The 65,014-nt window shown below is 50.7% G+C and overlaps 1 protein-coding gene and 1 long non-coding RNA gene across 2 annotated transcripts; one reads left to right on the top strand and one right to left on the bottom strand.

Annotated features, from left to right (window-relative positions):
* Positions 1 to 25,139: 25,139 nt before the first annotated feature.
* HS3ST3A1 (heparan sulfate-glucosamine 3-sulfotransferase 3A1) lies at positions 25,140 to 56,927 on the bottom strand. The gene is made up of 2 exons (XM_057401394.1): positions 56,338 to 56,927; positions 25,140 to 25,848 (listed from the first exon to the last, which is right to left on the bottom strand). Exons 1-2 carry the CDS (start codon positions 56,910 to 56,912, stop codon positions 25,230 to 25,232), a joined length of 1,194 nt encoding a protein of 397 aa, XP_057257377.1. The 5' UTR covers positions 56,913 to 56,927; the 3' UTR covers positions 25,140 to 25,229.
* A 925-nt stretch (positions 56,928 to 57,852) lies between these two features.
* On the top strand, positions 57,853 to 59,460 carry LOC130595042 (uncharacterized). Its single transcript, XR_008971209.1, has 2 exons — positions 57,853 to 59,173; positions 59,335 to 59,460. It is a non-coding gene; the product is annotated as an uncharacterized LOC130595042 (long non-coding RNA).
* Positions 59,461 to 65,014: the final 5,554 nt, after the last annotated feature.

The following is a 65,014-nucleotide window of genomic DNA, read 5'->3' as shown; positions in this document are numbered from 1 at the left end:
GAGAAAATATGAATTTATTCTTAATTTCTGCATCTTTATCTGACCCACGATGATATCTTTGTTTTATTCAGTGACCCCAGTGCAGCTCTGAGGCATTGGAGAACGTGTCAGGGAGTTCCCCACTTCCCTCTCCCCTGGCTGAGCATCCTCTTCTCCTTGGTCTGCTGTGATTAGGTGCAGTGTGACGTCCAAGCTGGGGAGAGAGCTATTAATAAGGGCAGCAGGGCTGTCTGTAGCTACTGCGCCACTGCTGTCTCTGTACTGTGCTCATTGCTTTACAAAGCATTTTGGAGTCACCTGGAACATGAAAGGTGCTCTACAAAAGTCAGAGTCCATCTCAGTCTGTCTTGCAGCCATTCCTCTGCTCGGAAAGCAGCAATAAATTCAGCTGGGCTGGTAAGGGCCACTTCAGAGATATTCTTTAAAGAGAAGTTCTAAAATCTCATTGCTTTATTAAGCCTATCATACGTATGGATTGCCAATTGATGTATTACATGCAAAAGATACAGCAAATATAATAATACCCTCTCCCAGCATTTCATTTTGAAGCCACATTTACCTGAAGCGACCTGCTCCCAGTAAATATTTCACAGGTTTCTCCTCCACAAATGCACTTACAACTTATGAAGCACACACAAATGTTTTAATTCTGACAAAATGAGCATCTTTCATGCACCAGGCTCTATTCAGCACATAGTTTTGCAGCTAAATGGCTTTCTGATTATCATGTCCCAGGATATTACTTCAACTGAAGTGATATGAAATGTCATTAAAAAGTAATGTTCCCCTGCTTTGACAATCGTATTAGTAAACACTGGAGGCTCTGCAGGTTATATGTCAGGCGGGCCGACACTAATGGGTTTATTAACATATACAGTAGCACTTTGTCAAACCTCCTTGTTAATCTAAATTTGCAGGTGACAAAAAGAAAGGGTGGGGGAACAAGATGATATTTCAATACTGGTTAGGTTGGCCTGTAAGTAAAAGAAGCCAGGAAACCCCAAGCAAGGTCGGCTGCTCCCTGGGCTGCTTCCCTGCTTCATCCAGCCCTCACTGGGTTGGTTTTCTCCCAGCTGATGGGGAGCACAGACACCCATCCTGAGGAATAACCAGTGCAATGCATGGCGAAGGGCACAAGTGGATTTGATTCAGGGTTGGGGGTGTATAGCTGCATCCCCATCTGAGCCAGCAGCCTTACAGCACGGGAACAGCCAGGGCTGGAGACTGCTGGGCACTGGGGGGAAGTCCAGGGGACCTGAGTAGCAAATATGGACTTATGGAGTCACAGGGACAAGTGAGTTATCAGAAGGACATCAGGGTTCCAGGGACAAGGTATTTCTGCCACCTATAAACTATTTACTGGGGAGGATTCAGGCAGTGTCACCGTGTATCCTGGGCATGGCAGTGAATAACAGGGCTGTGTGGCTTTTTAGAGGTGATGGAGAGCTTGAGACCAAATTTCCCCCAGGATTTGGGCAGAGGAAGGATGGACATCTGAGCTTGAGGAGGGGATGTGCTCTGCTGATGTCCCTAAAAGATGTGATAGGAATGGAGGGGGAATTTCAGTTGCTGCTGCTGGGTTAACTGATGCTGAGCCCAGCCCAGGCAGTACATGGGCAGCAGGGGGTCACCCCACTGCTTGGGGGGGGGCTCTGGCACCTCTGCAAAAGCCCCTGTAGTGGTAGTGGTGGTGTTGACACCAGGCAGTGGGTCTGGCTCCTGGTGAGCAGCACTGAGGCACAAGCTGTGCTGTCACTGCTCCCCGTAGCACTGATGGAGAGCTGAATTTGGCCTGCGGAGGCTTATTTACCCAGCAGTTCCAAATGCTTCCCCTTGGGATGCTAAGTACCTGTTCCCAGTTTTGTTCAAATGGCTCCATCTGCTCCATGAGGCAGCGCTTCCAGCGGGTACCACGCAGAGGTGGAGGTGCGGAGCAAGAGAAACGGGGCTGTGAGGAGCTGCCCAAGGGGATATTCAGGGAAAACCAGTTTCCACGTGGGAAATGAATTGCATCCCTGCATCCGCTGCCTCTTCCTCCTGGCTGGCAAGACTGGAGGGGTGAGTAACAGTGGACCTTTGTGTAGCGAAGCAGGTTTCAGGGCTGCACAGATGCCTGGTTTGCTCTGATGCTGGGGAGGTGGCACTGGGGAGGTGGTTCAGTCTTCCCATAGGAATAGCACTGTGCCCTTGGGCAACCCTACAACCTTAAGGACAGCACCGAGTTTGGGGTAGAAGAGGCATCTGAGGTTTCAAGTTACAGAAGGCAAACCCACCTCTGTCTCCTCAATTATCCTGGCTCAGAGACCCACAAGCTGTTTAAAACCATCTCCTGAGCCAGCTGAGAAGGGAAGCCAGATGCTGAAATTCGGGCACGTGGTTAGAGTCGGAGCCCCAGGGACACATGAAGCCTGGAGGGATCTGCTGGCACCTCTGGGTGCTCCAGCACATGCTGAGTCTTGGCTTCTGGGATCTGTACTTTTTACCCTGCAGAATGGGATGATAATGGCCCTGTGTGTTGTACGGGTGTTCTGAAGCAGCAATTCCCTTTCTCCCTCTGAAAAAACAACAGGACTTGATGAAGCTGTTTGAAGGGGCCATTGACTGTGGGGTCCTGAGGCTGTGTCCATCTTTTGGCTCTGCATTAGGGGATAGCAGAGTCGGGTGTTTCCTCGTGCCAGCTCCGTGTTTGCTATAGGGTAAGTGAAGTCAGTGACTTGCTGTGGTTTTTATTTTGGGAGCTGGGAAGTGTAAGTACAGTGGGACCTATTCTTGTCCGAATGACTAAGCCTCGCCAGCCCGGAGCTCTTCATCTTGGCAAACAGATGGTGCGTGGAGGAAAAGCGATGCTATTCCCTGCACTGAAAGGCCTTTTCTTTCTGGAGCGGTGCCTTAAAGCTACAATGGTTTGGTTTGTTGGGCTGAGCTGTACCGGGTGTTCAGGTGCCTTTTGGGGAGGGACACAAAACGGGACAGAGTCATCGGGACAGCAGCCTTGGGTGGACCCATCGTCCGTGGGTGTAAGTTTGTCTCATGGGAATGTGAAGAGCTCAGATGTGAGGCAGAACAGCCGGGCTCAGGGATGCTTTCGGGCATGCTAAGGAGCATCACTACTCGGTCCAAGAGGGAGCTTCTCTTCCTGGAACCACTCAAAGCCCCATGTGCCCTGGAGCTTGGCAGGTTCCTGGTCCTGGTTGCTGTTTCTGACCAGTTCTCATCATTTTGGGAACTGGAAGCCTGAGACTGAATTACCAAGCTGAGATTGCAACTGGGCCCATGGCATGAGTGTCCTTTGCAGACAGGTGTAGGGCTGCTGATGCCCTCACAACTTCACGCTGCAGTTTCCACCCAGGCTGGCAAACCCACCTATTCCTTCCCCTGCCTGGCAGCAGCACTTAGGGATCTGCAGCCATTGTCTTCACCCTTTGAGCTGCTCCAGCAGCAGGCAAAGCTGATGCTCTGGGCAAACTGGGTGTAGCACAGGGAAATCCCAGAGCAGAGTGGGGAACATCACCCCAGAGAGCATCTCCTCCCCTGCTCCTCTTACTCCAGCTCCTCCTGCATTCTTCTCTGCACCACCTCTTATGACTTCAGAAATAAGCTGGTTGTGCTGCTGTGACACATGTACCTGTGACAGAGGAACTGGCATTATAATCCTGGGAGTGGATCCTGTCAATCTGCTGGTTTCTGCTTCATTGGCAGATAATTACAGTGTGGAGAGAGAAAGTATTTGCTAAAAGCAGAAGCTTAATGGAGTTTATAAAGGATGCTTTGTCTAGGCAGCTATTGGAATAAATAAAACTCAGCTTGAGCTCCATAAAGGTCTGCAGAGCTTGAAGTCTGGGTTCTATAGAGTGTTGCCAGGCTGGGAATCTGGGGCTGGCATTCACAATTCCTGTCCGATACTCCATGGAGAGCTGTGGGATGCAAAGGGTAACAAGGAGCATCCCAGTTCACATGAAACTCAGAGCCAAAAGGGCACAACCATTCCTGGTGCCAGCCAAGGAGTTTGATTGCTGGCCCAGGACTCCACAACGATCTGATCCATGTTTTGCAAAAGCACTGCAAACTCCCAGAGGCTTCCTGTTCTGGGGGCTCATTTTTATGATGAGGTGCTGGGTGCATTTGTCTTCATTGGAGCTCTTCGAGCTTTAAAGGTCAGCAAGACTTGGCAGCAAAGCGCTCTGGAGACGAAGAGGGGGTTATGGATTTTCAATGCCACGCTGTCAGCCCTGATCCCATTCCCGGTGCCCAGGTGGGATGTGAGCACAGGGTATGGGTGCTGACCTGCACCCACCCAGCCCAATATAGCCATGGCCCCAAAGGTGCTCGCTTGGTGCACAGGGAGCTGCTGCCTGTGTTTGCGGTGTGATGCTTGTGAGCTTTGAATTGCAATATAACATGAAGGCAATGGGAACTAAAGAGCTGCTGAATTGGTGCTTTACTTGGGGAGGATGTTCCTCCTCTTGTCTTTTCCTTCTTTCCTCCAGTAGCTGCAGTGTTAAAAAATGAGTTTAAGAACAGGGAGGAAGGGCCTGGAGGCAACGGGTTAGAAAACAAGTACAGGAAGAGTGAGAAAAGGAGTTACTTGGGGAGTAGTTACTTGCTTTGAGATCCAACTTCTTCATTTTCTCTGATGTTTTTTGGTTTGGTTTCGGTAAGGAAATGGAGCTGAAAAATCATTTTCTCAAAATATCCCCTCTTTTCTTTGTTTAAAAACTTCAGACCAACTTCTGGTGTGCTCAGGATAGAGGTCACTATTTAATAACCTGGGTATGTTAAAACCCTGAGATTTCGCGGCTCCTGCGCTAGTCCATCTGCCAAGCAGAGAGCGTTTCTTGACCTTTTAAAGCAAGCCAGAGATAATGAACCATTTGGACTGCAGGATGCCCAGGCTGCTTGGAATCAAATCAGTGTGGCTGTGAAGTTTGGAGAGGAACAAATGTACAGCTCCGAGCCAGCAGCGTGGGCTGAGAGTTCCCAGTGAACTCCGACTGCAGTCACAGCCATCAACTCCTATAACAGTTAATAAATCAGAGGACATGGGCAGGGTGAGGTGTAAGGCTTCACAGGGGCTTGAGGAAGTGTCTTCAAAGGTCCAGAGAGGGAGGATTCAATTGGCTGTCATTGAATTTGAGGTTGTAACTAGTGAATTTTTTCCCCTCCTTCAAAAATCTCATCAGCTCTTGAGAAACGCAACTGCTGAAGAGGCTGATGCTTGTTGGGCGAGCTGGATGTCAGAAGCTGCTTTCCCTGCTGTTGGCAATGTGAGGTGTGGGACACGCGTGCTCCACGATGGATGTAAAAGATGTTTCTTTCGGCTGTATTTTCTCTGGTGAGTTTTTGTTCCCTGGAAATGGAAACCTGGGATATTGCAGGTTTTCATGGGTGCTATCCCAGGTCAGGTGTCCTGCCTTAGGTCAGAAACGTTCCCTGGTGAGCACCGCTGGCCTCTCTTCATGAAAGGGCCCTTCTGCATCCCAGGCAATGTGGCTGGGGAGTGCAGACCGAGCACCCAAACCATCCTTCCTGTGGCCCATCACAGCAGCACTTCAGATGGGCATCTCCTGACCTGGCACCAAGTCCAGTCCCTGCTGGTCTCTGAGGGCTCCTATAGAGAGCAAGAGGACTCTGGTTCTCTGGTCCATTCTGGAGGCCAGCAGATGTTCATGGATGATCCTAGCTATGGGTTGTTCATAGATGATCCTTTCTGCATTTGGCTCATCAGGTCTCTCCCACTGCCTGGGGGATTGCACCAGGCTGTGATTTTCCTGCCTTCTGCATGTGGTCACTCAAGCCGGTGCTCTCTGCTTTGCCTAAGTGGCTGTGCCCTGTTCACCCGCTGGCTGAGTTACTCTGTCCCTTTTCCTTGCCTTTTCCATGCCTTTGCCATGGTATTTCCATCTTTGCAGTACAGTTACACCAAGCTCCTGCCTTGGTTCTTCTCTTGTTCTGCCTGCTGCAGCTGGATGACGTTCCCAGTCCGCACATGGGATTCAGCGCACGTGTGCAAACCTGGCACAGGAACTTTGCTTCCATGACCTCCTTTCCATCGCATCCAACGTGCTCTGTGGTTCCAGCAGAAAGGATGTAAAAAGCCTTTTGGGTGGAGCAGGAGAAGGGATATCTGACGTGCTCCAGCCTTCACCTCACTGGTGCCGTGGAGAAATGCTGAGGACACGTGTGTTCTGTGCAGTGAAACCAGAGCCTTGGCCTGTAATTCTGTTAGGGAAAGATGACATAGTTGGTCTTGGTGAAACTATTAGTTTAACGTTGAGTAAACCATGGTTGGATTATTCGTGTGCCCAGCTATTTGTACAAGACAGAAGGGGTTTATTGGAACGGGATGGGTTGGGTTGCCATGCCCAGTATTAACTTGCTGTTGTGCTCGCTAGCAACCAGCATGGCAAAAGTCAACAAATAGGATGGTAGGGGAAGGACTTTCTATATCACCACTGTAGTATAAATGGAGCTGTAATTTGAAACGAAATAGCATTAGGTTTATGGTGAATTTTAGCCACAGATCTCATGTCATAGCCTGCTTTCCTGCCAAGGAAACATGGGCAGGTTTGCTCTCCTCTAATGGGAGAACCCAAAGCATTGCAGTATGTGGCCACCACCGTGGTTCTGGTGAAGAGCCAGGTAGGACAGTTGCTTAGTGCCATAATAAGCAATCATTGAGCTAAGGGAAGCCTCCACAGCCAACACTCACAAGGAAAATCCCAGAGCTGTTTTGGTGTCTGGCAGAGCAGATGAAACACCAGGCTGAAGGGATTACTCCAAGAGGTCTTCCACTCTCCAGACAGTGTTTCCTTTGCCCATTCAAAACTGCAAAGCTTGGCACGTATATAATGCACCCCACACTACTGGAGGCCTGTTTGCACCAGTGGTTGGAGGGTGGTCTTGCTGCTATCATCTCCATGAGTAAAACATGGGCATTAGAAATGGATGTGCATGAGTCTGCTGTTATGCCCAGGCTGGTTTCAGACCCAGGATCAAGGATGGTTGTGTCAGAGCAACATCCTCAGTGCTGGTGACATGCAAAGGAGCATGGTGATGGAGCACTGCCTTTGCATTCACCTGTGTGTCCCTCATTTGCCATGCAAAAGCTAAGAGAGAGGAAGGATGGATGCATGCAAAGCTGCTATGGGGCTGGGGCAGTGAGGAGCTGGTGTGGAGGAGGAGCAGGAAGATGGAGAGGGACCACTTTACATCTGCTCTGATGAATGAAGAGAAGGTATAATACTGTGAGTTGGAGGAAATGGTGAGTCCTGAGATGGTCCTTCCGGTCCTGCATTGCTCTGGTAGCCTCCAGGAAAAGCTTTGGAATGTTGACAAAACCCCAAATCCTGCTGGTTTAGAATGTCTCAGAGCCCTCTGCACCACTCTCCTCGCTCAGATGGGCTCCCAGTGGTGTTGTGTGGACCTGGGCTGCAGGACAGGACCTTAAAGCTCACCCAGTTCCAACCTGTGCCATGGGCAGGGACACCTTCCACTAGAGCAGCTTGCTCCAAGCCCCTGTGTCCAACCTGGCCTTGAACACTGCCAGGGATGGGGCAGCCACAGCTTCTCTGGGCACCCTGTGCCAGCACCTCAGCACCCTCACATGGAAGGGCTTCTGCCTAAGAGCTCATCTCAGTCTCCCCTCTGGCAGGTTAAAGCCATTCCCCTTGGCCTGGCCCTACAGGCCCTTGTCCCAAGCCCCTCTCCAGGTTTCCTGCAGCCCCTTCAGGCACTGGAGCTGCTCTAAGGTCTCCTTGGATCCTTCTCTTCTCCAGGCTGAACAATCCCATCTCTCAGCCTGTCTCCATAGGAGACACAGGGATAAAACTCCTGACCCCAGATCTCATACCCAAGTGCAGACAGCGAGAGCCATAATCCCCCAGGGGCTGACAGTGGGGTTTATAAAGCCCTGTGTCTTCCTTTGGCCATCACTGCCGGGTGGGAGGACGTTAACAGAGCTCCTGTGTGGATGCCTGGAATGGGAATGGTGCCTGGGGAGGCATTTGGTCCTCGTTAGCAGGCACTCGGTAGCTGTTTTGTCATTTTTCTTGTTTGTCATAAAAAATAAATACAGTTTAATAGATGATCTTACAGAGCAGGTTTTGGCAACAAAATAGACCGTGTCCCATTAGAAACTTGATGTGTATAATTTAAAGCAAGATGGAATATAAAACCATTTCCAGCTCAGATGAGGGAGAGGGAGACACAGATTTAGGTCTTGATTGTGCTGAAATGAAAACCAGCACATTCTCGGGTAGTGTATAAAATCAGGCATTCTGCTTTTTTATGGAGTCCAAACTATAAACAGCCTTTTCCAGAATAATTAATCACACCATTTATTTTTTTGGGGGGTCAAAAAGTTTGGGGAGTGGATTTCTTTTGTTTCTTTGTGTATTTTTACAGCTATCGTGTGCAAAGGAGCAATCCTAAACACCACAGAAGATTATTTGGAGAGCAGGGAAGACTTTCAAGGTCGTCCCTCTCAAAATCCCATCCATTAGCAGAAGTTTAAGGAATGTGCTGAGGTGCCTCAGGCATTATGGGGAAAGCTGGGCTCTGGAGCCAAAGGCTGGGATGTGTTACGGCAGTGGGAAGGTGAATGGAATAGTCAGCAATGCTGCTTGTGATGTGCTTTCACAGACCAGCATTAGGAGTGGGTTAGTGGGGACTGGGGGGCTGGAGGGATGTCTACCCCATCCAAGAGGATGCTGCTTCCCTGTGGTGTGCTCACCTTCCATCCAGTTAGGAAAAACCTGCCCATTGCTCCTGCTGGAACTGGGCAGTTGATCCTTGCTGAGGTTAGAAATGGGGTAGGTGTCTGCTATCTGCACATTGTCCCACATAGCTGCAAGCAGAGGACCTGATGCCCCACCACTGTAAATCACAGCTCTACTTGAGCTGGAAGAGGGATGCGTATTCCTGCCAAGGAAGGAGAGAGTTCCAGAGTGCGTTTCCTCCATCCTCCCTCTCCTCTGGTTTGGGAGCAGTGGGGCTGGCTTGCCTCTGTCTGCTTTGGCTCTTCAGTTCTGATTTGAGCAGAGCCAGTGTAAATCCAAAACAGTTCTAGGGAAGTCAGTCAAGTTCCCGGAGACTCAGGGCTGGAGGAGATAGGAAACTATTCACAGCTTGTATGTAGCTGTTGACATCATATATAAAAGGCTGGCAGAATGCAGCAGTGATGTGCTATAGGCAGGGTGCTAATCTCTCTTGTTATTAAGTTTCCTGACATTTCCCATTATCAGAGCTTCTTTACAGTGTTCACGGGGCTGCAAAACTTTAATCTTTGAGGTTGAAATGCGTCACCCACGTGCCCTCCACTGCACAGGTAGTGCCAGCGGGTGAAATTCTGCTTTTCCTTGGATTTGTTGTGATCCAGGAAGTTGCAGAACCCCCAGCTCTGTTAAAAATAGCAATCAATAAAGCTGCGAAGTCTTACACCCTGGAGGAGTTCAAGCCACCATTCCTCCTGCCTGAGCAGCCCTCTCTTGGGCCATGCTGCACATACAGGTATGGGGTTTAATACCTGATTACATGCTGCTTTCCTTATAGGACCCCACCATCCCTGTCAGTCAGCAGGAGATGCACTGAGATATACAAGGGTGAAGGCAGGGCTAAGATGCCATGGGAGGGGCAGGGCCTCATCCCATAGGGCCAGCAGCATCTTCTCTTAACCAGTCTATATGGACTTATCTGCTCACCCCTGGCAATAAGCAACCCACCAAGTCCCATAGGAGACCTCCCCTGCTTCTGTAGCGAGAGGCTGTACACTAATGTGCATGTACAATAAGGTAAGCCAACCTTTTACTGAGCTGGAAAGAGGCATGTTTTACTGGAAAACCAAACCAGTTTGCTTTGGCTGTGCTGCCACCCATCCCCGTGGTAGCTGGTTGGGGATACTCAGTGCTGGAGGTGTTGTGGCAATGTGCTGGAGTTGGAACCAATTGGTTTCATGCCAAGATAATTCACTGAGGGTTGTTTGGCTGCTTTTTTTTTTCCCCTCTGCAAGATGAGACATGATTTCAGTGGGGTGCAGGAGGATGGAGCCAGGGAAGAGGAAATAACTTGCTTTAGAAGAAAAAACCTAAACTAAAAATGGCTTTTCCTGTGCAAAATAAATTCTATGACACATTTTTTTCTGCCAGCCCCACGAGTGCAGGAGCAGCCCACATTCCTGTAGGAAAGAGGTATAAATCCTAGCCCCGAGTCTGAGGCTGGCAATGGGCCTTCCTTGCTTGGGACCCTGTGGACCAAGGTCCTCCCTGTGTGGCGGCAGGAAAGGAGACCATCTCAGTGGGATCAGAGCACAAAGCCATGGTCTTCTCAAAGCTGTATTAGGAATGCAAATCCTGCAGTGAATCATCCAGGCTTAGGGCTGTACTTTGGCTATCAGATGACTGATAGAAAAGTGTGAATAGGCAGCTGGGTTAGTGATGGGATTAGAAAACAATCTCATTTGGAGCTAAATTGCTCCTAAATAGTCTGGTTTGGGCTTCCACATGATGTTGTGTTGGATCTGCTCAAGACTGGCCACCTCCTGTCACCAAAGATGCGTGTGGAGTTGCAGGACAGGGATTATGGGGAAAGGTGACCTTGAGTTTCAGATGCAAGGCTTGAATCCAGTTCCCTGCTCTAGGCTACAGTTTCTCATGCCCCTGCGTTGGTGTTCTTGGATCCACCATGGTGTCCAGGGTCAGACCTCTCTGCATCCTCTCTGTTTTATTAATAAGCCAAAAGATGGTTGCAGGCTCAGGATGCTGTTGCAGCGGATGGAGGGGGTCAGGGTGGGTGTGCATGCTGTGAGCCTCTGTGAGCTCTGTTTGTCATCCACAAGCACAAAGAGGAAAACCCATAGTTTACAGGACAGAGAGAAAAGGTTTCACTGCTCGCTGGTTTGCTTGAAGCAAATGGATTAATAACACTTGATATGTAACTAAATAAAATCATCCTGACCCCAGTTTGCTGGATCTCCAGGATATGTTTTGTGGGTGAAAAGGTGGCTTTCCTCCTTGGAAGTGGCACTGTTTTTCCTGGTTTTGGGGTATTAAGGGAAAAAAATCTCAGGCCAGATTGGACAGAGCCTTGAGTGACATGGTCTAGTGTGAAGCATCCCTGCCCAAGGCAGGGGGTTGGAACTGGATGATCTTAAGGTCCTTTCAAGCCCGAACAATTCTGTGATTCTGTGATGTCCTCCAGCTTCAGAAGAGAGAAGGACCTACAAGTTTCTTGTACGACTGCTCCCATGGAGCTGTGGGAGGAGGATGGTTTACCATCAGGTGAGATCTGACGTTGATAAATGTGGCTGTCTATCAGTGGATCTAGAAACCTTCCTGATGTGATGGAGCCTCCAACCTCCACCTCCCTGGCTCAGCTGTGTCCCTGTCCTTCCCACCTTGCCAGTGCCACGGTAAGAGGGGTCAGCAGGGAGCTGAGCCCTCCTTGGTGATGGAGACCTCGTGTTCTCCCTTCTCACTGGGGAGCTGTGCATCTCCTGAGGAGCAGCACAGGAGCAAACAGCTGGTGGGAACCGAGTAGTTGTGCTGGAGTAGTGACAATCTCTGGTGTAGGAGCTCTGAGGAGCTCCTCTGTTACGTGCTCTGCCCCCAGAATGAGTAAATAAAAGCCTCCTCATTTATTTATGATGCAAATAGCAACTGTGCATTCAGCTCTAGGAGTTGTTGATTATTTATTTAGAGCCTCTTGTCTCAGAGGCACTGGCTGCGTGCAGGAGGCATCTGTCTGGGTTTATTACCCACAAATAGACATTTTGCTGCTTAGGTGGTGGCTGCTAATGTTTTGAAAGCCTGCTGTGGAAATGGAAATCCTTCCAGGGAGGCACAGATCCCCTGGTCCTTCCTCTTCACAGTCAAAGGCAGCAGCTCACAGCCCTACCAGCCCCTCTGAAAATCCCAGCTGCCCCATATCCCACTCCTATGGAGCTGTTGAACGCTGAGCTCCTCTGGGCATGAAGGTTTCTGCTGTGAAGTATGAAGAGTGATGGCTAAGTTCCAGTTTCTGTCGGTCCTTATCCTCAGAAAGCTAAATGGAGGATGGGTGGGAGGTGGATGTGAGAACAACGAGAAGTATTTGGCTTAATATACTAGTGATGGTTGCTTGGAACTCCCTTCCTTTTCCCCCTATCCTGTAGTGGGGGACAGACTGTTACTGTGTACCAGAAGTGTTGGATTTGGCTTCTTCCACAACCAGTCACATAAAGAAGCTTTGCTGGGTTCTCAGAGACTTGGGCAGTGAATAGGTGCTGCTTTGGGACTGTTATCCCCAGGAGCCTTAAATGCTTCTGCTTCTTCTCAGGTTGGGGGCTGGCAAAGTTTTGGCACTTGGCTTTAGGAGGCTCATGGCACTGATTCGATACATCCTTCTCAGGTCATCCACTTGCTTTGGCAGTTGATGGAGCACAAGTGTTCCCACAGAGAGCACCCCGTTAGTGATCCATGGCATGGACCTCAACTCCAAAGCTTTGGTGACTATATTCCTGGACAGTATTTTCAATGCATGCAAAGGCAAGGAGAAGAGGGGTTGTTCCAGTGGATGGATGAGCCCAGGAGGAATAGATTATGCTGAAGGAATTCTGCCCATCCCCACTGATTGCAGTTGTGGCACCACTGGGGGACTCTATGAGGAAAAGCACCAGTGGCTGGCCCTGGCCACTGCTGCTATCCCATTATCCACCAAGTTATCCTTGCTGAAATGTCTGCCTTAAAGTATCCCATATAGGAATCCCTTACTTGTAAAATGATCCACAGTTTTAGAGGCAAGAGTTGGGGTTTTTTGAGCTTTCTTTTCAAAAAGCTGTATTTACCCTTTATTTGGCTGCCTCTCTTGCAGTCTTAGGGCCGTAGGTAGGAGTTATTCTCCTGGTACCCCTACATTGTGTTAAAATCATTTACATCCATTAAGTCTCAGAACTACGAGGTAGAATTCATTCATACTCCATAGCATAGCTGGCCAGCAGAGGATGATTAAATCCAGACTGAGATGATCAAACTTAGGCACCTAAATGAGTGACCAAAGGCTCTGGTCCAAGCTCAGATCATTGTAGGTCTTGGATCTCTTCTCTTACAGACTGAGAAAGGGTTGCTGTTAAGCCAGATAGATTTTGCTTGGCTCCATCACTCATGGCAGTATTTCCAGGGCTTTCCAGGACTTCAGCCATTCTCATGGGTCTTCTCTGAGTCCTCCTCCAGCTTTTCAGCCTACACCTCATGCTGTGGAGCTGCCTAGCACCTTCCAGGATCCAGCCTAAATTCTGGATACCTTGTGCAGGAATCCACCCCAGTGGGTAATGGTTAGAAAACCACTGCTAGCTAGTGAGGAAGAGCCTTTGAGAGCTGGCAAAGATGTCTTGGAGCCCCATGGCTTGGAGAAGGCATTTCAGGTTTGAAGTGGTATGGCACTCCTATAGCAAATCATCAGTGTGTGTCCTGGAGGGACAAAAGGGGCTGAATACAGATAAACAGCAGAGCGGTAAATGTGCCTGCTCTGTGTGTGTGTCCCCAGATGTGTACACATCTGGAGCGATTTTGGGAGGTACTTAAGTACCAAAGAAACCTACAGAGATGAACAAATAGGGCTTCGGTTTGTGTCGGTGTCTCACTTGAAGCATGCTATCAGCAGCACCGGCAATGTATTTGGAGTAGGATCTCCTGGCCTTGGATTGAAGCCAGAGGGAATCTCAGTGAGGGGCTGGGATGAGGAGGGGGGTAACAAACTGTTTAGAGGGCCATGAATAGCAGCTTTCATCAGCTGTCATTTCCCATTACAACTGACCCAACATGGAAATGCAGTGCAGGGCTGCACTGAACCAGGAGAGGTTCCCCTGCCTTCTGAGTCCCAGCCACCTCCATCCACATCCTCTGGCTCTTCGGAGACTGAACCTTGCAGTTTGAACCTGCTACAGTGACTGCTAAAGGGCTGGCTGGACCCAGCAGCTGCAGAACACTAGGTCAGCTCTTGCTTGGTGGCATGGAGAAGGTCAGAAGTGATCAGGACCTCGCTGTGCTTGATGTGAGTTGATGTGGGTGGTGCAGACTTGGTGTTCTGCGGCACCTAAACTGAGCATGAGGATGCCAAGTGCATGAATCTTCAAACAAGACCTGATGCATAGAGAGCCTTCTGCCAAAAGGTAGCAGAGAATTTGATGTAAAAGCAGAAATATGCTTCAGTTGCCTGGGAATGCAATATCCTCCTGAGCTGGCTTGCATATCCTCTCACAGAGATCAGCTGTCCACCAAAGTACCAACACCTTCCAAACTTGGCTGCGTTTCAGTGCTTGTGGGCTGGAGGCTAAAAAGAAAAGGAGGATGATTGAATGTCTCTGCTTCCAATTGACCATGGTGCAAAGTGCTTAAATCGAAGCCTGAGGATGGAGCTACACCCTGGGTGTATGGATGGCTGCAGGACTTCTTGGTGTCATTTCTGGTTGGAGATGGGTGTGGGGGTGCTGGAGAGGAAAGAGAGCTTGGAAAAGGAGTTTCCAGCAAGGATTAGCCAAAGGAAACAAATAAGTTTTATATCGATGAATTTGAACTGGGATTACAAAGGCAGAGAGTCATTCTCATACTCTGAAGCTCATTCATTTGCTTCATTCTGGGTTTGGGAGGTTGGTACAGGAAAGGATGGTGGCCAAGGGCTGGGCAAGGAAATCCCCAGCACCCCATCTGATAGAATTACTCCTTTTTCTGTACTGAGCATTGTGTGCGGGCAGCTCTGAACAGGCAGTATGTGGAGCATGATGGTTGGTGCTTGCCAGTGCCCAGAGACACTGTGGGTGTGCTTGGGGGAAAGAAGGCTGGGAGGAAGGATGGGGTGGAAAAGCCACATTGCTCCAAGGCCAAGCTGGGGATGGAGCAGAGGAACGTGAAGGACAAATAGCACTCCTGCAAAAGCGAGCCTTACCAAACTCGGTGTCTCCCACCTGCAGCTCCATTGAACCTTCCCTTTCATCTCTTCAATGTGTATTTCATTTGATTAATAAAAAACATCTTTCCTTCTCTCCGCAGAGAGAGCACAGCCCACGGGTTGGGAGGGAATAGTTGCAGCTTGGCTTCTCCTCTCTGACCACCAGCCAGCTCCCTATCTCAGGATGGATCCAACAGGAGCACAGGAACTCACATCCAAGAAGCCCCGGTGCTCTGCCAGGGCCACACAGGTAGCAAAGAGCTTGATAGAAAGTCAAGTGCGACATCTGGGAGTCTTTTTTTCTGTTGCCTCCCCTGTATTTCAGAGCAGTAACTCCCTGATGTGCGTGGAGAGCTCGCCAACGCTCAGAACGCTCCAGCCTCGCACACAAACACCCAAAAGCAGGTCCGTGTCTGTCTAGGAAACCTGGATCAGAGGACAACTATATTCTGAAGCAGTATGTTGCCTCTGAGGCCCTGAGGTCCTTTGTAGGAGAACAAGTACTAGGCTGTTCTGTTTGGTTTGTTGTTCAGCTTTAGTGCTGGTGCCCCTGGGCAGAACAGGCTGGGGATGACTGATTTGGAGATCTTGTCCTTCTCCCTTCTTCTCCTTCTCCTGCATCCTCCCCTAGCAGCCTAAAACTCAGCTATCAGATAAGAGGAAGATGAGCCAAAATACTCCTGTGAGAAGGAAACACATCCAGGCAAAAGGGAATTGGCCTCCCTTGCTGTTCATCGGTGATGCCCCACAGACTGCCATTAATTTGCTATCCCATCTGCATCCCGGATGGTCTCAGGCAGTGGACAGCTTTGCAAGGGGTGGGAATCTTCAGGGCTGGAACAAGGAGCATCACTGAAGGGCTGTGCAGTCTAACAGCTTGTTTGAGGTGGTTTTCCCTGGTGTTTGTTTCACTGAGGGCCTTGTAGGGACGGAGGCAAGCCAAAACCTTCCTCATAGCCAGAACTCGGGCAGGGAAGCAGGGTGCTGCTGGGAAGCAAATGGGAAAGCAGAGTCTTTGGGTTAGGAAGGAAAAAGCCAAGGCAGGCTGGAAATCAAGAGCATGTTTAGACAACAGAGTTGGCCATCATGGTCAAGAATAGAGGCATTGGGTTCCTGAGCCTATAGAACCCCGTTCCCATAATGGGGCATTTAGGGCAATATATAGCAGCAAAAAGGGATTTAGTTCCCATTTGTTCTGTGTTGGAAATCAAGTACCTTAATAGCAGCCACAAGCTTGAAGAAGGGGTTTAACTCTTAGTTTTTTGACCAAAAGCTGGTCTAGTGATAGAAGAGTTGGCTGAACTTTCAAAGTCCAGACCTGCAGATATTTAATGAATGCAATCACAAAGTGAAATTTGGTGATTGAAGCTGTTAGCAATAAATACTGCTTCAAGAAACAGTCAGATCTGGTACATCTTAGGAGGAGCAGTGAAGCATCCAAAATGCACCCGAGTAAGGTTTGTTAGTGAGTATTTTATCCTCCTTTCTTCCTGAGAGATGCCTTATCCAGCCTGGGAGTGGGAGTACTGCCATGAAACTTGACAGAGTAATCACTAATACCAACAAATAGCTGAAATAGGTGGTTTCTGAACAGCTGAGCTAGAAAATGATGTTCCTGTGGACCATCCAGCTGCGAGACAGGGACAGAAGTGAAAACAATTGATTTAAGAAGTTAATTGTGAGCAGAGGAGGAGGCCAGTGTCAGTGGTGCAGGGAAGACACAAGAAACAAACAAACCCTACAGGAAAGTCGAACTTAAACATCCACAGAAGACATGCAAATGCAGACGTTTGCTCAATGAGGGGGCCTCTGGATTGTTCCTAATGAGCTCTAATGCGAAGAGGAAATTAAAGAGCTCTGTTTTGGGCTCTGTCTGTGCTGTGCTGTGTGCTGACGGGAGGAGGACTGCACCAAAGAGGAGCGTTCCTGCTCCCAGCCTGACAAATGGGACTCATCGGGGTTTTAGTTTGTCAGAGTATTCTTGTTTGTTAGGCAAAGCAAACTGATCCAACCCAACTCAAACGTGAAGCAGAGGAGGAGCCTGGATTTACTTCTTGAATGAGTGGTTTTAAAAGGTTTTGCTTTCTGAAAGGGGCTTCCAAGGTGGCCCCATCTGAGACCATTTCTTCTTTTGAAATAGAAACGTCCGGTTTGCTAGGCCATAATACTTTTTGGTTTGAATTGTAAGCGAAGTATAGCATGAACGGGGCTTCTTTGCCGAAGGTTTGGGAGAATTGAAACCAAATGTTTAAACACTGTATGTCCCAGCCCCTTGGCTTGCCTGAGCTCCAACGGCTGTTGTTCTTTTCTTCTCTAACCGATATTGAAACTCTGATGTTTATCCCTGTATGACTTGGGAATTGTTTACAACTTTTAGGCATTTTTCAGGAACTCCAAACCTGTTCCTCGTGTATATTTGTGCTGGCAGCTGCTGTCTAAAGGACAGCTTCAGCTCCTCAAAAAGCAGAAGCATATGATAATTTTCTCTTGGGGAAAGCTGGTAAAATACGGAGTGTCAAACCAGGATGAATTCTCCCACTGGGCAGTGGTTGTGTCCAGGCAGGCTCCTTTGCAGCATTTCCCTCTGGAATGCCAATGCTAAGGGTCTAATATGCACCAGGATGTCCATGCTGTCCCTGTGAGCTCCCCAGCTTTGGGGTGTGTTGTGTCTAACAGGGCTTTAGGTGGTTGAAATGTGAGATTCCAACTTCGGATGGACATTCCTGCACTGCCTGGAAAACAAGCCATGGATTCTGGTTGATGGAGGAAGGATCCACACTAGGATCAGGTGCTGTGGCCAGGGTTGGGCTCTGACCGGGGACTGGTCAACCCTTCCATTAATAAGCAGGCAGTGAAAGCCCCGATGGGATCCTGATGGTGGATGTGATGGGGTGTATGTGCATTCCTACACCAGCAGCATCTTCTAGACACCTCTTACATGAGTATCTGCTTTGGACCACAGCTTGTGCCAGCTGGGGTAACTGCAGACCAGGCAGAGCTCATATGGCACCTCTTACTCACCAAAACATACAGGGGCAATATCCAGTTTATACAGGCAGAGCTGGCCATGCTCTGAGCCCTGAGCAACTCATGTGGGCAGCCATGCATATAGTTTCTTTATTTAACCTGGAATCTTCTCATTGTGGAAAATGGAGGAGTTTGGGCTCAGGTCAGTACTGGGTTTGAGTTCCAGGGGACTACAGTGAGGGTTGTTTTAGATCATGGTGTACTGATGTCATGGTCTATGTCTTTATAATTTGTATGGCAGGCGGTAGAGATGCATCTATAGGGTTGAATATGCCCCTGAATCTTTGGACTGTGGCTTCACTTGGAACAGCAGACCCCATCTGAGCTTAATCAGAGCCAGAAAATCACCTCTTGTTCAGAAGAGGTGATTTAAACCACCAGGAGGAGATGGCTGCTGGCAGTCCAGCAAATCCTGTGATGCTGCTGCATTGATGAAGTGCTTGGAGGGCAAAGCACACACTCTTCTGCACCCCCTGAATGTATGGGTCCCGGGAAGCTGCTGAGGCACTGGGAGAGCCCTGGATTGCTGCAGACAGGCAGCGTGCAGGGAGGCAGGTAATTAGAATCATGATAGATTCATAGGATGCGTTCAGCTGCTTTCCTCTGCTCTTAAACTTGTCCTTCTCAGGAGAATTTTCTCACTCCATTGCCATTTCTTCTGTGCCCAGGTCTCCAGCAGTGAGCAGTATAGAGAATCTGTTGATTCTGTTCCATAAGCCCTGTACAAGGGACGGTAAGTGCTCCCCAGCCAACACCTCTCAGTCATTTCCTTTAGATGTTGCTCACATGCCCTAAATCCCAGCTGTTGGTGAAAGAACAAAAGAAATGAGCTGGAGAAGCTGTGGCTGAGCAGGTCTAATCCTGTCTGCAACATCACCATTGCCCCAGTGTTAATGGAGGAACTCACAGAGGCCTGATGCTGGTTCATCTGGGAAGAAGGAGCCTCCATTACCAGGACTGTTCTGGGTTTGCAGGAGAGGAAGCGGCAAAGAGGTTTGGCAAGGGAGATGTACTTGTGGTGGATAAGCTGTGTTTGAAGTCTCTCTGCTGTGCTGAGGACCTCAGGTAACACTCACACCAGTGAATTTGGCCTCCAGAAGTTACACAGTCATCTTAAGAACTATGAGATGCTGATTAACATTATTAGTCATATTTAACCGTGCTGAAATGCAGGTCCTGAGTCTTGAAGAGCTCTGCTGCCTCCCAGCAGCTTTCACCATGAGCTGGGCTGTCCATAGGGCATTTCTTGGTCATCAGATTTGGAAGATCCTAGGCCAAGTGGTGTGCTCAAGGCTCAGCACAGCGTTGGCCTTCACTAGGAACTTCACACCCACGTAGACGATGCATCCAAAGCTGCCTTCACACAGTCCTGAGCCCAAGGGCAACATTGGACCTGAATCAATGAGAGCCTTCCCTATGGAGCAATGAGCTGTGCTGCCTCCGTGCAGCGGTGTGGACAAGCATAAGATGGAGGAGGTGTCATTCCAAAGCCATGGCTGGCCAATGTCTTAGGTAATAAATGCAATGAATTGAGGAATGCAGCCTCGTTACTGCCTGGCGGAGGGGAATTCATTCTGCACATTGGCTTCTCCAGAGCTTTCCGCCCAGGCGTCGCTGACTTCTCACCACCACATCGATATTCCTGTATTTCAGCAAAATTCCCTGCTCCTAATCTGGATAGTCCTGCCTGGGTGGAGTGCAAAACCCACACTGTTAACTCCGGATAGTGGTAATTAAAAGAAAATAAAATCAAAGGTGCTCAGAAAAGAAATGGAAAATTTTTCCCTGGAAGCCAAAAGATTATATTAAACTTTGGTGGTTTAATAAAATAGATGAAGTTTGGGAGTATATTTTCCCTGGGACTTAATCTGTTTATACATCTAAAAAAGTAAATAGAATATCACTTTACTTGACCACACAGAAAACCCGATACGGGGGGTGCTGCTCCGCTGTATATATTTCTTGGTGAATTGCTTCCACCTCAGGTTTCATGCAGTGGGTCCGTTCCTCTCCTACCAGGTCAAGGGAAAGCAGGAATTCATCAAACACCGTGGCAAAATGCTGTGGACGTAGCAGGGCTGAGGGGTGGCTGGTGGGGGGAGCTGTGAAGACCTGGCTTTGCAAGGCTTTTTGCAACCTAAAGAAAGGAATATGACGGTATTCCTTGCTGGAGAAACATGGAGTGGAAGGTAAGAGTTCATAGAAACGACACCAGCAGTGCCACTGAGGAGTTCAATGGGCAGAGCCCCCCCCCCCCATGGAATGCCTTTAGGTTTAGAAACCTAAAATCAGACACAAGTGGGTAATTCTGTGTTTTCCCCTTTCTTCATAAACCTGCCCCCTCTTTCCAGGTTGCTGCCGCCAGCAAAAAGAGAGCACAGCCTCTCAGTACCCGTAAACTTTATTAAATGTGTGCTTTTTCATTCTTCAATTAAATTAAAATCAGTCTGTTTCATACGGAAATAGCACCAAAGGGAGAAGGATGACAGTATCTCCAGGCAAAGAGGAGGGAGGAGAGAAAACCCAGAAACCGTCATATGGGAACAAGAATTTTTTTAATGGGTAAGGAAATGGGCAATTTTAGGTGTTTTCCTTCATTTTGGAGACCTAACCTTGTGTATTCCAGTGTGGCTGAGGGGAGAACCGAGGAGGCTAAGGATCGGTGTTAGTCAGAATCACTCAGCGCAGGGTAGGCATGGCCAAATCACTGCTGGAAATGTGACTTCTTACTGCTGCACCCCAAAGATCACCCTGAATGCCACACAGAGGAGCCTCCATGGCACGCTGGTGTTTATATTCCTTTTAACTGTGTGAATTACTGGGTGGCAGCATTTCCTTAGGAGTTCATTCAGTTCTGTACTGCATGAAATCAGCGCCAACTACAACGCGGACGCAGCATCCTGGCCCTTGCGCTTGCAGAAGTGGTAGCGATGTGAATCCCAGCAGCGGAGGGGCCAGGTTTTGTCCTGCCAAAACTGCTCTGGTAAAGAAAAGCCCATTTCTCTGAAACATTCCAGGTGTGGCCAGTAGAAACACAGTGCAAAGAGCCTTCCTTCAGTTCAGGTTTGGCTGGAAGCTGCCGCTGCAGTGGGCTAGAGGGAGGTCTCGTGTTCAGCTTCCTTTCTGAATTGGGCTCTACAAGCCTGTGCCAAAGCATGTCACCATCAGTGGAGAAAACCCCAGGTTTTTGAAGTCTTTGGAGGAAATAGTTGTGTTCAGCACCCCTACTCTAAAGCTCCAGATGGTTTCTATGCACAAGAGCTGTGGTACCCCGTTTGTGAGGCTACGATGGATGCCCTGCAAACCCAGAGACCTGCTGCTGGCTGAGCAAGTGTAGAGGAGGGGTGTCTGTCTGCTCAGACAGCACTGAATCCCAGACTAGTTTGGGTTGGAAGGGACCTTAAAGCTCATCCAGTTCCAACCCCCTGCCATGGACAGGGACCCCTTCCACTAGAGCAGCGTGCTCCAAGCCCCTGTGTCCAACCTGGCCTTGAACACTGACAGGGATGGGGCAGCCACAGCTTCTCTGGGCACCCTGTGCCAGCGCCTCACGTCCCTCATCATAAAAGATTTCTTCCTTATGATGAATTTGGCTCTTGACAGGATGCTTTAGAAAGTGCTTCTTTTCCTCTTTAAACAAATGTTGTAAGATCTAAATGTTGCATGGTGTATAAGCCTATGCTTCATCAGTGCCTAATGGCATATTTGATTATTGAAACCTGAAGAATTTTAATACACCTAATTAGTGTCTCATTGTTAATGTATTGATTTTTCTGCTTAATAAAAAAGTAATCAAACCTTATAGGTCACTTCTTCATTTATAGCTCCTTTTGCTTTCCTCTCCTATTAATATCTGCACTCAATACTGTAGGCCTAGGAGGGGTGTGGTTTTCAATAGTTTACTTCCAATTCTTCTTAGGTTAAAATAATCTAAACTTCATGGTTGGATTTTCAAATAAGCCTAAAGAGTTGAGAGGCTTAACTGTTATTAGAGTTCAAGGCAATTTGATTGCATGACCTCTGTTAAAAGCCGTTGTTCATACATGGAGGGATTTTCAAAGATACTTACGGCCCAGCTAAAAAAATCAATTCCAGTCTCAGATCCCAAAATAGTTTTACTGGGTGTGCAGCAAGGGATTCAAACCCTCAGGAAGCAGAGGAAGTGAAATAGTCAAGCATTTAGGGGAAAGTATGATCATGTAGCCTAGTTCAGTGTGCTGGGGAGAGTTTTAGAGGCGCATATGATAGGCTTGTGTACACACCAAAGCTGTAGTTGATGGCAATGATTTGGTGGCAGTTGTGGCAACTCATTTGTATGAAGGTGGTTGGTATTGCTACAGCTAGTTTAATATGGGAAGAACAATCTGTAGCACTATAAAGCTGCTTTATATTAGTCTAAATGTGACTGTGTAAGAGACAATAGCAATAAAGATTGATTTTTTGAATCATATGCTGAAGCAAAGTTTCATAGAGTCATAGAATGTTTTATAATATTTATACTTGGGTACTTGGTTTGGGCTGAGTTATCTTCATAGTAGCTGTTAGGAGGCGGTGTTTGGATCTGTGCTGGGAACAGTGTTGGTAATACAAGGATGTTTTCATTACTGCTGAGCAGTGCTTATACAGTCAAGTCTTCTGCTCCTAGTCTGGGGGTGCACAAGGAGCTGGAAGGGGACACAGCTGGGACAAGTGACCCAAGGGGTATTCCAGACCATGTAACATTATCCTCAGCATACAAAGCTGGGGGAGGAAGGAAAAGGGGACTTTGGGAGTGATGGTGTTTGTTTATTTGTCTTCCCAAGTCACCATTGCATGTGATGGAGCCCTGCTTTCTTGGAGGTGGCTGATCATGGGAAGTGGTGAATTAATTCCTTGTTTTGCTGCTGTGTGTAGCTTTTGCTTTACCTATTAAACTGTATTCATCTCAACCCATGAGTTTTCTCATCCTCTTCCCATTCTCCCCCATCCCACTGGGGAGGCAGTGAGTGAGTGGCTGCGTGGGGTTTAGTTACCGGCTGGGGTAGAACCATGACAACTTGTCACAGGCATCTACACATTAGCCCAACCTTAAGTCTCCTTGAAATACCAAAGAAACAGCATTCTTAAATCTTCTTTTCAGCTCAGACCTCAGATTTTGTGCCTCGGTAGTGCTGGCACTGCTTGGTTGTGCTGGTCTTGTTCTTGCTGCCAGCTTGGCTCTTACACATGGATGGAGTGGGAGGGATGGTGCTATCTCCCACTCCTGCCCCAACAAGCCTTAGTGTTAGAAAGGTTTTGCCAATCATCAACCCCCATCCTTTTGGCTACATCAAGCCCCTTCCCTCTTGGTCTGGCTGAGATGGCAGAAAGTAGATTTCTCCCCTTGTCTCCAGTGACACTTTGGAAAGACCATTACTAAGAGCCCAACACTCTTCCAACTTCTCTGAATTGGGAGCTTTGAGCTCCAGCACTGAGCTGCAGAAGTGAATGACAACAACAGGGAGAGAAGGTCCTGGGGCCCCACAACACTAATGAAGTTATTTTAATTACCTTGGGAAATGGTCCTTGCATGCAAATCCATGTGGGTTTGTGTCTTCAGGGAACAGCATCCTCGAGAATGGAGGGAGTGTGTAGGGACGGGTAGGAAGAAGACAGTAGGGTCACACTGGAGGGGATGTGGCTCCACACCAGCAGTGGAACTTGGTGCCATAAAGTTTAGCAGGACCCAAGCTGTCTTCCTAGCTGTCAAACAGGACAACCCAAGGTGGAAATGACTCCCTTAGGTTAAATTGTAAGTTCAGATACAATTCTCTCTGGACTCCTGAAATCTCTGCTCTGCTGTGACTTAGTCAGCCCTTGTGCAGTGATCTTGGTCCCCAGGCTCCTTCCTAACGAGATAGCCAGGTGATCCCCAGATTTGTTTTATTCCATCAGGGGATTTTTGACGTTAGACTCAGGAGAGGGAGCATCATCTTGTGTTTATACAGCACCAAGCGATAAGTAGGTGCTCCCACAGTCCAGAAAATGCTGGAGTTAAGGAGGCAGCACCTAAGTGAGCCCATGGTAATACAAGATTGTGCTTCACTAACAGATTTCTGATGCTGAGACATTTCTACCAGCCAAAAAGGGGATAAAGGTGGTTTGATTTGCCTGACCATTTTTAAAGCCCTGCACAGCCAATGCTCTTGTCCTGCTTCCCCCTTGGTTCTCCTTTAGGAAAGGGCAAGGAAACTTGATCATCTTCCCCTCATTCTCTCCCCTTCCCGGGCGTGATTTTTGTTCATTCTTTCCCGAACAACCCTTTTCCCAGTGTTTTTCTTTTAGGACTGCCCCAACTTAAAACATTCCTCATTATGGCTTAAATAGCATCCGCCACACACTGTGAGCTTGTTTCCTGCCTACAAGTCAGAGAGTGGTGGATTCCCCATCGCCTTCGAAACAAGGGTACCACAAGCATCAGCTCAGTATGGACCTTCCTTGCCCAGCACCCAGATCCCTTCAGATGGGCCCCCTGTGCTCTGCCATCAGTGTAAAAGGGGTGCACATTGCTGGCAATGGGGAAAACTGGTTTAGAGCCAGTGCCTATGAATGAGGCTTTTGACTACCTGGCAATTTTCATCATAGAGTCAAAAGAACCATTTGTTTTCTTTCACTTTTGGCTACCAAAATTGTTTTGTCTCAAAACAAAACAAAGGATTATTGGTTTTGGCTTCTGTAAAGGTGAAAAATAAGTTTGGTTGATGAAAAGAGCTTGATTTAGTGGGGGGCAAAAGTCAAACAAAAAATTGGGATAAATGAAACAGAAATTCACCAAAGGTTTCATGCAATAAAGAAAAAACCCTAAGGTAAGGTTTTGAAAGCCAAATTAGGTATTAAGCCTCCTTTGTTTCACTGTCAAAAGTGATGAGGTCTGGTCTCGAATGGGATTTGCAAGCCAAAATGTGGCTGCCCTTCCAGTAAGGCTCTGAGCTCCCCAAGCCCCCCTGTCACTTCCTGAGGACATCTGAAAGCTTTACACCTGCTTTTTGCCTTGCAGAAACAGGGCTGAACCTGGGGCCCATTGAAGGGAGCAAGAGACATCGACAGGACCAGGCTGCTGCTCACAGCCTCCCTTTGCGGATGGGCACATCACCCCAGTGCTGAGAGAAGAAAGAAAACAAAGCAATGCCAAAAGAAAAAATAGAACAAATCATGTTTCAGCACAACTAGTTGTTTTTTTTTTTTGTATTTTTCCCTCCCTCTACTGATATGTAAAAAAAATATATATTATATTATATTTTCCTTTTCTTAAATTATTTGTTTCAGCCTCAGTCCCAGCCGAAGTCCTGCCCCGTCATCTGGTAGAACTTCATGTTGAAGGGCCGGTAGAAGTCCCGCAATCTCTGCACCACCTCCTGGTCTATGTCAGGGTGGGTCCTGCCTTTCGTCTTGCCCAGGCAGTGGGGTTTGCTGCTGCCTTCCGCCTTCTTCAGGCACGGGAAGCCCTTGGTTTTGTTGAAGTAGAAGTGTTTGTCGGTGATGATCCTCTTGAGGCCCAGAAAGTCCTGGACCCGGCCCAGCTCCCCCGCGGGGTCGCTGATGAGCCTCTCCCCGCTCACAAAGAGGATCTGCCCGATGGGGAAGTAGAGGAGCCAGTTCTCCAGGTGCTTGGCGTAGATGCCGATCTGGATGGCGCTCCACGAGGTGTCGATCAGGCCCGTAGTCCTGTTTTTGAAGGTCAGGCTCTCAAAGGTGGGGATGTCGGGCTTCTTGGAGAGCGTCTGCGTGTAGTCCGAGATGGCTCTGGTCACGGGGTCCCGCACCACCACGATGAGCTTCGTGCCCTTGGACATGGAGGAGATGCGCGCCGGGGCCTCCTTGGTGACGAAGTAGCTGGGGGTCTTCTCCATGGTGATCTGCCCCTCCAGGGTCCTGGGCATGAGGTCCCTGAGAGAGGGACAGAGAAGGACACGTTAGTGCTAAATGCCCCTGGGGGGTGCTGCTGCATGCAGTGCTCCAGGATGCCCTGGGTACCAACGGCAGGATGCTCCCAAGCCTGACACCTCCAGCCCAGAGCCCAGCTTTCCTTCCTCTTTATGTGCATTGTCTGGAGACCCATACTGCTCTCATTCAGGAAAGCATCTAAACACACTCCTGACTCCCCACGTCCTTTAACTGCCTGTCCAATTAGACCTAAATCCCTTTTGCCTATTGAAGTCCTCTAAGGGGCTTTTTGAGGGTGATCCCATCTCCCTTCTTGCAGTGGCACTGTAAGAACACAGTACATGTCTGCAATCCTAATGCCCTATCCCTTTAAATTCCTCCCTGCACACATTGGGGTTTCCTGCACATTGGCTTAAATTCCCTGGAATAACAGTGAATTTCTGGAGTAACAACACTCCCTTCCTGCAGGGCACAAGGGATTTTCATGGGCCAGGATGCGAGACTCTATCTTTTGGTATTTTCAAGGTGGCAGCAAGCTGATGTCACATAAAAATGTGCAGTATCAGCCCCCTGACCTCAGCGATTTCCTTCTTCCACCCAAAGTAATCCTACACTTCGGGAAGCTCTCGAGCTGGGAAGGGGTTTGGGGCTCAGGTCAGGTTCCATCCTGCTCCCTGGTCTCCTTGATAGTTCAGAGCCTTGATGGGCCAGGCGTTGGGTATGGTTTGCTAAAGGACCGTAGGATTTGGACACGGGGTAACCTGAGCTCCTCCATGTTAAACAAGGCAAGCCAGGAAGGTATAGGACCCACAGGTTTGCTGCTCCTCCTGGGTGCTCCCAGCTCCAGTCCTTGCCTGCCACTCCATATCCCATCCCCTCACGTTCCCACTACCCCATGTATTGCTCCCAGACAGGAGCCAGCACCTACACTGATCCACACCATCATCATTTGGTCATACACAAACCCTTCATCCCTCCTTCCACGTTCTCAGCGGTTTCCCTCTCTGCAGCTCAGCCTCCTTCCAATGGGGGGGGAATGGGAGATGGATGGGAGGTGGCTGCAGGTTCACCACGGTGCCACCAGCAGTTCTCATGGCAACTGAGTCCTAGGGAGCAGGGACCTGCATCCGCCCCATGCCCTGACCCCGTGTCTTTGACCCCACTGTGGTTGCAGCACCGTGTGCGTGATGAACGGCTCCTTGCCTGCCTCATTGTTGCCGTCCTGCAGCAGCAACATCTGGTTTGCAAACCTGTGCAATATGCCAGCAAAATTAAACTCATCTATCAAACAAAGCAACAATGAAAAGCCAACAAGGGCTAAAAAACACCAATAACAACCAAACCCCAGGCTGAGTCGTTACGTTACAAATGAGGCAGCGAGGACTGACCCGTCCTAAAGCAATTCTATTTGCAACCGCATTAGGGAGAGGCAAAGACATGGATCTTTGATGAGGCTTTCTGGGGGAAACTCCATGAATTTGGGACATTCAGGCTGGAGAAGGAGTGAACTCAGGGGTATAAGATAGCGCTCGTGCATCCTGGAGGATGTGAAGACATAAAGGCAATCACTGCTGACACTAAGGGCAGCCTTTGCTGAGCAGACACACTATTCTATGGTGGAATTTGCCGTCACCTGATGCTTCCAAAAGTAGAAACGGTTCAGAAACAGACTGGGCAGCTCCATGGTGGATGAAATAAATTGGAGGCAATGAAATGTGAGAGTCCCCGAGCCCCTCCAGCTGACTGCTGTTTGTGCTGTGATAAGTGTTGAAATCTCCACTGTGTCTTCCCATGGAGGAGATTAACCCCTTTCGTGGCAGAGCTGCAACACAAAAGCTTTCTTCAGCGCCCAGGAATGAGCACGCAGCTCCTCTGCCAGGGCTGGCGGGCAGGGACATGCCAGGAGCCACAGGGAATGTGCTACCACAGCTTTTGGGAGATTAATTAATTACAAAGGGCATCTTTCATGGACACAAACAGTTGCCTGGAGGCCTCCTCGGACTGATGGCATCTGGGTTTTATTGCAAAAAAGCCACTTGAAAAGACAAGAACCACAAAAATGTTTTTGGCAAGAGCAGCCACCAGTGAGCCCTGCCAGAATAAATGCATTCTGTTATTTTAATTTTAGTAGAGCTCGGAGCTTTATTTAATTACTTAATAGGGGAGGAAGACTTTCCTCAAAGGGAGCGTTTCGGCTATGTGTGCATATTCATAGTTGGCCTTTTCCACGTCCATACTTCCCAGCAGCAGTGTCTGAAATGGTCATTCCCGTGTCTGGCCAAAGCCCCTGGAGGTAGTTCCTGGGGCTGCTGCTCACTGAGGGGTTGTGGCCCCTTCCCCACCCCATTGGGCTTCACAGGCCTTCACTTTGGTAATGGAACAGTTGGATTTGTGTTCCCTTGGAGCTGCTGCACAAACCCTCCAGCACCGGTGGGAGAGGTGCAGCTGCGGCGCTGGAGGGATGGGCTGGGAGTGATGCTGTGCTAGGGCTGGGCACTGGGATACAGGACCAGTGATGCACATGGAGCTGCGCTGATGCCCGTCCTTGACATCAGCACCTTAGGACATCCCAGTAACAGGCTCCCAACGCTCAGACACTCCTGGTGTGGGAACTGACCTTTATTACGGCTTTTGGATCTCTTTATGGACTGTAATGATGCCTTTAAAAAGCTTGACTTTAAGTTTCCCAGGACAAGCAGGGTGTGAGTTCAAGCCCTGCCCTGGAGACCAGAGTCCAAGAGACAGCACCTGATCTCTAGTCCCTCTTGTTAACAATGCTGGGGAAGAAGCATCACTTTCTGTCACAGAACCAGAGTAACAAAGCGGGTTTCCTCCCTTACAAGCCTGAGCACCCTGTGCTTCTGGAAATACAGCTTGGAGGAACAGATGCAATGCTGTGTGACCCATAGCATACCCACCTCAGCTTCATCGGGGCCAGGAAATGGGTTAAACCAGCTGGTTGGCCTCAGCTGACCTGTGCTGCTGTCCCACCAACTCAAAGCAGAAAGGAAGGCTGGTGCTTGGCAAGAAAACAAGCACTGGTTGTTCCATGAATTAGATTTTGGGGAGGGGACAGCCTGCTTCATGCAGGAGGAGCAGCCCCGTGCTGCTGTTTCCCATAGAGGTCATTGGATCCAGAACACTGGAGGTAAGTTTGCTGTTTGAAGTCCATCTGCTGCTTTGCTCCCAGCTGGACCAAACCATGTCCTGCCCACGACCTCCTGGGCTCCTTGGCAGAATGCGAGGCATTAAAAGCAGCTGTGGATGGACTTGCTGCAAACCTTTCCCACATAAATCTAGTCCAGATCTCTCTGGAAGGGAGCCTGACGTCGGCAGATAAGGGCAGCCCTTTAGCAGCCCTCGTGCCATCGCAACCCAGAGCGATAAATAAAGCTGCTGTGATTACAGTGATCAGCCCCACGTGCTCTCTGGCCTCTGGTTAAACCTTCCCCTACTGTGTGCTAAGGGCAGCATTTGTCTCCTCTTAGCCCCAGGATGTGAGTTCCTTCTTTCCACCAGTCCTAGTATGACTTCCCCACCAGAGCCCAGGTATCCAGGCTGGATGGATTGAAATCATCATCCAGAACAAGGGCTGCCAAGGCTGATGCCATGGAGAAGTGTCAGCCCAGGGTGAGCACTGTGCTGTGTTGAAGAAGAATCTCAGCTGTGGGGTCTTGCTCACCCTTCTCCGCTTGAGTACATGGCCAGGTCTACCTTGAGCTCACCTGCAGCAGCAAGTTTGTGCACTGCCTGAAGTGGCAATTGCCATACAACTGAGGAGGAGGAGGATGCAGAGAATGGGTTTGGACCAGCACTGGGGTTTGCAGCGTGCAGCAACACAACCCAGGGTGAACGAACAGTGAAGGACAAAGAAAGATCCCAGCAAACAGCCTGAAAGTGCAAAACACCATCAACCAAGTGCTGAGATGGAGGAAAACACACATACGGGGCATGTGCGTGGCAGTGGCAACCTGGGGATGCTGTTTGTGTCCCTGGACCCCTTCCACACGCTGCTGGTTCATCTTGGTGCTCTCCCACCCGTCTGCAGCAGCAGCAGAGGCGGTGAAGCAGGAGCTGCCGCTGCTCCCTTCCCCAGCACACTGATGTTTACCCTTGTCTTTGGCCGTGTTCCCACTGACCTGGCCACAGCCCCAAAGGGGCAGGCGGGCTGGGAGCTATCTGCTGGATAAAGGATGGGAATGAAGCAGGAACACGAAGCCGGGGTTTCGCACAGCCTGTTTACACAGAGCTGGGCTTTCCCGAAGGTGCTGCTGACTTCAGCTATCAGGGTTGTTCCATTACACAGCCTGCAAGTTGCAGTGGGGTGATGGCACACAGCAGAAGGGCATTGCTTCCCTCCATGCATCCCCAAACACATTCCCTGCACAGCCGGGGCTGTGGGGCCCTTGTTGCAGCCTCCTGCTGCTGCTTCCATCTTTGCCACTAACCTGAGCAGTGTCAAGCAATGGGATATACACAAAGCAATGGTGGAGAAGAAAACCCCCAGGCAGATATTGGGAGTATCCAAGGAGCCATGGCTCAAGATGGAAACACAGAGGCTCCTTTAGTGTGATATCCGTTAACATCACATTAATGACTGTGGTAACAAGCACCTTAGAGCAAGCTTCAGAGACCAAAACCCTGCCCTCCGTTACTTTTTGCCCTGCTCAGCTTAACCTAACCGCAGTTTGGTTTTGCTCCTCATCCAATGGCTGGGATCTGGAGCAGCAGCGGTGGGAAGGGAAGTCTCTTGCGGTGGCAAGTGCTGTTTTGAAGGAAGTGCCGTCATCACAGGATAAACTCTATCAACAACAACGCTGCTCCTTCTGAGAGAGCCCAACAACTGAGCTCTGCGTTCAGCTGCAGGACCCTGGGTCCCACGGAAGAGCCTGTAACATGGATCAGGGGAGGATCGGACCCTCTCCCACCAGCAAACACCCATCCCTCATCCTGCCGTTGCACCATGAAGTGATGGCGTGGTTAAAGGTTAACAAGTTATCTGGGCTTTGTGTATGGGAGGGAGAAGAAGAGAGGAAATACATCTCTGGGAGCCAGCAGTATCCAAGGCTGGAGTGAAACCCCCTCCATCAACCCCCCGACAAACCAAGTGGCACTACCCTTCAGAACCACTTGTCAGCATGTTCTGCCCCTCATTTGTGTGCTGCCTTCTGTGTGTCAAGTACTAAGTGACTGGCACGATGCTGGATGCTATGGCAGGGCTGGGTGAGCAGAGCACAGAGGGAAAATGAACTTATTTCACCTCTCACTTCTCTATAGCAATGCTGACAGAGTTTCCATCTCCAGGAAAGAGCCAGACGGTGACAGGCATGGAATGCAGCAGTCCTGGGGGGGAAACAAAAAGCTATGGGGAAACTGAGGCACAGCAAGCACTGTGATGATGCAGCCTCATGCCCTCAGAGCAATGTGCATTGCTCCCTGCAGCCACCGGCAAGTTGGCTTCTCCTCCCCCCGTGTTTCTCTTTTTCTTCCAAATCACTTAAAGCAGTGATTCTGCAACAGAAATACGTAGTAAAGATCAAAACCTGCAATCACAGCACTCGCCTGTCCCCCACCCTTGAGCCCACACTCCCAGAACTGCCATTACACTGTGCGCAGGAGATACGTGGAACGAAAGATGCTCTGGCAAAAGTGATAACTTGATGCAACCAGTGGTGTGTTTGCATGTATGGATTAGAATATGCTGCCTAAAGAGACGAGTGCGTCTGTCCTGTGACACCAGTGTCTCAGCCCAGAGGGTGTGCTGCCCTGGCAGCTCTGCCTTTGCTTTGATGAGCTGTGAGGGCATGCTGGAGTTAGTTGAACCTCCTGCTTTGCCTTGCTTTAGATGTCGGGTGAAAGCATTAAATGGAAAGATGCACGTCAGGAAACGGGGGAAAAGTGCACAGAAAAAAACCTCCAAGCAAAGCTGTGGGACTGAGGGAGCTGCAGGGAGAGTGGCAAAAGATCAGAGGGGTCTGGAAGGAGAAAGGAAAATCGCTCATTGTTTTGCTGGATGTAAAATCAAATCCAGCTGATGCTAAAGGACAGTGTTGCCATTGGGTTTATAGAGGATGGATTGGGCTGAGGTTGGACTGAAGTAAGAGGCAGGAATAGCCCTGGGAGAGGACAACCCATGGGCCTCTCCCATTCCTCCCATTGTGCCGCAGTGGTCCCTGGGTTATTTGCTCCCAGATGTGCTGAGGAGCCTCCTGTCACCTTGGTGCGCTCCCTGTGTCCCCAGCTCAGCAGGATCCCCCCCCAGGACACAGGGTTTTTCCTATCCCAGCACTCCAGGAGGGGTTAAGAAATCAAAGCATACATGAGAACAGTGCTGGCATGAAGGGGCAGCTCCCAAAGCACATGGGGTGCGTCGTTACTTTTAGGCACACAGAAAACACCCCAAAGCTCAGCCCTGGCAGCGGGCACAGCCTAAAGCATGGGCTGCAGGGACGGTCCCTGCTGGGTGCTGCAGCACAGCCCTGGCCACAGGCGTCACACAGGGGATAAACGTGGCACAGTGTTAACGTGGCACTCCCCCACATCTTCCCACCTTCTCCTGTCACAGAGCATCTCTCCTCTCCTCCTCCCTCCAAATCCAACCGCGCTGTGCTCGCTGCTGGCACCCAGTCAGCAGCACCGGGAGCTCCCGAGCTCGTCCTTACAGCGGATGCTGGCGTTTATTTGAGCAAGTCTGGTATTTATGTATCTCATTACATCTGCAGCCGGTAGCATCTGTTTCCACGCTGTATCTGTCAAGCAGCATCTTATCAGTGGAGCTGCCTTCCCATCCTTCCCTCCTCTCCTTCCAGTTCAGCTCCCTCTCAAGTTTAGGAGATGGCTGACAGCCTGACACCAGCACCCGTGGTGCAAACCTCCACCTAAACTGCAGCCTGCAGACACCTCCAGGTTGCCCTGTCCCTATCCAAACCCCCTGCAGCAACCAAAGCCGGGTCTGTCCAGGGCAGGGTGAGACAGAAGGATGAGGCTGGCAGCTGTGCACATCTGGGCATCCACGCTGTGCCCATCCTGTCACAGACATCTGTGAGTCCACCCAAAGGCTATGCCAGGCTCATGGTGGGTCCCCAGCAGAACCCCCCCCCCAACTGCACCCTGGCTGCAGCTCTGCTCCTTTGTGGGTTTAACCTCCCTGCTTCCAAAAGAGGCATTTGGACACTAAACTCCAGTTCATGGAGGCAATGACCGCTGTCACCCCACCTTGAGGCCACAACCAGGAAGCCTCCCCCTTCCCAAGGGCTGGAAAACCCATCAAAGGAATGCTGCAGAGAAAGTGGGTTGTTTGCACGGGCCGTTGCTGATAACTGCAGGTGGATGCTTTCTTCCTGCATCTCGGGAACGTGACCTGTTCCGGAAGCACAGGAACAATCCTGGCCAAGGGCAGTGCAGCTGAGCCCCACCAACCACACGCTGATGAGACCCAGCAGGAAGAGGCAGTGTCCCCAAGATAAGGGGCTTGTTCTGCCCCTGAGAGACACCCCTATGAGTAGGCACATGTGTAACTTCACATTGGAGTGATGGGGCGGGGGGTGATCTGAAGGGGCAGAGGGGCTGCAAAGGGGTCTTTGCTAACCAGCTGCCCTAGGAGAGCTAATTACAGCCCTCACCCTAATTGCTCTGATTAACTGTCACCAAGCAGAGCTGCTGCTCTGAGGGCAGCAGGTAAGTGGGGAGCCCTGAGTCTCCTGGTTCCTATGGGAGGTGATGCTAATGATGAGAGGTGATGCTGCTGCCCCAGCATCCCGCAACTGGTCTGGGAGAAGGAACCCTGCTGGCAGGCTCCCAAAAAGGAGCTCTTCTGGGAAGCACACCTGGGCATCTCCTGGAGACCGCCAGTGCCTAAGTGCTGTTGACAGGCAGAAACTCTCTGATGCCATTAGCCATGCAAGCCATTGATTTTCTTTGCTGGAACAAGAAACTCACTGGGGCTGCGGCAATCACGGGTGGCACCGCTGCTTCCTCCAGGCTGACCAGCTGGCCCTTTGGGATGGGGAGGTTTGTAGCTGTTTGTTTCCTTTCCAGTGGCTAAAATGCCAAGTCATCCTGGAGCGTTTCTGCATCCATCTGGGAGGATGCTGGGTCCTGCATTGCTGGTAAATCCCTGCTGTCTGACTATTAGAAGCAGATGAACTGCTCCAGAGCCCTTGGCCACAGACCCCTTTTACCACATCTCCATCCTTTGAGACACCACCAGGCACCATCTACTTTCTCTGCTGGGGTTGAGGTGGGTTCATCAGCCGCCTCTGCTGCTGAGGAGTCTTGCAGTGCTTCCTCCCCCAGCCTGGCCATGAGCCTGCTCTTTATCCCAGCCCTAGAGCTCCCATAAAGGCACCCCAGCAGCTTTAGTGAGCGCACTTTTGGGGTGTGCCATGCACTGGGGACCAAAACCCCTTTACTTCCCCATCAGACCTGGACCCAGTGCTCAGCACCCCCAGCAGTGGCCACATGCATTTTTGACCCCCCTGTTTTTACATCTCAGTGGCCTCTCCAGCACCAGGCACCTTCCCCAGCGAGAACTTAACCCCAGCTTGGTCGGGCCTCCAAGCATAAGGCATGAGCTGTTTGCCAGATCCCTGCAGCACCAGCTAATTCTTGCGAGGGAACAAATCAGGCCCACAGCGAGTTCATCATATTTCCAATGCAACTCCCAAATGAAAAGTGATTCCTCATTTCCCGGATGGATTTGCTTGGGTAAATTCAGACTTCTGCTGGCTGGTTCTGTTGGCTCTTTGGCGCTGGTTTTTATTGTAACTGCGATGCCTCTTAATGAAAATAGACACTACTTCTGCTCTCTCCTACAGATGCCTCTATTATTCTGCAACCTGCTGATTCCCCTCTATTCCGTATTATGCCACAAGGATTTCCAGCTGAGACAATGGGCAGGATCCTTTCACAGCTCTGCACCCTCCTTTTCTCCTTTGCATGTGCACAAAGCACAGATCAAGAGCTCCCAATCCCACTCCCACCATGCATGGGAGCAAGTCACTGATGGAATGCTGGCAGGGTACAGTCAGTGCATGGCTGGGAATGAATCCCATGAACCTGAAGCAGGGGTTTGCTGAGAAATGCATGCCCTGTTTGCCCTCTGCACAGGGAGCTCACAACCCCCTTCCATCACACAGAAGGACGAGGAGGAGTCACAGCCCTCATAGCAACTGGCATAGACTTCAACCTGGACCTCATCCTCCTCAGTCCTATGTTAAAATACCCAGCTTGGGGACCTGCATCACAGTTCTGAATGTGCAGTGCATTTTTTGTTCTTATTAAACAGCCTGTATGGGCTGATCTTTATCCCCAGCTTGTATGTGACAGAACGAGACATGGCACATGCTCTGAAAAGCTTACAGAGTAAAGAGAAAAGACTGAGGGAGGGATGGGGATAAAAAGGGCATAAGGGACCCAGCATCTGATACAATTACACCTCAACCCAGTTCTTCTTCCCTAAGGGCACCCCTGAAGTGTTACACATGTACATCCCCCAAAACAGCATCCCAAATGCTGCCTCGGAGGAACCAGAGCCACACTTCCCCAACCTGGGCCCAAGCGCATCCTCTCGATGGGCTCAGCCTTGGGGTCTCAGGACAGAGGGGTTAATTCTGACCAATAACCATCTCATGTCTCTCTCACGTGAGGATCTTCAAGACTGCACATTTCAGCCCTGACTAAGCAAATCATCTTAAAGAGGAAGGTTAAAGAACTGTTTGTTATTGGAAATGTCTCCCTCTTTAGGATTCATTTTTTGATAAATCAGCTTCAGCTTCATTACTTCATGATATATTTCCCTTGACATTTAATTATACTTACCCCAAACACATTAAGCCAATCAGTCTGAACAGCTTCTTATTAATATGCAAATTTCTCCTTTGAAAAGCCATGAATCTGTGAAAAATCTCTTTAAGGCTTCAATTAGGCCCATTTGGGAAGTTGGGAACCCTCCGAAACACCCTCCTGATCTAAGGCTGGAGAGGATCGAGGGTGTCCAAACCCACAGATACTGGCCAGTGTGTGGCTTTGGGATGGGAGAAGGGGCTGTTGCCATCCACTAAAGCATCTTCACTGCCCTGGAGCTATGAAGATGGGAAGTTGAATGCTGCAAAAAACAGGGCTGGCAGTTTATCCCCATCCCATTCTCTGTGGGAGCTGATGCTTCTCCTCTCCCCCAGCCCTCGAGATACAAAGGTCCTCCACTGAGGATCACAAAGCTGCAAGGGGGGGGGAGCTGCAGAAGATGCAATGAGATCTCAGCCCAGTTTCTAGCAAAACAAACAGGAATCCAGCTCCCCCAGCGCCATGGGCAAACTGGACGTGATTTGCATTAGGCAAATAAATGGAACCACGCAATTAACCATCTGCCCTGGAACAGATTTAGGTTTTGCTTTACAGCATCACTTCCAGCCTCCCTCTGCTCTCGGATCCATCTGAACGCCGCAGGATTTTCTACTCGGAAATCAACAGGGGATAAGTTCACTGAATCATTCCTATAAGTAACTGGAGAGAAACCTCAGCGTAGGTACTAAAGCCCCGGTGGCCTCTGGCCTCCTGGACGTGCTTCCCATGGATTGCACCACCACAAAAAGGCTTCAAAACTTCCCAGAATCTCCAGTTCCCACCAAAAGCCTTTATTTGCTAAACTGAGATGATTTCCTGAGTGACACAACATCTCCTCGAGAAAAAGCGGCCCATTTCATCCTGTTTCAAAAGAGCTTAAAACCAAATACGATTGGGTGTATTTGATTTGATTTAGACATTAAGATCGGAAATACATTGCAATCAGTGTACTATAGAAATAGTCCAATTTTGGAAAACAGCTCTCATGAGCCATAAAGAAACCCAATTTACTATGCACCATAATAAAAATATCTCTTTTAGCATATAAATCAAGCCAAAGTGAACAGATAAAGAAAAATAAACTCACCACCCCCCTTCGGTTTTTGCCCAAGAGCACAGGCGAGCCCTAGGGAAGGGCTCTCCTGCCCTATATAAATATATGCAAGAGCAAATCTGTTAAAAACTGTAGCCACCACTTTGTTTTCTAAAGGTCCCAGTTTATCCTTCGGCAGAAGAAGGAGGGCTGGGGAGAGGTCGGAGAGAAACACAATCCTTTCCTGTATAAACAGTATAGCCCGCGCTGACTTTAAGTGCATCATATGGTATATATTTTATGTGTGTATAGAGAGAGAGAGAGAGAGACAGAGATTCTTCAAGCCAGTCAGAGACATAAAGTGATCCTATATCATCTAAAACCAACAATCATAGTTGGACTTCTGGCAGTTTTCCTTGCAGTCATCCCTGCCACCTCCTGCCCCTTCCCCCACGGGCTGCTGGTGCGCGCTGCCGTCTGCCCCCATTATTTTTCACAAAGGCATATAAATCACTGTGGAAACTCTTATTATCTTATTTTCCCTCTGCTTCCCTCTTGTCTGTTTTGAGAGAAATTAATGCATTTGTCTCCAGAAAAATGTGCCGTCTCTATAATTCAGTTTTAAAACAAGCACAACTAGCAAATGGATAGACCTTGGTTAGGAGACTCATTTTTCATGCAAGTAATTGAACCCTTCCCTTCGATTTTTCCTTTGGGTGTTAAAGACAACTGATGCCTTCCTGGAATTTGCTGAGGTCTAAGAAAGGTGGAAAGACAGACGGAGGGAAAAAGCAGAAGAGAGAAATAAAGAGAAGACAGAAAGGAAAAGAAAGAAGAAAGAGATGAACACAAAAAAAAGGGGTGAAAAAAGAGAAGAGAAAGAAAAGAGAGAAGGAAGGAGAAGGAAAGAAGGAAAAAGAAGGGAGAAAGGAAGAAAAGAAGGAAATGAGCAGGAAAGAAGAAGGAAAGTCTGAAGCACATCTCAAAGCATCGTCTGCCTCTCTAGAGGGAACTTTGGGAAGCCCCAGGAGAGCATCCCAGCCAGGATTTTCCCAATAGCCAGCAGTGCTTTGGTCTGGAAGGCTCCTCACCACCCAGGCTGGTGAGCAAAGCCATCCCTCTCGTGCACCCCAACAGCCTCTACCTTAACCTAGCCTTGTGCCCTGCACTCAGCCACCCTGAAGGCTGAGGATGACCAGCCCCGGTATGTCCTTCAAGCACCCCAAGCCCCAGATGTGACATGGGAGAGGTTCTCTCCGTGGCTGATGCCAGAGGCTTTATCCTGCTGCCTCTTTCTGCATCCAAAACTCAGGGAACTCCACTGCTCCCTCCCCTACTGCTAATGGCACACCTGCCCCACAGCACCCACCACCGAATGGGAACACAAATCACCACAGTTCTCCACACAAAGTCCCTCAGACAACAGTGTGTTTTCCCAAACCACACAAATCAGAGCCAGCTTTAAAACATTCCCCATCCCTCGTGCTGTGCGGCTCCTGTGAAGAGCAAGAGGCTCCCTCTAAGAACACCATGTACAGCAAGGGCTCCTGCTCAAAATGATGCTCATCCCAGCCACAGCCCCTGGATCACACCCTGATCTCTTATCAGCTCCGAGGCCCAGTGCTCCACTCATGCAGAGAAAGTCAAGAATAATTCCAGAAGAGCCGCAATCAAGGGCCAGCTAAGTCTATTGTTCCTTTGTCTCTCACTATATTATCGCTGTCCCCTGGGAGCTACATTATTGCCTGCAATATATAATGTGATTTGCTTGTTTTCCATGTCTCCCTCATTTTTCTTAGGCACAAGCACAGGTGCACCGTCAGCCACGCAAACGCACCGCAATGCACGCGTTCTTCCCATGGAAGAAGAGGAAAAGGATGGGAGAGGAGCAAGGATGAGAAATGAAGCTGGAGAGAAGGCGAAGAAAATGTTGTCTGGAAATGGGAAGGACACAGAAAACTGCTGAATAAAGGTGATTCAGGAAAAGAAAAGGTGTTCCTCCATCCCTCCTGGGGAGAAATCCCACTACATCTCAGAGACCAAAAATCAGGATGCAGTCAGTGCAGGAAGGAGCTAAATTAAAGCAGCTGAAGATGGAAACAGGGAAAAGATATTGGAAATGGGCAGCAGGTGCAGCAGAATGAGAGGCACTCAGGGCACAAAGACGCTCCTGTATCCCTGCAGGTTGATGGACCGTCTGCCTACGGGGTTTGTTGGGAGTGAGGAGATGGGCTTTCTCCCTTCTCTGCAGAGATAAAAGGATCCAAGATATTGTTGTGGAGTCCTCAACAATTCAACAGGGATTATTAAGTTCTGGGAAATACTGTGACATGCCCTACACTGCTGGAGATGCTGTGTATCTGTGTGTGTATGTGTGCGTGAGAGCTTTATGAAAGAGCCAGCCACCTCAAAGGACCCTGCTTTTGAGAACAGAGGTTGTTTCTTAAATTATGCTGAGAAGTGACTTCTTTATATATCACTACTCATTTCCTCCTGCTGCCAGGCCAAAAAAGCCTCTATCTGTATTACAAAAAAGAGAGCCTGACCTCTGGCTATGATCTGAAATATATGGAATCACACGAGTTTACCCTTGCAGTCGTTCTTCATCCTTCCTGTGCCAATTCTTTGTCCTTTTGCTAAATGAAACTTTAATGGCAGGGAAGGGCTCCCTGCTTCCATTCCTGGAGCAAAGCAGCCAAGTGCAAAAGAGGGCAAAAGCCTCCAGAAAATGGAAAGCTTCAAAAGATCCTTCCTAACCTAATTTGCAAGCTCTGGGCAAGGCAGGGGCCAATGCAGAAGGAACCTCACTGAGCAATCCCACCCCGGCCTCCTCCAGCCCTGCAGGCTACGAAGGGCTTTTAGCCACAGCTCACAGTGTTGGCACATCAAGAGCTCTTTTCTGTGCTCAGCTATTCCACCTCCTCCCAGGGAATGAATCATTGTCTAACCTGGTGTCAGAGTCATCTGATGTATTTCAGGACGTTTCAGTTGATAGCAGATCTAAATTTCATGAGTAAATTGAGCACATCTAGCTCAGGTCCGGCTCCTCCATTGCCTTGTACCATGCTCAGCTTCACGTCACTGCACTGCAGAGGCTGTTCCTTGGGCATTAGAATGACATCAAGGTCTCTAAGAGCGAACCCAGCTCATTAATGGAAGAAAGAAAAGAGAGAAAAGTGCTCTCCAGAATATGAATGGATGGAAAAACCCTAAACAATTAGTGACCTCAGCTTCCTAAGTCAACCTGAGACATTTGGGTCCAGGCCAATAAACCCTCATCTTTCTCACTCAGCACCAAACTCGCATGGGATGGGGGTTTCAGATCATCTCCTAAAGAGGCCAGGTTGGACAAAGCCTTGGGTGATGTGGTTTAGTGTGAGGTGTCCCTGCCCATGGCAAGAGGGTTGGAACTGGATGATCTTAAAGTCCTTTCCAACCCAAACTGTTCTATGATTCTATGACCCCCAGCCTCTCACTATCCAGGGATGCTCTGCTTGGCAAAACCCACTCTCCTCCACTCTTCATTTCTCAGCATCCACAAAGAGAAGAAAACCCAGAGTGTGCTCCCTCTTTCACTGGAGAAAATGCAGCAAAAACTAGCTAAGCCCACACTGATACTCCAACAGCAGCAGGGATTTCAAATCCACACCGGCACCAAGGCCCACCGCAACAGTCGGGCATCACCCCATGGTTGGGACATGGGGTCCGACCTTGCAGGGCCTTCAGCATGGGGTGATCTTTCCATTCCAATACAGAGACCATGGCAAGGCACTGAAAAGTGGTTCTGTGTCCTGGGAGACCAGGTCTCCCCAAAAAGCACGGGGACATCTGCTCTTAAACCACATTGGAAAGCCCAGACAGGACCCTTGGAGATGAAGATTTTGAAGTGTGATCAAAGAGACTCAGAGAGATAGCAGGAATTAATGCTGCTGCAAATGCACAGCGAAAGCTTCTTAGTTATTCCAGTGGGGCTTTTTGCAAAGGGGCCTAAGGGAGTTAGGCACTCAAACCTCACTTGGATCCTTTATTCAGCTTGCAAATCCTGCGCTGGAGTAGTGCAGAAGTGTGACCCCTGAAGCAGTACTTTCCGAGCGTGTCTGCTTGAGGGAAAACCTGAATTGATTCTGGCTGTGTTGGTGGCCTCCTGCAGCTGCTCCTGCGCCGTGGTGGAAACAGTTGAGGGTACAATGTACTTAAAGAAATAAATAAGGCACCACCAACACACGGAAACCACATGGGTTCAAGGGGAATCGCTGAGAGCAGCTCCAGTTCTGATTGCTTCCACAGGGGTTAATGCTGGTCATAATGTGCTGGAAGATGCTCCTTACGGCAGGTCCAGACTGTGAGAGCGACCTCCAGCTGGGCGAGCAGCATCATGAATCCTCTCCAATGGGGTTAACCACGGTCTCCAAGAGAGCTGCAGGAATCACTTACGAGTTTGGTTATTCCTCGCTGTTGTGTCTCCCTGTATGTTTTATTTCCTCCATCACCAGCCTTTTTCAGTTAGAAAAGAAGACCCAGGGGGGTTTGTTCCCCAGATGGTTGCATGCTCGTAGTGTCTTAATCATTCCCACCACCGCTGCTAATGCTATCGTGGAGGGTTTACAGCTCCAGCAAAGCAACATGAGGAAGCCGGAAAAAAGGCACAAGCAATAAACAAAGAACCTGTTCTCATGCAAATGTTCCTCACGACAATAAGGATAATAATAATAGTTAAAGAAGAAGGGCAGATGAGAAATGCACACCACGGTCTGGCCGCAGTGAATGCTTCCCAAGCCTTCCTGCAGGGTTGCCTGGCTTTCATTTCTCCCCTCCATCACCACAAACCGAACAGGGAGCCCCATCCGCTGAGCCCCCGGCACAATGCAAACGGGTTTGGTATTGTTGGGAAACACATGTGACGTGCTATTGTCCCTAATTTGATTAATGAAGCCATCACGCTAACGGGGCATTCCACACACCAACCCCCCACCCCAGCACCTTGCCACTAAGCCACGCCAGGAACTTCCCATCAGAGCATTAATTCCCCAGGACTTGCCTTTCCCAACCTTGTCAGGTAATTGTTTATGAAGAGATGAATGTATACAATAATACTGGGTGAAGGGAGTTGATGTATGTGGTGTTAATGAATGAAATAATCAGTTTGGTAATAACTGGCATGTGTATTTGTCAAAAGGGAACCAGCAGGACATTAGCATTCTGCAGCCACCAAACCTTTATCTCCTGGTCTTGTGTCTGACAACCGCCCCCAGATAGTCCATGAATAAAATACAGAGTGGTACCCAGACATAATTAAACTGCCAATGTGGATGTACCTAAATGAACTTGATATCTTAATGACAGTAGATAGCACGCGAATAATGAAGGCAGCATGAAAGGGATGTGCATAATGAACACAGACATCCCGGCTGTCGCTGAGGAGCTGCCCACAGGGACCGGCCTCGCCAACAGCAGCTCCCAGACCCCCTCGTTAGCACACAGGGCATTGCCTGTGCTTCCACACCTGGCCTGGGACCCGTGCCATGCCTCATCCACACTGGTGTTAAGGGCACAGTGCTGTCACTATGGGGACAAGGGTCCCTGCATTGCTGCCCAGGCTGTGGTCACTGAGGATGGGGCTCTCAGACCTGCTGGCACATCTTACCCTCCCTCCTCCAGAGATCTAACCCTAATCCTCCCTGGTCCTGCTGCATGTGCTCCTCCAGAGGCCTCTGGCACGCTGCTGTGCAGCCCAAAGGTGATTTTAGAATCACTCAATATGATTAAATTACCAGACATGTTCCTTTTTCATCTGTTTTCAACATGGGGATTGTTTTTCAGGGGAGAAGCCACTCCTTGGGGACAGGCTGCTCAAAGCATGGATAACACATCCCAAGATAACAGCAGAGCCACAACCCCTCCTCATCCCCATCATGCACTGACATCAAACCAGATGCATCCTCTCTCAGCACCCATGGGTGCAATCCTGCCTCCGGAGGATGCTGGGCACCATCCCAACTGTCCCTACAAAGCCACTCCAGCATTTTGCTGCTGCTCCAGGGTGTTTGCTCCCGAAAGGCAGGCTCCAGCCTCCTCCTCACTGCCTCCACACACCACACCGCTCAGAAGGTAATTGCCACTTATTGCTCTAATGGCTCCAATTTTAGCAGCAAATGAGCGATGTACAGTAAGTATCAGTCTTATTAAAGAAATAATAATGGGAAACTAGAGCACACGCTCCAGGGAAGGAACACTCCCCCGTTACACAGGATACAGCCGTGCTGGTGTTTGACAGCAGCACAGTCCCTCCCTGCCTGCTGCTCACAGAACTCCGATGTGTTTGAATACAATCAGTTCAGCGCATAGGAAAGCAACCGGCTCAATAGGGCTCAGCTTGCTCTGTAATGAGCGAATTGACTGTGGTTAAGAGATTAATGTGAAGCCAGCAAGGGAAATGTGCACTGGAGCAGGTCCTGTCTCCCTCTAAAAAGGGGATAAGGAAAAAAAATGCTTAATAAAAAATGAAGAAAGTACAGCAGGTTTGGGGGAAAACAGCTTAAAACCAGCAGACAACACAGCCTGCACCCTCGCAAGGAGCAACACTGGGAGTAGCACAGCAAGTTGTGATGCAGGGTGGAGTAATGAGGTGGCTTTAACAGCACAGCTCCTGCGTGGGCTGGGAAAAGGTGGCACTGGCGTGGTCCAGCCTGCGCAGGGAGGCGACAGAAGGAACCTGGGTACATGCACATCACCATCAAGCAGTAACAGTCACCATCAGAAAGATGCAGCCAGAGAGCTCTGGGTTCTCACTAAGCAAAACCTTCAACTGCACTCTGCTCATTTACCACCACTATTTGGCCCTGACTGCCAATTATTTAACCATTGCTTTCCTTCCCTGCAAAGCCATCCCCGTGGTGCACCCTCGTGAGACAGTAATGGTGATTTCATTAGATTAAATAACTCCGATGATCCCCGGAGACCAACAGCACTTTAAACACAGAGCCTCGGAGTTAGAATTACTGTTATTTAACATTGATTAGATTACAAGGCAAATCCAATTTTTCCCCTAAACATATGATGGCTGTGATTTGCCTAGCGGGAGACATTAAGGACGGCATTCCTGGAAATCTGTGCTGAGTGGGGAGACCATGCCTGAGTCAGCAATGTCAGGGTGACCCACAGGCTTGTGTCTGAAAGTCCTTCTGCAGAGAGAGAGAGCATGAACAGGGCTCAAGAGTTGTCCCGATTGCCCCTGTCCTCGCTTTGCTCCAAAGCCAGAGGTCCAGATGGACCTGTATTGGCCCTGTTGGATTATCTCCCCCTCCGGTAGGAATATCACAGGGAATAACTGGACCTCTTTGACCCATGGCCCTGCTGTGGCTGAGGCCGTTAATCATTACTTAAAGCTCCCTCCTGACTCTTTCCTCCCGGAGCCCCATGGCCCACAGCCCCCAGGAAGGGATGTGCCTCCTGGCTGCAGCTCTGCCCGCTGATGGTCTGCCAGGGGTGCCTATAGGACAGGAGGGAAGGAGAGCACCTGGGTCTCTCCCTTCTCCTCACCCCCAGGATCCTGTTGGAATTCATTTATGGATCAGGGGACCCGAGGGTGTGGAGTGGGCTGGAAAAGGTTGGTGAGGGCAGGAGCATCTCAGGGCTCCACCACTAAGAAAGCAGGTATGGTAAGGGCCCCTCCCTAAAGACAGTGCAGGGATAGGGTGGCTTTCAGTGCGATGGACTTTCATTCCAAGCCCTTTCCTAGGGTATGCCATGCATTTAATGCCTGGCTTTAGAGAGCAGCCAAGACACAGCTCCTCTGGACCCCTTTGCAGATGCATCTTTGGGAAGCCACCAACTCCTAAATGCATTCCTCACACTGGGCAGAGCCACCTGCGGATCCAGGGATGCTGGACAACCCCAGCAGCCAAGAGTAGAGCCCAGTCAGACAAACTCCCACACAAGCATGACCAGCTGCTGGGAAAAACCTCACCGGTCTGATAAATCTGGCTTTATACTGGGGATGTACAAGGAAAAGGGGAGGCTCCAGGAAGAGCTGGCTCCCAGCAACCAAGATGACCATGAGCAGAGGCCAGACCACAGCAGGGTACCCACACTGGGCTGACGATGGGCTATTCAGCAGAAGCTCCCAGGAATAGAGAAGAGGAGGATGCACTCTCCATCCTGAAACACCCGAGAGGCTCCAATCTGGGTCTGGTCTCTTCTATCCCGCTCACCTCTGGATGTCCCTATGGGGGTGATGGCCAAGAGAGTCCCTGGGAGCAGCCAGGGTTGAGTTTGGTTGTGCAGGTCACCCAGGCTTCAGCTCCTTCACCTAGGTGTGGGTTTAAACCAGCTTTTACAGTGCTGCTTGATTTGGCCAATAAACCCAAGCACTGCTTTCAGGGCTTCAATAAAACCCAGAGTCGCTCATAATTTTAAGCCGGATTTACTCCAGAGGGAACACACCCAAATTCCTTCCTCACCTCTGCAGTCACCACCCTGATGCCTTTCCCATCCACCTCCCCAGGGCTATCATGAGACAGAGCCCAGGCAGCTTCCAAGTGAGAGCAGGGCTTGCTCCATAATGACCAAATTGACCGGTGGGGCATTGCTCTGGGGTGAGAGCTGAGAGAGCACGGCCTGGCAGAGGCAGGCAGTGACAGAGAAGCACTGATTTCTTCCTCCCACCTCTGTTTTGGGGCAGGCTGGAAGGGAGGGCAATGAACGCTGGGTTCCACTGTCCTAACCCCCCTGAACAGCGGCTGCAGGGAGGGGAGCAACAGAATCAGGGACACATCCAGGCATCAGCTGCGAGCCAGCAGTTTGCTGTCACTCGGCCAAACAACTCAACTGCAATTAGGAAGCAAGGAGCAGATAAAGCTGTAAACCTCCAGTGTGCAGCCCCCCTGAATCCCACAGCTCACTGACCCCGCTGCATCGTGCCAGGGATGCAGCAGGTCCCCATGATGTGACAGAGGGCCCAAACCCCCACGCAGGCAGGGCAGAGCTCAACCTGTCCAAGTGCCAAAAGAAGCAGCTCCAGCACCTCATCGGGCTTTGCTGCTGGGGCTGACCCTGACCCGAGGCACTGGAGCCGGTCAAACTCAATTAAAGGCTGTGCACAGCATCTGGGTCAGGCCGTGCGGTCCTTCCCCTGCCCCGGCCCCTTCGGAGGCTCCCGACATAACTGCTTGCGTGTCCTGCTGAAGTCTTCCTTTCTGAGGCTCTTCCAAAGGATTTACTGCTGCTGGGAGGGAGGGCGGCAGAGGCAGGAGCAGGAGGAGCAGCATCACGACTCGCTGTGAAGGCAGCCCTGGGGCTGAGCAGGGATCACACCCCGTGCATAGGGAAACACTGATGTGATTCTGTGCCCGACCCTCTGCATCTGCCTGTGGTCAGGGCAAACGCGACCCAGGGAGGGTGATGCTGGAGGGATCCTGGTCATCACCAACTGCAGGAAAGCCAAGTCCCAGCACCCCCAGATGCACCTTCAGCAATGACCTTAGTAGTTTGCAAGTGAGCTCATCAGCATGACCCCATTTCACAGATGGGGAAACTGAGGCACAGGACAGAACAGGCCCTTGCTCACCACCACTCAGCCAGGCTGAGTCCCCAGAAGCTCAGCTCTCACCCCAGGAGCACAACAAAATCCCATCTCCTGCCCTAAGGAGGGTCCAGCCCTAACCAGACCGTGCTGCACTTGGGAACAGCGAGGTGAGAACTGGCCACGTCAAACAAGGAGCATCTGAACAAGAAACAACTTGGTGCTTGGTGCAAGGCATTTAATGTCCACACATCTGTACCTTCACCTCTTTGAAATGGAGAGATTGCTCCTGGCAATCTGGCATTGCTGTCTCCTTGGAAAGGCAAGTGTTGGCAGCAAGTTCTCCAACCAGCTCTGTGCTCCAATCTCCAGCCTGCCCCACTCCAGCTTCCCAAGACACTTCCCACTTTGCAATGACCTCCTGCCCCAGAACGCAGGACCAGGCAGTGCAGCCATCCTCCCTGCATCTCTCCTGGGGCACATACCACCCTCCAGGCACTCACACCCATGGATGGGCTGTAATTGTATGTGCTTGCTCAGAAACCTCCAGCAGCCCTTTAAACTCGGGCAGGTTCACACAGGGCAGAGCAGCAGGACTCACACTCTCCATTCGGGCAGCAAAACCCTCCAGCAGATGAGCAGAAATGAGAAGCCTGACCTTAAACCACTCCACATGTTTGCAAAGCACACATCGGTCCCTGCAGGGCTGCAGCAGCTCAGCCCATGGGGCTGGGTCACTGCCAGCTCCTGCCTCCTGTTGCTGCACACGAGGAGCAGCCTCAGGTACCACAGAAGCACATAAACCTGAAGGGATGCTCTAGGAAGTCCAGCTGTGCTTACCCAGCTCTCAGTAGCCTGGAAGTGTAAGAGGTGTCTTTTGTCCTTTGTGTCTGGTATGGACTAACAGTTACACACACACGTCCAGGCTCTGCAGCACAAGAGCTGGTGGGGTGGAAGTGTTTGATGGTCACTTGTACTGACACTACCCAGACCATGAGTGCAAACTGCAGTGCTCCCTTCTTCACCACCCACCACTGGCCATTCAGTGCCAACTGGCAGCTTCCCTTCCAGGAATTACATTTCCAATCAAATAACACCAATGATATTATCCCAGTAACAGTTATGGAAGATAACCCATCAGCCCCCTGACCCATGAGCTCATTCCTGAGCCAGCAGCAGGCACAAACCCGTGGTCCCCCCCAGCCAAGGCTTGGGGACTCTATCAGCGGGTCCCTCATGCTTAACAGCTCCGGGTGCATCCTTCTTTGCTAAGCACTTCTAGAGCCCTTTAGACAAAAGCCTCCCATGGCAGCCAGTTTCACAACTGAATCTCCCACTGTTTGAAAAAGTCCCTATTTCTGCTGCTTTCCAACCTGTTGCTGAAAGTATGGATGGAGACACGAGAGGGATGGCTGTGCCTTCTCAACCACCCCATGAAATCTTTAGCAGAGCACATGAGCTCCTTTTATAGTGTGTGGCCACTGGATAATACAGCATGAGTACAGAGGAGGAAACATAACACAGACAGTGAGGACCCAAGGAGAGATCAGAGATGCAACCAAGTGGACTTGCAGACAGTACAGCTCAGCAGTGCAAGAGGGCAGAATGACTGCACATGAGCTTCACCCCTGGCTGTGACATGCAACTTTTGCATAGAGAAAAGCCCAAGTCATTGTACAGACCAGAAGAAACACCACTTCCCAGGCATTAAAAACCAACTGCCCCAAGCCACATGGTGGGTCTCTGCCAGCAGCACGGTGCCCAGCAGGTCCATGGATGGGGAACAAAGGCAACTGGAGCCAGCTGAAACTGCAGTTAGTTTTTAGGGGCAGAGACTAGAATTACCTGAGCTGGAAGCCAGCCCAGGCACAGGGATTAGCACCTCCATCCTTGTGAGAGCAGTCAGGGGAACTTTCTGTGACCTTCAGAGGAGCAGAGCAGCACCAGGTGGGATGTGGCTGACGGCAAGGGAAGCTCAGCACACACCAAACACCCACTGCTGATGCTTGCACCAGACAACCTCCTTCCTACCACTGCTAGAGAGAATCAACAACAGTGTGGAACCAGATGCCAAGAGGTCCCATGTGCTAAGCCTTGGTCTAGGTGCTTTTCTGCTGGTGGAGCATCCTCCATTCTACCAGTGCTACCATAGCCCTGCACTAACTCAGGGACCATCTGTCAGACCCAAACAGACAGCTATAAATATATAGAATGGTTCGGGTTGGAAAGGACCTTAAGATCATCCAGTTCCCACCCCCTGCCATGGTTGGAACACCTCCTAACAGCACCATTTTGGAAAGTGAGAAACACCACAGCTGAGGCCACTGACACAGTGTTTGTGTCCCAGAGGAGAGGGATCTCCCCCACTTTTGGCTTTGGCACATCATACAGCCTCCTCCTGCCATCACCACTTTTACCTACACAAATCACAGAAAGTTAATGGCACAATACTAATTGCAACCCGAGTAACCCTGTGCTCCTCCCATCCAGGGCTGGGATCCGTGCCATGGGCACAGGCCAAGCAGGAGCAGGGAAACGCCATACCTAGCTGCACCGGGAGACCCAGGGCCCTCCCAGACACCTTTATATTGAGGCTTAAAGCAAACTTTGGCAAGGCACAACCTGGGGTCCAGCAGTGTTTGAGACCAAAGGGATTTAAGAAGCAAATTTCCAGATGGAAGAAGGACTCCAGAGCCAACAAAGTCCAGATGCAAAATGGGGAAAGCACCATCTCCAGCTGGCACATTACAGGGACTCAGAGCACACCAGCACTGGGGGATCACTGATCCTGGAGTGTGCTTTTGGGGGCTCTCAGCTGAGCCAGGCCACCTCCTCAGGCTCTCTGCACACCATCGCATCTCCTGGCCTTCCACTTACTAACCCTGTGCCAATGGGATCAAGACACAGAGCTTTCCCCAGGTGGGAAATCCAAGTATCCTCACTTGTTTTACTTTGAGCTGGAACATGCCAACACTTGGCAATTTCTCCCCAAAAGAAGCTTCCCAAACAGACCACTTCAGACAGTGCAAAGCCCTTAAATAACGTCAAAAGATGCTGGGATGTGGTACTCAACCTTGCAATACAACACCGCGAAAGCAGAATTGCAATGCTAACAACAAAGCACAACACAAGAGCCCAGAGAAGCACACATGAGCTTCACACACACACAAACCATCACACAAACACACAAGTCAAAACAATTGGATTTGATGTTTTCCCCATAAAAGGCTTCCCCAGAGAGCATGGGCTGCAGGAGGGAGCCCTTTTCCAAGGGGCGATGTCAGAACGGATCAGCCTGGCTCCTTGAAACTTCCAGCACAAAAGGAAACCTCCAGAGAGATATAAATAAATAAATAGCCAGCTTCCCATCGGGATGCTGTGCTTAAAGCCTGAAGATCACAGCAGGATCCTGCTGAAGCTGCTGTGTTGGCATCCGCAATCTGCATGGGTTCGTGCAAGAAAGGTGTCTGGAAGCTTGGAGCGGGATTTTCATGTGTAGCGGTTGGACACGGCTACTCAGCTGTGGGGAAAACAACCCCATGAGGTTTCCAATGCTCCCCCGGGGCAGCGATGGGAAGCATCTCTGTCTCCCAATGGAGATGCACCCAGCAGCAGGCTGGAGCTTGGGGGGGGGTTGAGCAGGGTTCTTCCCGTATCTGCAACAGATGGTGCTGCAGCAGAAAGAGCATGTTATGAGTCTCCTCACTTCCAGGAAGCAAGAGGGATGATGCTCTTGCCATGCATGAAGGGAACTAGTGATTTCTTCTGCTCAGAGATCCCCTTCTGCAGTGTCACTTCATTCGATGAAAGAAACACCAGGAATAATTCACTTCCTTGAGCAACTCTATTCACATTCCCACTGAAGGCACTGTTCTATTCACATAGCCCCCCCCCCAGGGAGTCATAAGGGCACAGGCTGGAGGTAAACATGTTGAATTCCAAACCATGGAAAACTGGATTTCCTAGGAGGTCGGTTACACAGGAGACAGGCAGAGACACTGGGACACTGTCACTGTTCCCAGGATGGTCCCGATCCTACAGACTTTGCATGCACAGCCCCACTGACCACACAGGGCTTTGTAATGCGGTAAGACCCCGGTACCCAGCTCCAGCAACACAACTTTACCTGCAACCTAATCCACTTCCCTTCCATAATACCCCCAAGTAATGAGAATTTGCCAGGATTTATGGCCACAGCAACCTCCCCTGCTCCCCCCCCCACCACTCTCTGCTGTTTGCCTGCGAAAGCAGTCTGGGTTACCTCCATATTCTCCAGGGGAAAAGCATCATTAGCAGCTCAGGAGCTTTAATGCCTGCTCCAGGGAGGGGGCTCGCAGGGGGCTATTCTCAGGTTGTCTGATCACTTCTTGCTTGTTCTGAACACATTGGAAAGGCACCAACTCCCTTCCCCCTCCCCAGACCTAACTGCTCTTATTATAGACTTCAAAAGGTCGGGTGAAACCCTAGCTCGGCTGCAGTGAACAGACACAGGGGTGGTGATGGTGTGGGCAGAGCATGGCCTCAGCCCCCAGACCCAATGGAATTGCTCCCTGAAGGCAGCAGGGCCGATGGCAGGACAGGCTGCATGCATAGGTGGGGATCTGTATGGTCCAACCTTAAAGTGGGACCAGTGGTTTAAGCGGGGTGAATCTGCTGCTGCTCTGAAGAGTACCATAATCTTTGCCATAAATGGGCTCTCAGCAGCTGGAGCTTTGTGCTGCTTTTCATGGGACCTGGCTCTCAATTCAACTGATAAAATCTTGGACAGTCGAGGCCATATTTTCAACATTGCTCAGCACCAGCAGGCAGAGCCCCGTTTCCCAGCACCCCAGAGCCAGGCAGAGCCATGGGGTGGATGAGGAAGGTGCTGATCCTCTCCAGCCTCCTGGGCCCCAAGGACTGGGGCATGAAGCAGTACTGAAGAGGAGGATGTGGTCTATTGACTTCTGAACCACCCCGGTATATCCCTGTGCAGACCAGAGGATCTGTTAAGAGAAGCGTCCAATACACATCTAAGTTTTGATGCTTTCTATTAGAAGCGGGGTAGACATCTGCTTATACACCAACTCAGGAGCTTACCCCATCATAAGGATATGAACTCCTGCATTAACAGAAAACAGAAGTGATACATATAGATGGAAAGTGCTTAAAAGAATCACCAAAATAACCCTTTGGAGTTTATTTAAGGAGAGGAAAGAGCCCGGACGAAGCTCTTTGCAGTTAGATAGTGCTGGACATGCCTGGACAGTGCCATCCATTAGGTGTGCACACCAGACAGCACTCCACAAGAGGAGAGCAAGCCAAGGCTGTGCCAAGGCTGCAGGACCTCTGCCAGCAGCTCTGATGGGGTTCACCTGCTATGGGTGTTATTTACCCCACAGCATAGCCTGGTAAGCTCAGACTCCATACACCTCCTCATGCCTGGGCTAGAGAGAGGTGCCAGAGTCACATCCCTGCTGTTACATCCCTGCAGCACGGGGCAGTGACTCCCCTCCCACTTCACTGATGGGTGAACAGGCACACTAAGGCATCTTTGTCATAACACCTTGGAGCAGCAGAGTCCAGATCATGCACAAAGGCAGCAGCAGGGCACATGAGCACCAGAATCAGTCACTGTCTTTATAACAGACTTGGTGACTCCAGCCCTGATTGCAACAGCATTTTCAATGACCTCCTCCTCACCGTTGCTCTTCCCCAGGAAGGAAAGGTCCATTCAACCACCCATAAACCCACCTCATCCTCCATCCCCAGTAACTCCTTGGCCAGAAGACCCATGCTCCCCAACCAATTGACACACACTCCCCTGTCTTTGTGCCCATCTCCACCTCTTGTTGACAGTGAATTACCCGTGCTTTGGGGCCAAGACCATCTTTTGTTCCCTTTTTATACAGCACCTGGCACCATGAGCTCAGTATGGGAGGTATCTGATTACACAGCTAATAAATAAACAAGGACCTTGATCCTCTTCAGCATGTGGCTGTCCAAGGCTGCAATTTCCCAAGAAACTGTTGCAGGCTGTGCTTGATGCTGTTTGTAATTCAGATGTGTTTAGGAGATGAGGAGCAGGCAGGCGCTGCTAAACCAGACCTTCCTACAAGCAGACGTGCACACAGCAGGGAGCAGAAAACCCAGACCAGCTCAACTCCATGTCCAAAGGCACAATCCATGTTCTGGTTTGGGCACACGTAGCCAAAGCCCTGCTGTTTCTTGCAGTGGCTGCAAGGATGGCTGAAGAAAGGCCGGGGAGAAGATCAGCTCAAGGTAACTACTGCTACAGCATCTCCTTCACACAGAGGGGTTTGCAACAAGGTCTTTCCTCCTGATGGCCATCCAGTCCTGCTCCACCTTTCAGGAATGGTGCTCGCTCCACTGAAGTCTCTCCTGGCATCATCCCTACACCTATGCTCCCAGCCTCACTTCTATGCTCACAAAGCACTCACAGACTGTGCTCCTGAATTAGTGACCACAAAACCCCAGGACTGGAGCAGCCCGACTCCTCCATCCCCAAGGCTCTGATTTCACCCTGATTTGAGGCACAGAGGATGGGATACAGCTGCTAACAGCTGCTGTAAGCACATCCCTAAACAAACCCCCTTCTCTCCCATCCTATCTCTTCAGCAACCGAGATGTTCTCTGTTCCCTTTGATTCAGAAACATCAGTGACTGCCTGGATTAGAAAGAAAAAGCCTTGGAGCGAACTCCCAGGAGGACAGTAATTAGGAGACAGAACTCCCCAGCTCTGGAAGCATCAGGGAGGAGCGAGACTTAAACTCCCAACCTGACGGAGTAACTTTGAATCATCTTTCATCTTCCCCTGGATGGGGTGTAATCTAATGACATTAGCTTGGCTTCGCTCTAGTGAAATTGGCATCGGTGCTACAGAGCCAGGGAGATTAAACCATATGAAATAAATGTTCCTGGGGTGACTGACAGGATAATGACATTCCAACAGGCAGCTCAATCAGTGCGAGACTAACAAAGGATCAGAGGGAACCAGCCAGGCTCGCAATATCGCTTGCAAATACAGATTCTGGTTTTAATCCAGACATTTCTTCTACTTGATTGGCTTAGCCCCTGTTCTTGGGAGTTTTCCTCAGGCTGTATATAGCCATATTGGGGTGGGGGATGGCAGTTGAACTCTATTAAAACCCATGCTCACCTGCTATTGAACCCTGTTAGCTCAATAGCCTTGTTCAGGGCTGGAGCAGAGGTCTCTGTGCTGGGAAGTCAATGCGAGCATTGTGGGCTGCTGCCTCCCTCTTTTTGTCCCTGTATGAAGAGAGGACTTGCGAGCCTGAAAGTGGGAAAGCAGCTTTTGGCACACAACTTCCCTTGATACCCAAACCCATGCCCGGAGGTGTCGCGCTTACCATATTCAATCACTCAGCTTGGGGTTTCATAAACTCAGGCTCTGCAGGACAACTGCCTCCTCACCCAGGCATAGCTCAGGCTGTAAGAGCCGAGCAATTACGCTACTTGATTCAACAGAGTGGTTTTGTGCCTTGTGGCACACCAGTAGGTGACAGGACCTCCACGTGAGTGCCTTTGAGCCACTGCCCTATAGGTACCACATCAAACCAGCCGCTCCGGGAGCATCATCCTGCTGCTGTGGCCACAGCTCAGCCCCATTCCACCCTCACACCATAGGACAAGTAGTTGTTACTGGAGCTGCTCTTTGTTTCCAGGAGGAACCGGGGTCCCCCTCATGCCCACCCTGCTATAGTCCTGATGCAGCATCCCTGTGACAGCCCATGGTGACAACAGCATTGACCGTTGCCTGTGAAGGCTGGCTGGCTCTTCTCCATCTGCATCCCACATCACTGCAAACAGCCAGGAGCTTTTTGTTCCCTGGGACAGGGTGCTCACTGCCTGAGCTGGCTTCCTGCGGGCGCTGAAAGCAAACCCAAGTGTTTATACCTTGTAATGATGCTGTTTAGTCTGACTGCTGGGAAACAGAACTGCACGTGAAACCTAAGCCTCTGATGATGTCAAAGATAAGAAGTCAGGACCCCTGGCAAACATCTGGCCATTTCCCCGCCACTAAACCCTCAAAGATTGCAGTAAACCCATGGAGAGACACAGAAATGAGTATTTCTAACAGGCTGGTAACTGGTTACCAGTGGGCTGACACCACAGCGCTGCCATCGCGCTGGGACTCTCTGTGTTAGTAAAGATTACTCATACAAGCAAAGCCAGCAAGATTAGGTCTCAAAGGAATAAGCCCATACAAAGAATTCACTGTACCTCAGGCTCCACAGGGCTAATAAAACTCAAATAAAGTGATGAAATTCAGTACATCAAATACCAGAGCAAACAAACTGCGGCAATTAATGGGAGAGCTCATGCACCGCACGCTAAGGCATAATGATTACCCAAACAGCACGCAGCGCGGCACCTTGAATGAGTAAGAACAGCAAGATCCAGACCAAACCCCTGGAAAACTTGAATCCCCTACCCCATTACTATGCCCTAAACGCCTGTGGCTCCTCCTCTGTCTATGTCTGCGCTCTCCGCTCAGGCAGCTCCCAGAAGCGGGTCTATCCCACTGCCATCTGCTCCTCAAGGCTTGCAGAGCATCTTTGATAAATGAGCTTTTCCTCCTCCCCACCACCCATTTCAGCCGATGCCACCCCAAAGCCGCGCATTTATTTTTCAAAGCCGAGGCTTGATTAAAGTCCCTGAGGTTTCTCAGCTCCGGTTTGAGACGTTTCCTCCCCTATACAGGGTCAGCGCGTGGTAAACGGGAGAGGCGCGCACTAAAAATACCGCTCTGTAGACAGCTTCAGCCCACACGAAAGGAAAGCTTTCCCTCTCAAAGAGCCCACACTGCTGCCTGCAAAATCCCGGCGTGTTCCTGACACTGCCGGGTACACAAGGAAGCTCATTTGCTTCCACGTGTTAAGCCTTTTACATAAACACTCGGACCATCAGTACTATCCTACTCCGCATTCTAATACTGAGCCAAAATCAGCCCTAATAGCTGGGCTTAACGCAAGAGTAAAACAAGCTCCGGGAGTACCCAAATCCTCTCCTTTTTTTGCGTGTTCATTCAAGAAAGCCACAAACACAGAAAAAGGCATCTCTGCCCCCACCCTAACCAATCCTTTCCATCGGAATCTGCTCCTCTATTAACTTTAACACACACAAGGAAAACGTCTAAACAATACGAATGAGAATCCTGCCCCTTGGCTTTAACGTTTACCATCTTGCATTAAAGGGGATACCTTTCATTTGGTTTAATGAAACACTAATTCATTGAAAGAGCCACCCTATCTACCTCTTTGCTCATTGCTTAGGCAAGCTTGGCCTCCTGGAACTGCTTTTGGTTACTCATTACTGGGGCTGCTGGAACATTTGCATGGGGAATAGGGGTTTTGTCCACACTGAATATGGGAAAGGTGCTGCAACCGGGCTGGGGGCTGCAGGAGGCAATGAGAAGATGCTTTGCAAGGGGAGTCAGGATGAGCCACAGGCTTTGCAAAGCCCCATCCCTGAGAAAAGCTATGGAGCAGCAAGACGCTGGGGGGGGGATTTAGCTCTGCCTCAGCATCTCCATGCAGTCCCCAGGGTGATGGGGCACCCACTGCTCTTCCCCTTGCCCGGTTCCCCCCCCCCATGCAGGGAGCACCTAGGGCTGCAAGGGGGCACCCCCAAAGCAGGAGGGCTCTGGGGGAACGGGGCTGGGATTAGAGGATGGGGTGGCGGGGAGCAGGGAGGAGGGTGCGTGGGGTGGAAAGGGGGGCTGGAGAATATGGGATCAGGGACGGGAGAAGCGGTGGAGAGAGGGGCTGGGGGAAGAGCGCCTGGGGAACGAGGATCTGGGAAGCAGAGACGGGGACTGGGATAAGCGAGGCTGGGGAGTGAGGTAGGACCGTCGGGGGGGGGGGGTGTTGGGGAGCAGGGACGAGGCTTCGGGGCGCAGCGATGGGACGGGGGAGAGGAGGATTTGGGGTAGCGGGGCTGTGGGTCAGGGAGCCGCGGACCGGTAGCGGAGGGTCCCCGCGGCCAGCGGGGGGCACTGCCGGCTCGGCCATAGCCCCAGCCCGGCCCCGCCGCGGAGCCGCCGCCGCCCGGCCCAGCCCGTCCCGTCCCGTACCTGTACCAGGCGAGTCCCCGCTCGTAGTTGCGGTCGAAGAAGTGGGGCTCGGCGCCGACGGCGCGGACGTCGGGGTGCACCCGCAGGAACTCCAGCAGCGCCCGCGTCCCCCCCTTCTTCACGCCGATGATGATGGCCTGCGGCAGCCGCTTGGAGCCCTCGCCCAGCAGCAGCGTCAAGGAGCCGGCCGTGCCCACCGCGCTGCTGCCCCCGCCGCCGCCCGAGCCGCCCGCCCGGCTCCCGCCGCCCCCGGCCGGCACCTCCTCGCCCGGCGCCGCCTCCTGCCGCCGCCGCCGCTGCTTGAGCCGCTGCAGAAGCCGCTTCCGCCGCGCCGCCGCCGCCTGCCAGGGGGGCAGCTCGGCCGAGCCCCCCAGGTACCCTCCGCCGCCGCCTTCCTCTTCCTCCGAGGCGGCACCGGCGGCGATGATGGGTCCGGGCAGGGTCTGGCAGCGGTCGGCCAAGCAGTAGAAGACGTAGAGGGACATGAGGAGGGAGCAGAGCATCACCAGGAACTTCTTGAAGATGCTGCGGGGCAGCGGCTCGGCGGCGGGGGCAGCCGCCGCGCTCACGGCCATGCTACCCCGAGGCGGCGGCCGGGCGCCCTGGCCATGCTCCGCGGCCGCCCCCCGGCGCGGCCCCTCCGCGCAGCGCTCCGCGGTGGCGGGGGGCTGCGCGCTGCCGCATCCCCAGCGCGGGGGACACGCGGCGGCGCTGCTTCAGGGGGGCATCCCCCGTGTGTGTGGGGGGGGGGAGAAGGGACCGGGGGGAGCTGCTGCCCTCGGTGCGGGGCTCCCACGTGCCGGCCGCCGCGGCAAACTTCGGCGGAGACATCGCCGGGAGCGGGGCGGGACCGGGGCGGGGGCAGAGCCGGGGGCGGAGGGGAGGGGAGGGGGGGGGCGGCCCCTCTGGGAGCCGCTGCCCGGGCGCTGCGGTCGGAGCGGGGTGCGGGGATGTCCTGGAGGCTGTACCGGGGGGTTAAGGGGGATCCGGGGGCTGTACCGGGGAATTGAAGGGCCCGCGGGGGATGGAGGGATGGAGGTGTGCCGCCGAGATTAAGGGGTACCCAGAGGCTGTCCGAGGGGATCGAGAGATGCCCCGGGGTTGCTTTGGGGGCATAGAGGGGTGCGGAGCTGTCCTGGGGTGTGCGGCGGTGCTCCGGAGGCTGTTCCGGGGGATAGAGGGATGTGGAGCTGTCCGAGGGGATGTCCCGGAGCCGGTGTGCAGAGCACAGGGGTACCCTGAGGCTGTCCTGGGGGGTAGAAGGATGCGGGGATGTCCGGAGGGTGCCCCGGAGGCTGTTCCAGGGGGTTAGAGTGGTGCGGGGCTGTCCCCTGGGGCGGAGGGGAGATCTCAGCTCTCTACAGCTTCTCTCTAGATGATGCCAGACTTTCCAGGCTCACCGGACTTTGCTGTGAAGCCCGTGCAGGGTGATGAGACCGCAGTGTCCATCTGAGCACCCTCTGCCCACATTTCTGTCCATCCACACAGTTGTGAACCACCACCATCCCTCATCCCTCTGGTACCTGAACACCAGTTCCTGATTTACCTGATGGTAAATCCACACCTTCACACAGAGCAGTCCCCCTAAAAACCAGCACAACCGCTGACACGGATGTTAAATACACTTGCAGTGTTACAGCCAACAGTTGCACCAAGCACAGTACTTAATACAGCACAGAAAGCCCCGAAACAGGACTTTCCCCCACTGACTTGAACACATTACCCCATGGCTGGCTGCAGAATCCAGCCCACAGTTGGTAGGAAATATCTACAAACACAACAGGATATTGCTCTCACAATTTGCTCTCCTCCTTTGAGAGTACATAAAACGTGGAAATCGCTATCAGCTTCATGCCTCTGCTGCCCCGTTCTCAGGGCTTCATTATTTCATTGCCTGTGGGAATGTCCTTTTAATTTGAAATGTTTGTCATAGAACATAGAATCTTTAAGCAAACTTGCACATGAAACACTTGACTTCGGTCTCTTTTTTCTCCCTGCTGTTTGGTGTGGACCAAGCTGAGGAATTAAACTTCCACTACTTGGGAATAAAGCTGATGTAGCCACAAATTATTCAATGCAAAGGGGGGGGGGGATTGCAGTGAATAATAATCAGCCATCTGCAGAGCTGGCTGGCTAATAAAAATGTGTTTCCAAATAGTAAACAGGCCAAAATTAATAACAAATGTTATGTGCAGTGAATTATTCTATTAGATCTTCTCCCAACTTTATGACATTTTTCTTCTCTAAGCATAGCAACTTATCTGGAATGGATGGATTTCCAAATCCATACCCACCCCAGCTGCAACGCTGCCAGATCACTTTATCTCACATTGATGAGTGTAATTCCAGCTCGGTGTGTTTGGTGACTTCAAGATACTGTAGCATTGCAGGTATTTCAATGCTTCAACATGTAAGTAGATGCCTGGTGTGGTTTACAAAAGGCTATAAGCAGGTTAGGCCCCTAACACCTCTAGGCAACTACTTACATCATTAGGAGCCTAAATGCCTTTATAAATCTGTGCTCTGATCCGCAGCTCATTGAAGGCAATGAAAAGACTTTGCTGACATCAATGGGCTTTGGAGTGGGCCCTGTAGAAGGAGCACGATCAATGCAAAGTGCTTTGACTTCTTTATGCTGCTTATTATGATACTTTTTTTCCTAGACACTTAGAACAATGCTGCATTTTCTGTTTGAATAAATGGTCATTTCAAGCAGAGAAAACAAGAAAAGAGAAGTGAAATCAGTGTGAAAGGCTGCAGGGGAATGATGTGTGTGGAACTGCTGCGATTGCATCGCAGCACTCACGTTCGCTGCCTTCTTTTCCTGGAAATCCTGGTGAGAATCTCAGTTTTCCTTTAAAAAGTCACTAGTTGCCTAGGGAAAATATGACCAGAGTCTATTTAAAAAGTTTTGGTGTCTAGAAAGCAGTAAAGCTAAATATAGCTGTATTTAAAACAACCCCATGATATTTAAGGCAATGCTGTGATTTGTTTCAGAACCTGACTCATTGTTTCTGCCTGCTGGGGCTGCAGGCACCGGTGGCTCCAGCAGCCAGGAGCAGCTCTCCGGAAGGAAGGTGTCTTACCTGGGAGAAAGGGCAATAAAATAGTGAATAGTTTCAACCCTACGTGCCCTGTGTTGCTGTGGGCTCTGCCAGTACAGCTCCAAACATGAGATTCCATGAGCAGACTGGTTTTGTCCTTGGTTTTAGGTGAGTTTCCGTACAAAGAGTGTTTGGTGAGCACTGTACTATAAAGCCAGAAAAATTGGGTGGCTGATGTCATGACATCCAGTTCTGGGGATTTACACCTCTTACCTGTTTTAGGGATAACGTGGAGGGGGTTTATAATGACTTAAAGGCTTGGAGCAAAAGATGCTTTCCATTTCACTCAGCCTCTTACACCTCTGACTTAATGTTTTGAGTGCAGCCTCCTTCTTTCCCCACTGTGTTGATCGATCTACCTATCCCAAAGCATTTCCTATACCCCATCACAGACATCAGCATCCCCTGGCAGCAGTGGGGTGGTGGGATCCTGAGGACCCAGAGATGCTCCACTGTGGGCCTGCAATGACCCTCCCTGTGGGCTGACGGGCAATGGTGAGTGCATCCATCCCAGCTTGCAGGGCTGTGCATTGTGCCCGTGACTCTCAGCTCCCTGGCACCAGCCCCACTGCTGGCATGGGCTCATGGGGATGGTCCTGGCAGGTTCTCCTCCGTGGTCCTGTTTGCTCTTGTTCCTTACCTTCCTTGGCTGTTCTTTTCTCCTTTTATCTATTTATTGTTTCGGTGCTTGCTCCCCTCCTGCCTCCCCCCGAGGAATGTTCTGCTGCACAAGTCATTCCTGGGGCTACTTCCAATAGCAAGTGGGGCTCTTCTCCCAGCACAGTAGTGCCAAAATTCACCTCCACCACCACCAGCGGCCTATTAGAATCATAGAATAGAATCATAGAATGGTTTGGGGTGGAAAGGACCTGAAGGTCATCCCTGCTACAGGCAGGGACACCTTCCACTAGAGCAGCTTGCTCCAAGCCCCTGTGTCCCACCTGGCCTTGAACACTGCCAGGCATGGGGCAGCCACAGCTTCTCTGGGCACACTGTGCCAGCACCCTCATAGTGAAGAACTTCTTCCTTATACCTAACTTAAATCTCCTCTGTTTAAGTTTGAAGCCAAGCAAGGTTTTGTATTTCAAATGGGCTACTGTGGGATTCCCTTCTTTTGGGATCCCTGCATGGGACACCAAGGAGACAGATCTGCACAGCAGGAGAGCCCTTTGGCAAGCGAGCCTGCAAAAGCTTAAAATCAGCAACCCAGATGCTGTCCCTTTCGCAAACAAGAGCTGAAGACTTTGCTTCCACCATCTGATATTTCCAGGTGCTCCTGTACAATTAGGAAAAGGGAAGGCTTCCAGTTCGGATGCCTCCTGCGTGCTCAGCCTGCGCCAGTCCCACTGGGACCGCTGCAGTTTTTCCCTTTTCCCAGTGACCCGTAGCACAGATGGGATCAGGGGTTAAACTGGGAGTATGGTGGAAAAGGGACCGGGGAGCCCGAGGCTAGCACAGCTTAACAAGTGATTGTAAGGCAAAGGGAACCGCTGCCTGTCAGGAAGCTGCTGCCGAAGAAAACATCCCATTGTACCGGGGAGATGGAGTATGGGACAGGGGAGAGAGAAACAGATTGATAACCGAGGGGCGATGTGACCCGGCTTGGGTTCCTACAACAAAAGCCCCTTCATCTAAAATGAATAGGAACAATAGCTAATGGGGACAGGCCAGCAGCAACCAGGATCTGAGAGCCCGGAGTAGAGGGAGGAGTCAATGGCGGGTCCTGTTTTACCCAAATCCTCTATTGATCTCGGTAATCTCCTGGGCTTTCCCCCCCTTGAAATCACACAGGAAGTTCAAGGACTTTATGCCTTCAGACTGTAGGGACATGCATTGTCCTGAAGAGCCATTGGGATGGGCAGCCAGTGAGGTGTGGTGTGGGGCAGGATGAAGGGGAGTGCTCCAGTGCGGAGCCAGGGATGAGCCCCTGCTGTCACCTGGGCAGCCCTGGGGTGGATGGTGGCCTTGTCCTGGTGCTCTCTGGCTCCCAGGTGGGTTCTGGCTCCACTTATGGGGCAGAGCACATGGATGCACAGAGCCTGGCACAGCGAGGTCCCAGCCAGATACTCCCATATTATTAATAAAGAGATTGTGATCTTTCCCTGACGGGATCTGCAGAGCCCTCATCAGATGCAGCATGCGCTGAGGGTGGACAGGGCAGTGGTGGAGCCATATGAGCACTGGGAATGGGAGCTGCATCCCCATGGAGCATCACCCTGGCGGCTAAGCAGGTAGAGGTGAGTGCTGGAGGTGTGCTGGAGAGCTGAGCAGCATCTCCAGTGCTGGGAGTTCTGTTAAAAGCCCTCCTGAAAACACTGAGCCATAGACATTAGAAATGTAGGGACTGGATTTTTCTTTTGGTTTTAATATATAGAAAGATATTTGGAGAATGAGAATATCCACAGGAAATGTCATGTAGAGCCTATAGAAGAAGTTTTGAGGCAGTATATTCGGCCTGCACTCACTCAACCTGACAAAATGACTTGGCCTGCAGCAGAATACACAATGCCTGCTCCCCAGATGCAAACAGACCTGTGAGCAGGAAGAGGATGAAATCTTAGTCCTGCTTTGGCTGAGGCAGGAGGCAATGTATCCCTGTGCCTGATGTCAGGCTATGGCACTCTGACCACCTTGTACCTGATACCTCCTGCCCAGCAGGGATGGAGAATGGGCCAACTTGATTAGAGAGCTGGCACAAGATGTGAGGACATCTGGGAAGCCTCGGATCGGGAGCATGAATTAATAAGAAGCGGTAAGAGGAGGAGACTGAATGGGATCCAAAGCCCCGACGGAGCCTCCAGCCGTGGCTGATGCAGGCAGGGGCCTGATTTCTGGAGCTGCCCTTCCCAGCGTGGCCAGCACATGCAGGGTGATGCCTCTGCCATAAAGGAGGGGAGAGCACAGCCTGGAGCACAGTGCTTTGTCATGCACAATATCATCTGGGGGCAAAAGGGCTGATTTTCAATGATCCCTGTTTGTCCTGCCCCGAGATATATGGGCTGATGATTTATCTGGAGGGCTCTGCAGCTTGTTAATGCTCAGCCTCCCATAAAAGCAGCTGCATCAGTGTATCCCTAAGACTGGAATGGGCTAAGGACCCTCCAGGGCCAGTGGGACACCGTTCAGGGCAGACACAGCTCCCAGTTGTGGTTCTGGTGACCTACCACTGCTTCAGGGTGCTGTGCTGGTGGGACAGGCTGGGAGGCAGTGGAGCCATGCAGGGCAAATGCAGCAGCATTGGTGCTTCACTGGGATGGTCAGCTTGGTGTCTGCACTGGCACCACATCTCATGGACTCCTCAGTCATCTAAACCACACAAGGCGCATGGGGTATGTTGCAGTCATGAGCAATGTACCCCAGGGGCAAGCAGCCACCCATCCTGTCTGCAGGAAGGAAGCTGCTGGCACCGTGATAATGGCTGCAGCCCCCCAGGTGCACCCCAAGAGCAGGCAAAGAACCCCTTTACATCAGGCAGGCTGGTACCAGGGTGGCAGAGTGAGAGTCACTTGGCTGCAAAGGGCTGTGAGTCTGAAGAGCAAATGCATGGAGTGGTCTGAGAGCTACCTTGTGGGGTGGCACACTGAGGGAGCTGAATGACGAGGCCAGCTCTCATCTTGGCTTTTATCAGATGGAGAAAGGAATCAGGTCATTCTGCATTGGCTGGAATGGCATCCCCCCCTTCCCAGGTGGCAAGAGGCTGTGGAAAGCAATGGATTTCCATCTGGAGAGGACAAGCAGTAGAGAGGGGGATGCACCACGCTCAACCCAAATCCATACACAGGAAAGAGGCACACCTGAAGCGAGCTGTTCCTCCCAGAGAGTGCTTATGCATTGTTACCCATGGAAAAATCACTCTCGGAGTAACCCACCATCAGGCACATCCTGAGAATAATGTGATGCCCTGTCTACATCCATGCCCACAGTGCTGGGTGTGCTGTGCGGACATCCCAAACAGCAGGTTCATTAGCTGGGCTGGCAAACGGGGATGATGAACACCTCCCCAGCATTCCCAATGGTCCTCAGCCACTGCAGGCAAATATTTACAAGAGCTCTCCAAGGGAAAGCCATAAACTGCTCCCTGCTATAGCTTTCTGAGGATCACTCCAGACAGCTATATTAGCTGGAACATGAAGTAGTTACACTCCTGCTGCTCTCCCAGTGCTTTTGAAACAGATACTTGTCTCTTTTATTACCTCTGTTTGTGTCTCGTTTTATTTGTGTGCTGTGTGCTTCATTGTGCTGGGTTTGATACAGTTGTGACTGGCTACAGGGTGGAACAACAGTAAATACCTTCTGGGCCTTTTCTGCTTGTTAATATTATTCTTCACTTTTAAAGAAGTGCCAAGCCAGACAATGAAAACAATACAGGGAAAATTAAACCCTAAATCTGCATTTATGGTTCTGTATTAAATACCCGGGGAAGGGCTGGTTTGAACTGTGTAGAACTTCTTTCTGTTAAAAATGTGCTTTTGGGGAAATAGGTGTGTTTTGTGGAGAAAGGTTTCGCTTCTATCTATCTGTCTATCTATCTACATCTATACATCTATAGTGTATCTATTCTGGGTGAGGTTTTCTCAGTCCAGGATGGTCATATCAAACAACCCCAAGGACCAGACTGGGGGACAAGGTGCACCCTAAGTGGAGATGGGAGCTGCCCGTGCTCACATCCTGATTCACTTTGCTCCTCATGAGATGATAGTGTACAAAGCCTCTGCTCTCTGCAAAGGCTCAACCAAGCAGCTCTGAAGTTAAGGCCAGTCTTTTAACTGACTTCACTGGATATCAAGCAGTGCTTGGAGAGCATCGTGGGCTGAATTGGGCTCCCAAGGGGCTGGGACAGGTCAACAGTGCTGGACAGAAGAGCCAGACCCATTGACAAAGGGCTGGGTGTAAAGTTCATGAGCTCCTCCCTTCACAGCAAGGGATAACTTCTCCTTTGTACAGCAACAGCACAAGTGGGTGTTGAAAGTGTAGGCACCAATCTGAGCCTCATGGCTTGCTCTTTCCATAAGATCCCTTTGGAACATCCCACCTCCACCCAGGAGGGCTGAAACCACAGCTGGAAACAGCTGGTCCAGTGACAGGAACTGAGCCCAGAGCCCCATGGTGCAAAACACTGAGCCCTGTGGTGTAACCAACAGGCAGAGAAGGGCAATGGTGCACCCCTGCAAGCCAGCAGATCCTGGGGGGCTGCGAAGAGGAAGGGTACAGGCTCTGCCCCCCTTCCCGGGATACCCTGCACTGCTGCTCCCTCTCCATCCTGGCTGAGCCGAGCTGCTGACAGCTCCACATACTGGCTTTGCTGGGCTGAAGGGAGCACTTTAAAAGGAAGCAAAGCAGTAACACATCATTAGTTCCTGCTGGAACAGGGATCGGGAGATGCGCATTCCTGCCTTGTATGGGAAATCTGGCCTGCTTGCATCACCCCAGGAGTTTGGGCTGAATACTGTATTCTTAGCATCCCATCCTCAGACAGCCCGCGCTCCTGCTAGGCGATGCTAAGACCCACTGCCAGCTCCGAGGCAGTTGTGCTTCAGCAGTGGATGAAGTCACGCCTGGATAACTCGCTGGGG

This window comes from Pezoporus wallicus, unplaced genomic scaffold (genome assembly GCF_028554395.1).
Source record: "Pezoporus wallicus isolate ANWC-B61680 ecotype Strahan unplaced genomic scaffold, APGP_CSIRO_Pwel_v1 contig_8702, whole genome shotgun sequence".
Taxonomy (NCBI): Eukaryota; Metazoa; Chordata; class Aves; order Psittaciformes; family Psittacidae; genus Pezoporus; species Pezoporus wallicus.
This window is presented reverse-complemented; position numbering and strand designations above follow the sequence as displayed.

What these genes read in the sequence shown, in the direction of transcription:
- HS3ST3A1 (XM_057401394.1), bottom strand. Translation starts at nt 56,912, where the DNA reads ATGGCCGTGAGCGCGGCGGCTGCCCCCGCCGCCGAGCCGCTGCCCCGC. An exon ending in CGGGGACTCGCCTGGTACAG is followed by an intron (nt 25,849 to 56,337) that starts GTACGGGACGGG and finishes TCCCTCTCTCAG; the next exon opens with GGACCTCATGCCCAGGACCC.